Source organism: Phragmites australis, chromosome 13 (genome assembly GCF_958298935.1).
Source record: "Phragmites australis chromosome 13, lpPhrAust1.1, whole genome shotgun sequence".
Taxonomy (NCBI): domain Eukaryota; kingdom Viridiplantae; phylum Streptophyta; class Magnoliopsida; order Poales; family Poaceae; genus Phragmites; species Phragmites australis.
Window position 1 is genome coordinate 312192 of NC_084933.1, and position 71738 is coordinate 383929.

A 71738-nucleotide genomic window follows, 5' to 3' on the forward strand; every position below is an offset into this window, starting at 1 on the left:
GCAGAAAACTGACCTCTTCAACGAGAATGATTCCAGTCTTTTCTGCTTGAGAAGAACACTCTCTCGCAAGATTCCTTAATTTCATATGGTCAAAGTATTCATACATAAGCCACTACAGATTATGGCAACCAAAAAAAAGACATGTAAGAGCTCCAGCTACAAAATAACTATGTCAAAAATAAGCTGCAATTTAGCATCACAAGACTTATCTTTTGAGGGTAATATAGATGTGTCTCTAGTTCCGACCCCATCTCAGAATTGATCCTCTCCAAAGCTACATTTTCATACTGTAAAAACAAAAAAAAAATGGTGCACATGCCATGTCATGCAACGCAAGTAACCAAAATCTGAGAGTAATTATCTATTCCTGCGTCTAAGAGTATTTTGAGAATAAACACAGCACATGATTGATGTAATGGTACTTAGATAAATGGATAACTGAAATGAATGCAGTGTTATCAACGACAATAAAAGTAGAGCAGAAAGATCATTTTTTTAGAACAAAAAGTTAGATGCCCCGTTCACACCCAGGACTACTTCCATTAGAAACTATCCAGTAACCTCCGAAATATGGTTATTCCAGTGAACTCCAAGGAAACACAAACAAAAAAGTTTTCCTTAGTCCCAACTAGGAAACATAAGAGCAATTTTGAATTCGAAACTTTTAGAGGTTAAAACTAAATAAAATTACGCACATATAAAGTCATTTATTAGTCCCAACTGGGAAACATAAGAGCAATTTTGAATTTGAAACTTTTAGAGGCCAGAACTAAATAAAATTACGCACATATAAAGTCATTTAGAGCCTAAATGGATGTTATAGCACTTCAAAACCACACTTGATGTATCAGGCATCAAATACCAATGTTTGTGGAAACCATGGTTGTACAGTATTTGAGAAAGCCACGTTGCATTTGACGTAGCAGTATTTAGTGATGCGGGACTAGTATGCAAGACGAAGCATGATCAAGCTTGTTATTGGGGTGCCTTGGCAGGGAGAGCTGGCAGATGACAAGGGAATAGGAGAGTATATTAGGGGTGCCAGTGAGGAAACAAGGAAAAGCGTAGGCAAGGTGAGATCTATCTAAAAGGAGAGAAGAAAGAAAAGGCAAGTATGTGTTGGGAATAAAGATTGAAGGGAATTCTCCGCAATTTTTCAAAATTAGTAACATAATGGTAAACAAACCTTATTTCCCTCCTTTTCTGATAGCATGCGTGCAATTAATTGAAAATGGCATCTATGCAACTGTTCCAAATATGAACCTTGGGTACGCCATCATCGCCATGCAGAACATAAGAGTACATGTAAGAAAAATAAGAGAACAATCAAAATCCAAAAGCTTTTGGACCAAACGAAAGCCTAACAAGGCAGTATAGTGATCGTAACTCTTAGGTGGCGTTTGGATGGAGTTTAGGAAAGGGAAAAGAAAATAAGATGGGATAAAAATAGCTAGGTATGGGATAGGTACATAGCATCTAAACCTAATCCCTTGTTTGGTATGAGATGGGTTTAGGATAGAAAATTTTAGTTGGTATGACCAAAATACCCCTTGAAGTTAAAGAGGTAGCCAATAAGAAATAGCATAACAAATGACATATTGGTAATTTCAGTACTCTTCATCTCTATCCCAGTCATAACCTACCTTTTGCACTAGATACAAAAAGGTGCAAAAAGAAGCCCCTAATCTCTAACCCAAACCTCTGTTCTTTTCCTAACCCTATATCCAAACAATGAAAAACTCTCATCCTATCTCCTATTTCCCATTCTCACCTCCCATTTCCAAGATTCCAAACACCACATTATGATCCAGCAAAGTTTTTAGCAGCAATTTTATGAGTTAAAACATAACGGATAATACATATATACCTTTCGGTGACGCATTACTACATCTCGCCCCCCCCCCCCCCAAAAAAAGATGCCACTGTGCCACTCGTTGACATCGTTCCTATGGGGGCGGGGGCATAAGGGACTTGAGCACTATGTAGGCTGCGAATACTGTGTTTTTTACCGAACAGAAAAGGAAAAAAAAAGCTAACTACCCATTGAACTTGCATAAGGCCATTCAATTATAGCACAGAATTGTTAAAAAACAAATTTTCTCCCAAATGATTCACGGAGACCCTTTTCCATTGCATGTTAGCCTATCTAGCAACCAAATCCCTTTCACCTTTTACTGTACTAGTACAAATGAGCAGCATTATTTGTTGAAGCAGTAGCTTCAATATGCGGGCTTCAATGTATTCACAATCTTTTGCAATGCAGATTGTTCATGCACCGGAGACTTCATCACATCATCTAATGTTCCTTTAAAAGCGATTATTTTGTTTGTCCTTTGACCAGATTGATTCAGGTCTTTGTGAACCAAATGTCATTAAATACTCCTAGACTCTTGATCTTTTTTTTGGGGGGGGGGGGGGGGGGGAACAAGGCAAGAAACGGCAAGTTTATCTAGGTTAATTTGGAGGCCTGTCTGAACTATATTCACCCTATTATAAAAAAAACTCGACTAACCTATAAGAGATTAGGTGGCATTGCATATAAGAAATAGATATTTAAATTCAAGTTGAAGAGGGCTCAAATCTAGAGGGTGGGAGTGCACACCTACACCTCCCACCAACTGAGCTAGCCTCAGTTTCTTATTCACACCATCATCGCATGTCACTACTACGGAACTGCATATCAGTCCTGGTTGAAAAACGACTCCATTATCGGTTTTTCAACCAACACTCTTTACTTGACACTGATAGTCGGATACTATCAGTGCCGATTGCCCACCGACACTATTACCATTTTCAGAGAATAAAAAAATAGAAAATTGGTGGCAGTGGGATGGGCATCCGAGCCAGCTTGGATGCCGCTCTCGCCGCCACTCCCATCGCTACTGCCGCTGAGCACTACCGGAAACACCTACAAACACGGCGACTCGAAGGCCGCCACCACAACATATGCAAAGAATAATGTGTCGGCTCTGCCACCACTCGGCCGCCACTCGCCCTGGATCCCTCCGCCACCTCCCTGGATTCATCCAACGAGAGAGAGAGAGAGAGGGACTTGGCCAACGGTGGGAGGGAGAGGAGCAAGGCCGGCTACGATGGGGGAGAGCGAGAGAGAGAATGGAGAGAACCGGTGGAGGGTGAGAGAGAGAATGGAGATAGCCGACGGAGAGTGAAGAGATAAGGGAGAGAGCCAGCGGATGCAAAATGAGCCAAAACGGCAGTGTAATGAAAATTCAGGTTCGGAAGAAGTATCAGTGCCGCTTTTTAATACTAACTGGCACTGATACTACTTATCAGTGCCGGTTTTTATCTAAATGGATGGGTGGTTGTCTGGTTTTGCCGGCACTGATATCCTATCAGCGCCAGTTTTAGCCGAACCGATACTGATGAGCCGACACTTATGACTAGTTCTGTAGTAGTATGTTCCTTTCAACTGAATTGTTTTGTTTTCTTTTTAATTTTAGATGATCCAAGTATTCGTGTACCAAATGCTATTTCAGCCACTAACACTCTTTTGATCTCTTCTAGGGAAAGAATCAATTCACGAAACAGCTAGATTATTTAGTGTTAATGGATGAAAGGATAGATTTTATGTAGTACTTATGCTCAAGTGCCTAGAGTCTTCACCCACTTTTTGCTTGGTCACATATAATTATATAAATCGTAAATTGTACAAAAATGAACAGCAATATTTCTAATTTCGAACTACATGAAGATGATACATAAATCTAATATCAGTCAAAGAAAGCCAATTCTCTACCTCAGATATGCTGCTGCTTCCGAAAGTTGAGCCCAATTTACTCTTTAAGTTCCTTCAGAAGGTCCGTATGACTCTGCAAAAAGAAAGGGGCTATATTACATGATGAAATTGGCAATCGCCTTATGAACAAATGGCAACAAGAACCTTTAAACCAAGTTTTAGCTCTCGATCATCCAGCTCAGACCATCTATTTGATGATTTAATCCTTTTCAGAACTTCTTCAGGATCACTGTTCCACTGCAAAATGTTTGAACTGAGTACAGGCAACTTCAATCTAGTGAAGCATAAAAGATACAACTGACAGCCACCTGGATGAAGTCAAGCTTCAAAAGACTTTTTCAGTACGCATAGTATCTTCGAACACCATAAAATCTATCTAGAAGCTCAACTTTGTTCTGGAAAATGAAAATTTAGAAGTGAGTCCAACTATGAGATGAACATTGAACAATGCAGGTTCTTATCTAGCATTACTCTCCACATGCAACAGGTTATAGAAGTGTCCAAAGTTTCCGCAAGAAAATAAAACGCTGAAAGTTTTGATATGATCCACGACTGGAACACAATCTCAAGTTAATTTAAACACACTTGACCTGGTGGAGACCAATGAGGTAATGGTGATATTTTTTTTTTCTCAAATACGCACGAGGAATACATGTGACAAGAGCCAGTGGTTTATAGAGCCATACTAACAACTGGGTTAGTTACAATGGGCATACATGCCTAATACAAAGATATGGATCTCTGACGAAGCTCTCGCCCTAATAAGGAACGCAGACCCTTTGCTCCTGTCGCCACCCAGAGCCTGGCTTCGTCGAAGATGTCCCGTAGAAGCTTCGACACCTGAGGTGAGTCACCATCAAAGACACAATGGTTTTGTTGCTTCCAAATAGGCCATGCCACGAGGATCACCAAAGTGTTGAGACTCTTACACATGTCCTTCGGGGCTCGCCGCTGCACTTTTCGTCACCAAAGCTAAAAGCCATTCTGGACTCCATCCGGCGCAAGCCTTTGCAAACCGACATGTTGAAGAACCATGAGCGGTATAGACTCCTCGTATGATTAGTCGGGTGGTTCAGAGTTGGTTTTGGATTGGTTCTGCTGGATCACAGTGGTTATGCTAGAAAATAGATTGCTTTTGTAACTGTTTTATTACTAAAATAATATTTATGCAAATAAACCTCTAAGTTAAGCCTATCTTGATTTTTAGCCCCCATGTCATATTTTTCCATACTTGTTGAGTATTTCATATTTCATATACTCATGTTTGTTTTCTCTCCCATAATCTTATTGCTGCTCAAAAGGTGAAGACTGTGAGGACCTCCCAGAAAATGGAGTATGACCTTTTCGGTCGATTGCCTAAGGAGTTGAGTATTACGCTGAGTTTCCGTTGCTATATAATCTTCTTTTAGACTTTTGGGTCATTAATATAATAAAGTAACGTTGTAACAATAGATATTGTGTCTTCTACTCACTTATGACATTGCTACGTATATATAACTTGATCCTGGTATACATATAATTTACGTTCGATTTGATCTTATAACCAGGTGTGACAAGATCTAAGCAACCTTGGCATTCTGCCAAGGAATTGATCGCAAGTCCCATAACATTATAGTAATAGTTTTCAGAGCCTTACTCATCAACAAAAGCCATTTAACTGAAATCTCTCTGTATATCTTATCCAGGGCCTGATGGGGCGATCACAAACATCTGCCGAACAACTTGCAGAGCAATCTGATGTGCACATTTTACTAATACACATGCAACCACAAATATCTGCAGAGGAATCCAATCGGCTCAAGACCTTCAAGAAATTCCTCGTCCATATCAATTCAGAAAGTTACAGGAATTGTACTTGTGAAATAGAGTAAGATAATAAAATATCCATGGCATTCATTTATATGCCTCACTTGATAAATCAACATTTAACTGTATTTCCATTGCAGTACACAGGCACTTGAGCAGTTAACATTCTGTGCCTTGGAATCACCCTTGTGAAAATTCCTTCTGCAGTCTGCAGACTTGATTCCAATAGAGTGTGGAATCATATCTTCAGTAATCCCTTGTTTATCTTCTACGAAGAGAGCAGCTTGTATTGCAGAGCCTATAACCACGGCTTCCTCAGGGATCGTTCTTGTGCTTTGGAACTTGCCAAAAACTTCAGAAATAATTCTCTGTATCTTTGGAACTCTTGTCATTCCCCCAGTCAATATAACTTCATTAATATCCTTGACAGACATCTTAGCATCTTTCATAATGTTCTGACACTTAACTTCAATTTGTCCTATCAAGTTATCAACTAACTCTCAAACTTTATGCGAGAAATAGTAATGTTAAGATCAACAGGATCTTCAGTGGATATAGGAAAAGACGGGATTGAAACTGTGAATTCAAACTTGCTTGATAATTCAACTTTAGCTTGCTCGGCTGCTTCTGCAAGGATCATCATAGCATATTTATCTCCACGAATGTCGACTGAATGAAGTTCGATTATCTGATCAACAAAATAGTCCACAAGTATATTGTCAAACTGGTCTCCACCCACATCAGGGTCACCAATTTGAGTAATGATCTGTTCATGCAGAGCAATAGAACGGAACAAGCTTTAGCAAAAGAGATCAAGGCAATTGTTAACTATTGGTAACACAAAAAGAAATAACTGAAAGAAGTACCTCAATGTTTGCATCAGGAGACACGCGAAGGATTTCGACACTATATGATCCAGCACCCATGCCAAAAACCACAACAGTACCATTTTCTATAGTTGTGCTAGAAAGAGCAGCTGCTATTGGTTCATCTATTAATCGCAATATCTTTAAGCCTCTGCACTATATCCTGCTGACATTATGTCCTCCTTTTGTTGTTTATCAAAGATAGAAGGGGCACTTATCACAGCTTGTAACTCGTGATGAAACTGGTACAACAGAACAATATCCTTCAGTTTTGCAAGAACAGCACCGGTGATCTCAACAGGAGAAAATTCTATTCCATGAATTTCCACCCAAGCATCTCCTCTCTGACCTTCAATAATGTTGAAATGGACCCTTCTCCTCATTCGCTCTCGGGATAAGAAGGAAAAATGATGACGGGGGAGAGTTCCAACAATTCACGTCATTGCACGTGCTACATGTGGATTCCCCAATCGTCCGGGTCCTCCTTGATACTAAAATAAAAGAAAAAAGAAAAGTAACGTGGGCCAATGACAGCTCCTCGATCTCACTCACCACATGCACTACAGTAGGTGGAATTCAGATCTGCTGCCCTCTGTCCCAAATGCAATGGCATCATCACCACTGGCTATACCGTGGGACCAGTGAGCCAATAATTCAGATCCGAGCAGTGCCGGAGCTGATTGGGAGCTGCATCCACAAGTGGCCTGGCCTGGCCTGGCTTGCTCTGCTCTCCTCTCCACATGTCACTCAACACCGACAAGGCAAAATGCTGTCGCCGTTGGACTAGTTTCATGAATCACAACTTCTCCTAGCTAGGAGCATTTGATCCATGTGTAGACAATTGTTTTAAAAGAGAAATTTGGTGGTACTATTTTTCGCCCCCCTCCCCTCAAATATTTGTGGATTTATGTATTCGAATGCCTTTTTTATATTTTTCCGCTGTGTTAATTATACTCCTCCTCGTTATTTATACATCAACTATACTTGCTTAATTTGGTGATGATGTCCCTTCTAGTACCAGATGAAAGCAATGCATAGAAACATGGTATTCAAAGGCTGTGCCTTCCCCCCCTCTCTCTCTAAGCAATGCACCAGTTCTAGTTTTGTGGGTTGAATCTCAGCTCATTCCCCCTCCTCCCTCTTTCCGTCTGTGTATATAGAGATAAAGGGGCCGGCCGGGCTCCTCTGAGATCAGGACATCTGATTTTTTCTATCATATCATTTGGTAAAGGGGTAAATTTGTCATTAGACTAAAGCCAACGATTTCCTTTCGAGAACAAAATTCCTGTCGTGAAGGGATTTTTGTTCCCTTCAGCGTTTCAACAGTTTCCTTTTACGGTTTCTGTCACAAAGTGATTTTAAGGTTATTCCCTCTCGGACGAGGTTCTCTCTACTTTCCTTTCGCGATTCCTCTTGAAGGGGAGTTGTTAGAGATGAGAGAAAATAAAAGAAATAAAAATGAGAAAGTGAATCGGGAAGGGAATGAGAATTTGATTTTTTCCATCATAGTGTTCGGTAGAGAGACAAATTTGTCATCAGACCATTATCATGGAACTCATTTATCATCATGAGAAACTATTACTCCGGTGGAGTGATAAAAAATTAAATACTCCCTGACACCGGACCCTCTCCTCGTCTTCATTTCGTCTGCCTCCCTCCATCAACATCTCGTGCTAGCTGCTCATTGACCGCGCGCGTCGCGTCCAGGCCGGCGTGCTCCCACTGCTCGGCCGTGAGGACGGTCGGGGTCGACGACCACGGGAACGCTACGCCTCCTGCCGTCGTCGAGCGGTTCCAGCACAAGATGGCCACCGCAGGTGCGTGCGTGCGTCTGGGTTGCCGCGTGAGATCTGAATGCATGATGCCTCGCTTGCCTTGCGCCTCTCTCTCTCTCTGTCTTCTTGTGTGGGTTTCTTGATGGATTAATACGACGCGAGTAGGATGATTAATTCTGAGTTCAACCGGGAAAACCATCATCCCTCACAAAAAACCATGCACATACTGTATATAGCTTTCTTTAGCTGTTCCTTAATTGGGTTGTCCTTGTCCAGCACCAAGCTCCTCAACAGTACGTGTTCTATGATCTATTCTCTTGAAGCACATAACATAACATTATATTAAATCTCAAGATTTGGGATTAGTTTCGCCTGTTACTTACCATCCTCTCTTGGAGTTGGAGATTATATATATTATTGCACCGTACCTGTCCTGACCTGAGCAGTGTTACGTACGTTCTCTGCCGAGAAGACAACAGCCATCGAACCAGCGAAGAAGCAAAGACCGATCCAAGACGTGTAAACGGCCGGCCGGCGGCAAAACGGCGGGAGTTGAAGCTTGTCTTGCTGGAAACCTGAACTGAAGATGGCCTCCATGGAGCTAGCGCTGGCAGACGCGTGAACTGGAAGAGGGTAGCCGGGCGCGCGCTTGTAGCCCGTCCCTGACCGCATAAGCTAGGATATTGCCGGCGAGCCGTACGTGAGTCCTTGAAAGTGCCGACGAGCTGGAGCTACGTCAACATGCTAATCTTCTGCCTCACTTTCTTTTTTGGATAATATCTTCTTCTTCTACTCAATTGCAAGACCATAGGTGGTAGAACTGGGCCATACATCAACTATACTTCCTTCTTATTTTATTTACTCTTTGTGATCCTAAATATAAGTCCATTACGATTTTGATATGATCTCGAGTATGACACTTGTTTGAGATTTGAGAACGTAGGAGTATAAAAATATATTTTTATAAACAGAAAGAGTTATAAATTGTGATGATAATTTTCATAACAAATCTAGTAACATGAACCTTTTATTGTCAATCTATATAATTTTTGTGTTATTGATAGTCAAAGCTAAATAATTTAACTTAGGATAAACTAAAATTGACTTATATTTGAGATGGAAGGGACAGTTAAGAAGCCCCGGCGGCCCAGAGCGAAGACTTTGCTTTTCTCTTCCACTAGCCAAATTGTCCATCAAAAAAAAAAAGAAAAAAAAGCCAGGTGGAGATAATGGTGGAAAAATATCTCCTTCCCTTGATCGACTTGCTCGTTCCTCCATGGAAAAACACATTCGTGGTTGCCACTGTCCGCCGGCGGGTCCCCGTGCGCCGTGGCCACCACCACGGGTTCCTTTTTCCCCGCGCGGCCGCCTTGGCCTTTCCTGGAGGCACCGCCCACTCCCCCCGGTTCCACAGCTGCGCTACGGCGCCTACCTCACCAGCGCCACCGCCGCCGACCGCAAAGAAGACGGTATGCAGCCGCTCGAAATCCCCTGTTTTAATCTTGAGCCTCTAGATAACTGAGTTGCAAGTTTCAATACTTTGGGTTCAAAGCTGTGTGTTCCCACTGTCCTTATTAGAAGAAAGAATCTGGATCTAGATAATTAGACACTCATATTCGAGGCCTATAGATGGAAAGATAGCATTGTTTTTCAGTTTTCCTCGTAAATTATATGCCACTGGCATACCAGAGCACCTCATGCTCGTAATACTAGCCTTTTGCCATTAGACTGGTCGCACAATAATATGGCCTTTATCGGTTGTGATTTTTATATCCTTGATTTTAAATTTTATCAAGTTTGGTTGATTTTATCATAACGTTGCTTTCATTTGTTCCTCATAAATTATATGTCACTGACATGCCATAGCACCTAACGCTCACACGACTAACCTTATTATGCTACTAAACTGGTCGTGCAGTAACATGGCCTGATCATGCGCGGCCAGCCCTTAAACTTGTGTGAGTGTGTCATCCATGACTCCGAACTCTGGAATTGCAGACCCATACCCCTCATCTTGTTAAGTGTGTTGTCGCAGGTCCAAAACGTTGATGTGGCATACAATCGTGGAAACCAGTCATCTCCTCCTCTTTCACCATTTCCCTTCTCTCCTCTCCTTCTCTCTTTCCTCCCTCCTTCGACGACCAGATCTGGCCTTTGGTGGGGATGGAACCCACCCGAGCCACGCCGAGAGTAACCTCCCTCCGGCGACATCTTCATCGTCCTCTCCTTGTCCCCAACCACATCTGGCGTACTCACCCTCCCTTCCACTCTCCATCTCTCTTCTCCATGACTGGGAGCTCCAAGCCTCCAACCCACATGGTCTCTCTCCCACCTACTACCACACAGAGTCATATCATCTTAGACGGTTTCTGAGCCGTCATAGTAAGAGCGTTATTGATAATGGCTGGTTATCTCATACGGGTAAAATGCCATCTGAGATAAGTTTTATCGGTGCTAAGCTGAAATTGTCAGTGATAAAATTTTATGAACCTGTGATGCTTGGTTTCAGAGCCCCAAAAAAGACGAAGAAAATAGTAAAACTAGAGCAAAAAAAAGAAAAAAATTGGGCGATGGCCAGTCAACCAGGCTTCGCCCTCAATCAACCCCTATTTTTATCACCATTATCTCACTTTTTTGCGCCGATGCTTTCTCGCCATTATCTCACATTTTTCACTAGGGTGTCGTTGGGGAGTCCAACTCGCGACCTCATACCTGTGACCCAAACCTCCTACCAATTGAGCTAGCGTGTGTTTCATGCCAACGATCCACGATATATTTGATATATTCCTTTTAACTTGTAATGATGTATTTAAACGGTGCCAAAATGTAATCAATTAGCAATTTAAACACATGAGTTAATTTAAACATTTAGCAATTGGACTTTGGAAGTAGCAATTTAGGCTAAGAAGTGAACTAATCTTCATTTACACATAAAAGGAAATAAACTGTGTGGCTCCTCGTGGAGTATGAGCTCACATCCAACATCTGATTCGGTGAATCCGCGTGGATGTTCTCTTCATGTGTTTATTCATAAATGTAAATTCATGTGTACAACACCAATGTTCTCTTCATGTGTGCAATTTAAATTCATTAAATTCATGCTTTTATTCATAAATACATATAGAAACGCAAATATATAGATCGAAGAGAATTTAATTAAACACAAGAAAATTTAGGATAAGTTAACTGATCTTTTCATTACTTTACGCAAAAGAAATATTAGTATAAAAGGAGATCCAAATTACACACAAAAATCCCATCTGGATTTCAAAAGGCTGCTAAATATGAATTTCAGCTAATTAATTTGGATTAGGGCCGTCGTGCATGCATACATATGTACGTAGGTACAAGCTAGTTAGCCTACACTACCCTACACTACTGCCTTGCCCACTTTGCCAGTGGCGCACCATCGTCGCTGCCGCCGGCCACCTCATCGTCGCTACCATCGGTGTCACTGATGCCCTTGTCGTTGTTGTCCTTAGCACCATCGCCCACCTTGTCCTTTCTGCCCTCGGTGCTGCCCTAGATGAAATCGCCATCGGCGCCACCATCGCCCTCGGCGTTGTTGCTCTCCGCACTGCCACCTCCCTCCTCCTTGGACTCATCCTCCTCCACCCCCGAGCCCTCCTTGTACGATGCTGGCGGCGGCGAACTGCCCTCCCACCATGCGTAGTCCTCGTTTTTGCCACCCTCTTCCTTCTCGTTGAAGTAGCTTTCGCTCCTCTCCTTGTTAGAGAGAGCTCCACCTCCTCCTACTCGGACATGGGTTGGCTCAACAAAGACCAGTTCACATAGTTCGGCATCGGGGGTGGAAGAGCCGAAGCGGCCATCACTAGGGCGCGTGGTGGAGCTAGAGGGCAGCGGATAAGGAACGGTGGAGAGGTTTGAGGTGGATAAGGAATGGTGGATTGGGTTTTTTTCGGTGAGAGCAATGTGAGAGGACAAAGCCAGTGTGAGGTAGTGGGTGAGAGAATGGCATGGGAGATGATGTGCATTTATTACCGATAGTTGGAAAGTGGAACTGTGTGAGGAAAGGTTGCCCATACGTATCCCTCATGCTCCAGTGTATTTTAGACTCTTCCAATGTGGACCTGTCAAGAAATTTATCTTAGACGGCTCTGTGTAGGATCTATCTGGGATAAACCTTATCTTAGATGGCTCAATATGTATGTCTAATCCAAGATGGCTCTGAATGCAAGCCGTCTGAGATAGCTTATTTGACATGATTCCAAAGAAACAGTTAGAGACAAGATGTCTCGTATGATTTTTCTTGTTGTTGTAGTGACCCTCCTCATCGTGTCGGGCTTAGCGTGTTCCCAAAGTCCCCAATCGTGTTGCCCTTTAGTGCCTTGTTCGCGTACAACTTGCCATAGGAGAATCGGAACCACCCGCAGAGAGAGGCGCGAGGGAGAGTGGCAAGCACACAGGCAGCTGGTTGTTGTGGGTTGATGGCTGCGGACGTGAGGACAACCAAGACCATCGCCATCCTAGGCATGTGCCTCTTCATTGAACTCTTCGTCTCCCATGATGCTAAGGAGAGGCTGGGGGTGGTTGGCCACCACGTCAGCGCCATTCGCAGTGGGGGCCATGCGTGCGCGACATAGAGGGGCAGAGTGGTGACGTCTCTAGCGTATGAGGTCTCGGTGTGGGAATCGGCTAAGCTAGGGTATGCTTTGATATGGAGGCATTCAAGCTCGGCAGGGACAACAAGGAGCACTGCTGCTCATGGAAGGAGGTGGCTGGGGAACCTGTGGCGGTGCATCGAGGGTGAGCAAGCTGGCATGGGGTGGCTGTCGTGGCTTAGGACGCCGACAAACTTTGATCGTTCGCCATTGCTGCAATTCACACAGGAGGTTAGAGATGGGGAGACACGAGAGAGGTGGGTCGCTGAAATGTGAACCCCAAGTGTCAGGTTCTACGGTGGCACACAACCAACGCACCGCATCAGTGTTTAGACATGCGATGACACGCTTAACAAGTTGAGGGTTATGGATATGCAATTTTAGAGTTCAGGGACCTAGATAACACACCCGCACAACTTTAAGGACCGGCTGTGCGCTTTATTCTGATTTTTATATTCTTCATTTTGAGCTTCATCAAGTTTGTTTGAAATTTGTCAAAATAATTGGTTGTTTGAATGAAATGTTAACCGGAATTTCTTCGGTGATTTTGGTCCTTTCACTGGACAACCAATCTTTCGCATACCAAAATAACTTTTCCAGTGACAGCACCTCGCAAAACTTGAGGAAGAGTGCCTCGACGATGTAGGGGTTGGTGGCAGTGCCGAGTTTGGCGACCACCTAATGACACTTGGCAAGGTCGTAGACTTGTAGTGTTGAAAAGCACCTAGCTCACTAAACTTGGCATTGCTGATAAAAACAGTTTTGGTGACCTCGAGATGTCTTTGTTGTTTCTCCGGCGGCTTGTAGAATTTGTATGTGCAATTCTTGACATCTTATGCCATTCATGTACCGACGGACCCCTCAAGCCCGGACAAGATTCTGATCGATACTTGTTTGAGGTCATGTACTTTTGATGGGGGTTCATTCTGGGAGGAACACAGGAAGCTCATGGGGCTCTAGGGGTTTGGATCCTGAGGAACATCCTAGTGGAGGTAGCAAGCTCGGTGAGGAGGATAGGGAAATGGAGAAGCCATTGGGTGTAGGAAACGAGTGCTCCTTTTATGTTCTTTTGCACTTGCACAAATGACTACAGAGGTGACAGTGGGAAGAATGGGAGGAGGCGATGGCAGGGAAGTCCAGCTAAAGGAAGAGCACACCACAGCCTACCACTGGCAGCAGCGACGACAATATAATGGGGATGAAGGGGAGGAGGAGGCAAGGTTCATTTACTCTACGCAAATATATTGCCTTCTTCAGCTTCCGACATTGTGGTTTGCTCACCTAGACTCAACATACATACACGCATAAACAATGGTACAAAGTACTTGGGCTTCGGAGCCCTATTTCCCAATTTATTAGTTGGTTGGGAGTAACTTGAGCTGTGGACGATTCTTCTATTAAATTTATCCGACAAGTATGCACCTCTGTTGCATGACTTGGTGCCGAAACCAAGCATGGAACCAGCGAAAGGAAAATTTCTTGCCCCCCTCCCCCCTCCATGGTGTAATTCTGGTACCATGTTTCTCTGTCACTTGGTCAAGCCTAAATGCACACAATGGTCATGTATCTGGTTATCCCTATTCTTCTCGGCATATGTGAGTCTCCAAAATATGACGACTAATCTTCAACAACCCATTAAATTGATGCACATGTATACCCAGTTAACTTTGAAGACTTCTCTCCTTAACTTTTAAGCGGCGTGGAAATTAAAGAAAAAAACAGCTTTAGTGATTCATGGCACGAGCCAAGTTTTTATGAATGAACATATATTAACAATGGTTTACTTATGCATTAAGAATCTTGTTGCTTGTCTTTGCCTCAGCTACCAAGCATGCCTTCAAGAATATTTTGGCCAGCCTCCCTAAGCCTGGTGGTGGTGAATATGGAAAGTTCTACAGCCTTCCTGCACTAAATGATCCAAGGATCGGTAACTTCTATGCTTTGTTTCTGGAATATTTTGAGTTTCTCCTCCCTTTACATTAAAATTTACTTTCCAAATTTTAGATTGTGCTTATGCCTGTTGAGTCTGACTTCTTGCATATTGCGCACATGCAAATTCTTTCATATATAGCCATTAATTGTCATTTTCAACTCTGCTGTGTTTCCTCGCTTCCTTTCAATAAGATCTTTGATTAGCCAGCTCTTTATATTACTTAGTTATCCAGTTCTTGAAAATGAACTGTTTCATTTTCTCTTCTTGAGAAAACTCAATATTTCACACTACATTTTGACTTATGATTATATTTTGCATCAGAACATGCCATGGCTATGCGTAGCGTGTGACCTCTTAGACCTTTATCTTGTGTACTTGTAGAAATTGCAATGCTATACTTCATAACATTATGCTTGCACATTAAACTTATTATTGCTTTTTAACTAAAATAATCTTTTTCTGCTCAATCAGATAAGCTTCCCTACTCCATCCGCATTCTTCTGGAGTCAGCTATCCGCAATTGTGATAACTTGCAAGTTACGAAGAATGACGTCGAGAAAATCATCGATTGGGAGAACACATCTCCAAAGCTGGCTGAGATACCTTTCAAGCCAGCGAGATGCATTCTTATGGTTTTGATCTGATACCTGACACAAAATCTTATGGTTTATAAATGCCTTTTTCTTATGATTGGATTTACTATCTAGGACAACACTGGAGTCCCAGCGGTTGTAGACCTTGCAGCTATGCGCGATATGATGGCAAAGTTGGGCTGTGATCCCTACAAGATCAATCCATTGGTACATCTTTTCTCATTGTGATCTCAAAAGTTCTACTCCCTCCGTTTCACAATACATATTTTCATTTGGAGTACATACAGATTCCAGTGGATGCTGTTATTGACCATGCGGTGCGAGTGGATGTAGCAAGGTCGCATGATGCATTGGATAAAAACATGGAGCTGGAGTTTGACCGCAACAAAGAAAGGTTTGGTTTCCTTAAATGGGCGTCCACTGCTTTCCACAATATGCAGGTTTTCCCCCCTGGTTCTGGTACTGTACACCAGGTAAATGCTCTGGATCCAAGAAAATTTTATGTATTCTATCGAAACAACTCTTTATTTTCATTTTTGATTTGTATATAAATTTCAGGTCAATCTTGAGTATCTTGCCCGAGTTGTCTTCAACAAAGATGGCATTATGTACTTTGACAGCGTGGTTGGCACTGACTCACACACCACTATGATTAATGGTCTCGGTGTTGCTGGTTGGGGAGTTGGTGGTATTGAAGCAGTTGTTGCAATGCTTGGGCAGGTAAACCTTAAGTGGAGACCCACATGCACCAAGGACATCTTTGTTGAAGTATAAGTAAATTGCCCGTCTTTTCCTATCAGCTTAAGCTTTTGATGAGGTCAACTGGCTGGTGCATAATAGCTTAATAATCTCCGGTGTTTATTTCTAAAGGCAAACATCACTTGTTTAGTATGAGGAATAGGACGTGATGATCCACCACCACATTCCTCGTAAGGATAAGATTAGCAGAAAATGATATATTGAGCCATCCAAAAAAAATCATGGGTTGATCCCATGAAAGGCCAACCTATTGCTGAGTTTTGCCAAAGAATCATCAATATACACACCCAAACAATCAGAGGTCGTACATGATAGCCACCAAGGCAAACCTAATCAGACTCTACAAGCAAAGCTAGCCCTCCCATGTCTTTCTGCTCCATAAGTTCAGCAACATATATCTATAGCTTGGTAAATGCTGACTATTGTTTTAGCACCTTTTGATGTCCTTCCAGTTGACCCATATATATGTACGTTATTATCTTGTACAGCCAATGGGCATGGTTTTACCTGGTGTGGTTGGGTTCAAGTTGACTGGAAAGTTACGGGATGGTGTCACTGCTACTGACCTTGTTCTTACTATGACCCAAATGCTAAGGAAGCATGGTGCTGTTGGCAAATTTGTCGAATTTTATGGTAAGTATAATAGAGGAACGTGCTATATATCTTTGATATAATTTAGTCATATCTAGCTCAGTTGTTTTCTCTTTTCTTTGTTTTATTCAGGTGTGGGTGTTGGTGAGCTGTCTTTGCCTGCCAGGGCCACAATCGCCAACATGTCTCCAGAATATGGGGCTACCATGGGCTTCTTCCCTGTAGATCATGTGACATTGGATTATCTAAAATTAACAGGACGAAGCGATGAAACTGTACGTTTCACTATTCACAGACCTTTTTACCCATTCCATCACTTTGATGTTTTAATAAATAAAATAAGCATGAATTAGCTTGGTGGTCAAATTGAAAGAATGAGTAATTCATATTTCATAATAGTTTTGCATCACATTTCAATTCTGTTGGTTAGATGTGGGGGAAAAATCACCATGACCCTTTATTTTTTTCCAACCCCCATGGGGATGTGGATACATGCTACCGTGGTAGGTTTTACAGGGATGGAGCTATATCCCCATACTCGTCACCCCTAGGCACCTGCTAAACTTAAAAGAATGGAAAGTTGTGTATAAGGACTGAACTATAGCGCACCCCAGTGGCCAAGCCAGCCCGTTTTTGGAGCATGGGTAAGGTCTATTTGCAGCGACGTTGGTGAGATCTTGCCCAAAGAAACACCATCTTTAACCTTGACAGCAGCACTATTCCTCAGTCTCCGAAACCCTCTGCTCCCAATTGCCATCCCGTTTGTCTTCCATTGTTATATAGACTATGCTATTATGCTGCCAGGTGCGTGTTAAGCTGTTTATTATATAGGCCTAGCTATCACACGACCAGGTGCAGTCGTTTTCCTTTGTTAGATGGACTTTGCTATCATGTGATCAGGTGCACGCGCACCAAACATATATATTCAAGCTCTGCAGCCAGCGCCTCCCGGCATCTTAACCCCGACCTCCTCCCCTCTGACTGGATCACCTCGGCCTGTCTCCCTTGTGATCTCTGGTGTTGGACTCGGATCCTGCGAGAGGTGGGTTGATAGAACACACACTGGATACATGAATTTTTCTCGCTGTCAGCAACTTCTGACGGATTACATCGGATAAAGCACATTCGGTGCTTTTCTTGCTGCCAGTAGCTTATGATGTTTATTCCAACATCCAAAAGTCTATAGCTGCTGACAGCCTCTAACGGGTGAAGCTCATTCAGAGCTTCCACCCCAGAGCTCACTGCTGAGCACACACACTAAGCCAGGGGTGCTGCCAATATATAGGCAAAACAACCGGCAACTGCCGCTACAGTACGGTGGTTGCTAAGTAACCGACGTAACAGTAACTGACATACTGTTGCAAGCAGTACCGACGTACTATTTGCACAAGGGTTATTCTAACACCTGGCGCCGCCATAGTTCAACCAAACAAAACCCATAGTATATCTGAGGGGTTCTACCTAAATCATTCTGCAAATGATATCTTGCATCTGATTTGATTTAGGTGTCAATGATTGAAGCATATCTGCGAGCTAACAAGATGTTCGTGGAGCGCCATGAGGTATGCCCTTTTCTTTTGGCGTTACAGCGCTTGAATTTCATTTATTTGTTGATTAGAAAATAGACATATCTGCATTCATGATGGCAGCCTCATACAGAACGAGTTTACTCTTCATATCTTGAGCTGGACCTTAATGAGGTGGAGCCTTGCGTTTCAGGCCCGAAGAGGTATGGTCTTATTACGTTCTTCTCATTGGACAAATACTTCTTCTAATGGCCAGAGGTGCATTATGCTGTACTGTTTGATTTATCAATCATCCTGTAGGCCTCATGACCGTGTTCCTTTGAAAGAAATGAAATCAGATTGGCATGCTTGCCTGGACAACGACGTTGGTTTCAAGGTAATTAAGCTCTTGGTTCTGTAGCATATTATCTTTGCATTACAAAATTCAAAAAATGTTGTATCTGACATTGCTCACCAAATGCACGCAAAAAAAAAAAAAAAACTACAGGGTTTTGCAGTGCCAAAGGAACTCCAGGATAAAGTTGTGAAATTTGACTTTCATGGACAACCTGCTGAAATCAAGCATGGCAGTGTTGTTCTTGCAGCAATATGTAGTTCCACAAACACATCAAATCCTAGCGTTATGGTTGGTGCTGGCCTTGTGGCAAAGAAAGCCTCCGAATTGGGCCTTGAGGTTTGTTTGTTCTTGCATAATGTGTTTAGATATTGTTGTATTGATTATTCTTCTGCGCACCTGGAAGCTAGTTCCTCGAGCGAGCTACCACCCTCCACATAGAGCCACACTTCTCCCCTGCTCTCTTCTCTAGCTATTTTCTCCTTCACTCTCCGCGTCTTCGCTTGCAACGGTGGCGACTAGTTTGGGTTGGGGTTAGGGGAAGGGGAAAAGTTCACTGGTGCATGCCGATTGTACAGGGAGGGAGAGGGTGGTGATGGTGGCGACAGTGGAGCCACAGGCTGCTGGTTTGCCAGATGGCTGTGGCTGGCGGCGGTGCGCAAAGAAACGGCAATGGTGGAGTTAGGCTAAAGGGGACTTTGGCGGCGGCATGTAGGGAATGGAGGCAATTGTCGTATAAATACATTGTGTAACTTTATAGATACACTTGTGTAACTTCCAAAAGGATCAGGACAGTAGCCCGGGGGTTGGAGGCGGTAGCAGGGTTCCTGCGGCGGCAGTGAAGGCGTCAAGGGATGTGGCAAAAGCCAGAGGGAGTTGGGCTGTGGAGCAGGGGCGGTGGTGGAAGGGGAAGTCGGGGAGGAAGGTGGGAAGGTCGTGTAGCACAGTGCTCTTAACACGCGGTCGATAGCGTCCTGTTGTACTTCACTGCTTTTCTATGCTTCCTTTGCTCTCTTTTGACCGTGGAACAATATTTATCTTCAGGTGAAGCCATGGGTAAAGACAAGCCTTACCCCTGGGTCTGTGGTTGCACGTGAATACTTGAAACATAGGTATCTTGTTTCCGTCCTGTAGTTTCCGTGAAACATGGAACCGCAATGTGTCACGATCCGATGGCATGTTTGAATCAAAACTTGTGATTTCTTCATGCAGTCACCTTCAAGATTATTTGAACCAGCAGGGGTTCCATCTTGCTGCATTTGGCTGTGCCACTTGCGTCGGCAACTCTGGCAACCTTGATGAATCTGTATCAGCTGCCATCACAGAAAATGGTATATATATATCTGTATTTTTCTATGCACACTGAATATTACATTTTGGCTGCAACAAGTTTGTATTGCTAGCTTGCGGTTTACTCTTGCATATATAGATATTGTTGCTGCTGCTGTGCTGTCAGCCAACCGTAACTTTGAGGGTCGCGTGCACCCTCTGACTAGGGCTAACTACCTCGCCTCCCCGCCTCTAGTTGTTGCCTATGCTCTTGCTGGCACTGTAAGTACTAGATCCATGGCATTCTTACATCCACTTTGATGTGCACATAACTTATTTTCATAGGAAGAGCGTGGTGGTGGTTAACATTACAACTTGTGCCTTCTTAGGTTGACATCGATTTTGAGAAAGAACCCATTGGAGTCGGAAAGGGTGGCAAAGAAGTTTACTTCAGGGATATATGGCCCACAACCGAAGAAATCGAACAGGTAACATAACTTCTACACCTTTGATCTGAAATATACTTCAGGGATATATCATTTTTTACCTATCGTTTTGGATACGCCAGTCTTAACGTACATATTTGACCATTAGTTTTTGTAGCTATTTTCTAATAAAAGTTCCTGGAAATTATATGAGATGAATTACCATTAATGACAAATCTAATGATACCAGTTGCACAAGACATATTGATCCAAATTCTAAATTGTTGGCTGCACGCATTCTAAACAACATCTGAAAAAGAACAGAGTATTTTATTTATGTAGTTCTGACTTGTCTCTACCATATCTACATTAGAGATGTAATTCTGTCTCCACTAAAATTCTTTTTTGCAACCGATAATGATCAACAGGTTGTCAAATCCAGCGTGCAGCCTTACATGTTCACGCAAACATACGAGTCCATCATGAAATGTAACCAGAGGTGGAATGAGCTCACGGTTCCCGAGGCGGCACTCTTCCCATGGGACCCAAGCTCCACATACATTCGCAATCCCCCCTACTTTGAGGGCATGGCCATGTCCCCACCCGGCCCCCCAACGGTGAAGGATGCCTACTGCCTGCTCAACTTAGGGGACAGCATCACGACGGACCATATCTCGTACTCAGGGAGCATCCCTGAGGACAGCCCTGCTGCCAAGTATCTATGCGCGTGTGGCGTGGATCGGAAGAACTTCAGCTCCTATGGTGGCCGGCGTGGCAACAACGAGGTGGTGATGAGGGGAGCATTTGCAAACATGAGGATTATAAACAAGCTTATGGATGGCAAGGCTGGACCCTGGACAGTTCATGTTCCTACCGGGGAGAAGCTTTATGCCTTCGATGCGGCCATGGTATGTTGCCGCTAGTATATCAGCATTTGCTGTGGTTTTGCTCAATGTCATTTTTTATTGAAAACTAGGTTGTATGTACAAATTAAGAGATTTTTATATGTTGCCTTAATGCAGAAATACAAGTCCGAGGGTGATGATACGATCATTATTGCTGGTGCTGAGTATGGGAGTGGCAGCTCTCGTGACTCCGCTGCCAAGGGACCAATGCTCCTGGTAAGTTCGTCGCTGCAGATTTAATAATGCCTTACTCCAGTGATCCCATATCCTCTTGTTTGGCAATCCCTTCGTTCTTAAATGTTTGTCATTTTATCTATGGATATAAGAATTAAAGAGTTGCCTAAAATGACCACCATACCTTTCTCTTACTCCTTGGTGGTCTAATAATTTACTTAACATTGTTGTGTTCTTTCCCAAAAGATATGCATCTGAATGTGCCTAGAATTGCAAAGCAACATATATTGTGAACAAAATTTAAAAGCTAAAATGGAAAATATTTAAGAACGGGAGAGTACGTAGCATGAAGCTGTGGTGTTTATAGGGTGTCAAGGCAGTGATTGCCAAGAGCTTCGAGCGTATCCACCGAAGCAACTTGGTGGGGATGGGAATCATTCCTCTCTGCTTCAAAGCTGGCGAGGATGCAGATTCACTCGGCCTTAATGGACACGAGCGCTACACCATCCATCTCCCTACCAGCATCAACGAGATACATCCCGGCCAGGATGTGACCGTAACAACCGACAATGGGAAATCCTTCACTTGCACTCTTCGCTTGGACACAGAGGTACGTACATTCCAAAAACTAGTAGAGTTTGAAGCAAAAACTAGTAGCTTTTGCTATTTCTATCTAGACAATCTTTAGAAGCTTCTGATCAGTCAGTTCACGTGTAAACCACACAATATTCTGTTCTTGGTTGTCATGCAGCTGGAGCTGGCATACTTCAACCATGGAGGCATCCTCCCGTACATCATCCGCAACCTAGCAGGACCGCGGATATAAGTTAAAATTTATTGGTGAAATAAAAGGTTGGTGTCTTCCAGATATAGTTTTTTTAGCAATATGACAAGTGGAATATATAGTTTGCTGACCTGAAAATCAAGATGAATTGGTTATCGATCTTGAAAAAAAGATGAATTTGTTTTCCACAATTTTGATATGAAAAATAAATGTTCAAACAGTAAGTGGCTACTCAAGCTTTCAAATGAGTATGGGGTTTGGCAAAATCTTTTGAGGAGAAAGTATTTAGCAATAAGACTTTCTTGATCAGTTAATAAGCCAGGCGATTCTCATTTCTAGACTTGCTTAATGAAAGTCAAAGAACTTTTCCTTCCATTTGGTACCTTTAGGTTTGAAAATGGATTCAATTCAAAATTTGTGAAAAATACTTGGCTAGATGGCAAGGCTCATCTATACGACACTTATTTTTTGATGGTCACTTTGCTAAGTTTATTTGGTGTTCTATTCATATAGCTTTTTATTTTCAACCTCCTAATAGCAAATCCAACACGTTTGGAGATTGTATAAAAGGAATAGGATCAAAGCTAAAAGGTTAAGTATGCATGGTTGGGGCTGCTGCTCTTTGCTAGGCTTTGTGGCTAAGCCGAAATAACATTGTCTTTGACAAAGCATCTATTAAATCTTATATGCATGTTATTTATAGGGGAACATACTGGCTCCGATTCTGGATCTTGCTATAGTGAGGGGAGGAGGACAAAGACACGGTAATACAATTGGTGTGTTGTACTTTTGAGACTATGGTTATGGAGTTGTTCGCCATGTATCGGTAGAGATTTAGTAATAGGCTATGTGATTGATTGTACTATCCAAACTTTATTAGCAAACTATTCTTTTGATTTCATTTGCTTGGTTATATCAGCCTAGTGTTGCAACAATGTAATAAGTAACAGCTGCATGCATCTCTGAATGCAAGGTCGGGATATTATTTTATTCCATTATCTAAAAAGGAGGCAAGTCTCCTGAGTCCTGACGAACAATATCCCCTTGTTTATAATATTGTTCGAAAGAGGCGTGCAACTGTAGCAGAAGTTCTTAGCACATCGCCTCTAAATCTGTCCTTTTGAAGGGCTATTATTGTACCTAAGTTGTAATGCTTGAATGACCTCATTTTAAGAATTTCCAATAAGCAACTTTCGCCTAAACATGATACATTCCAGTATAGGAATCGAGTGTTTACGGTACTTTTTATGGGTACAGCTTTGGGAATTGTAATGTTCAATTTAAAGATAAAACCTGTGGAAATTTAAGGTTATAATCTCCTGTTGTATTTGTGTAGCGGCGCTGTTTTAACATCTGTGCAAAAGAAATTGGAGAGAATGTAAAAGGTGTTGTTTTGTAAACAATGTCGAAGCTATTCAGCACCTCTGTTTTGAGTGTCATTTTGCTTGCTTTGTTTGGAGTACAATTCAAATTACTTTTAATTTGTTTCCACATGTTTCGATTCGCAATTGGTTTGTGAATTGGTTAATAGGTACTGGAGTGGACTTGCGAGCCCTTCTTTTTTATTGGGGTGGCAACACTTCTTCTGTCTAAATGAAATATCATCATATTTGTGTGTTTCTAATGCACATGTATTGAATATTTGCTTTCTACCTAATGCCATCATATTTCGTGCGTGTATGTAAATGGACATGCCGGAATCCTTCACTAGCACTCTTCGCTATCACACAGACAATGTACAACGTCTACAATGATGTCCACAGATGATGTCCATAGCATTAAAGAACAATAGACAAGGCAATTTTTGCTAAATTCACGGCTTTTGCTGCAGGACACGAAATTATTTGATGTTTGAAGGAAGTCCCTCCCGAAAAGTGGTTATTTATCAGGAGACGCTAGATAATGTACAAATGAAAATATAAAATATTTTGCCAATTAAGGGAGAAATAATTTTGTCAGGAAATAGGAATTTTCGGCATACCGTGTGTTGGGATCGAAGTCCCAGACAAGGCGGACCTTCGGGAGCGGAGATATCGAAGGTCCCTTAGAGTGACACGTGCTGGAAGCGGAACAGTTTTGATTACCCCTTACGGTTATACTGTGGCTCTATTTATAGCCCGTATCCGGTGACCACGGGTTCCGTTTACATATCTTACCCTCTAACCTGCTACATTTCCGGAATATCCGAAAGCATTATGGTACAAATGAGCATGATCCCATAATTACAACAGTACCCAGGACGACCGTAGTCGAGTCCACTGTCGAGCTGGCCATCCCTTCGAAGGGTGTCCAAGCCTCCTTCGTCTGGTCGCATGCCAGGCAGCCTTCGCCTCCCGACGAAGGTCAGCTGACGCCTTCGCTTGCTCAAAAAGATGCGGGATGCGAACCGGGGCTTCGCTCACCAGTCGAAGGTAGTGAACCTTCGCCTTCGCCGGTTCGGGAGCCTGAAGATGCGGGGGCGCCCGCACCCTTCGACCAACTTCGCTCCCTGATCTCCGCGGCTGGCGAACGAACTTCCTGCAACAGCACGAAAGCTATCATGTAGCATCTCCAATAGACCTCGCGGTTCCCTTCGAGTTAGGGGGTGGCGAGAGATGATCCCCAACACCGTGTGCCGAATACATGTAATTTTCAGCACATGGTGTGTCAAATACGAGCAATAGTACTGTATTCGGCACACGGTGTGCCGAAAATATTTTTTTTTGATACACTGTGTACCACCGTGTACCGAATACGAATGCTAAATTCATAAATACGACTATATGTTATCTATTTCGGTAAATACGCTCATATATGTTGTCTAATTTTGGATTTTCACCTAAATTTCATCTGAGGTGAACTGTATTTAATGCCTAAAACATAAGATAAGGTAGAGCATTGAGAGTGGCATTATAGTTTTATTTTGTTTTAGATTTAGACCGAGCTCGTTCTTTGTATAGACATCAGCTCCTTCTCTGTCATCTTTAAATTTATTGACACATCATATTTTAGCTTAGGTAGACACCTAATTGCCAACCAGATGCTAAGAAAGGACAAAGAATGAGATTGTGGAGTCCTTCTTGCCTTGGAAGACGAGGATGGGGAAGGGGTGGAACAGAAGCAGTTAATGTGTAGGCCGCGGATGGTGCCTGCAAAGGAGGCCTGCGGCTGCACCATGCCTGCAGCTCCACAATGACCCCATCCTCCCTGCCCACCTCGAGACGCCCGGACAACGGCCTGAGCTCGAGCACGACGATGCCGGCGTCCATCACGCCGCAACACGAACCATGCGCCGTCTCAGACCGCCACACTCTCCACCTCGCCTATGACGACCTCAGCAGCGGACACGGTGTTTGGGGTGCCGAGCTCCCACGGTGCGACCGCCAAGGGGTCGCCCGGATCTGAAGGCCCTGCATCCGATTTGTTGCACCGGGGACGGCCACGTCACTCCAGGATGCCATCAAACTCAGTGGTTTCCATTCCTGTCATTGGCCGGACCAGATAGGAAGAAAGGAGGGACAGAGGAAGAAGAAGAAGAGTATAATGGGCATTTTCAAAGAAAATTAACGGGAGAAGTTAATGGCGATGGCGAAAAAGTTAAGTTTACAGCATGGATGGCATATTTCAGGTTAGGACTTTTACGATGGCGTTCCCGGATTAGACATTTGTAATGGAAAAAAAAAAATTATTTCATTTTATTAACAGATGTATGGCCATGTTTGTTGATTTTTTTTAATAATTTTATTTTATTGAAAAATTACAAAAAAATAACTAAATTCACATAATTGTAAAAATAGGTACCTTTCAGCACGCGAAGTGACAACTAAGAACTTATCGGCACTCCACGTGCCAACATCTCACGTGATAGTGAGCCTGGGGCGGAGTGCCAACTTCTTTTCCTCATTTACTTCTCCTTGCTACACCTACAAAGCCAAAAAAAATGACAACTATAAGTTATTATTCACAAGTCACATTCTAGAATGCAAGATATATAAAATATAGTGTTGTTCCAAACTCACATTCATTATTTGTCCTGATCATAAAACAAACCATTTGAGTTGTCGATGTTTCTCAAAATGAAGTAACAAATGTCTTCGTGGATTATGTTGAGCTGAAAACTATGAAGCACGCTTTAAGACATGAGCCGGCGCTACGGAAATGACAAAAAATTTCTACATTAAGTAAACACATAGGAAGTTGAAACTAGTTTAAGTATTGGTGCAATGACAAACCTCCTTAAAATCATGAAAGCTCTTCACTTTACTCATAAAATGGCACATACAATACCCATAGTGCACAACCTGGCGGTTGCTTATTGCACTACACATAGTGTGAAGTCTTTGTCATTACAAATTATAAGTAAAATGCATAAGTGTTAGTAATTACCGGGAAATCAACATGAATGGTCATTTTTGTCTTGCTCGGGTTGTGCTTCCCACCTCTAGCAATGTAATTCTCGAAGGCATGGGATATAAATAAGGTCAAATCGTTATCACCAACCATAATAGAACATTTTGTACAAGATTTATTTTACCATTAAAAAAGATCTATTAATTATTGGTATGAGGACTTTGGATAGTTTGCGGAGTCAAAGAATGCCATCAAACTCTAACGCGGCTTCAGCATAATCATAATCTAGTGGTCACTACACATGTATCGTAGCCAACAAGAGTTTGGTTAGGTTCTCAACCAAATGCCAAATCAAAAGTATTTTCATTGAAACACTTGCTTAAACCCGTAAGTGCTAGCAATGTACTCCTTATCTTGCAATTGGATCATAATACTTGTCACGTATTCCACAACTTCAACAAGCCCTTCTTGGACTTGTGTCTGGCATATTGATTGAGGGTCAAGCAATCCATCTGACTCCTTCACAGCTTTATATTGTACCCACATGTGTCTATAATCAAGAAAGTAGATAGACATGCCATTTTTAGAGTTGCATGAACGATGAGGATTTAGACACTTACAATGTCCAAACTCTCATAAGATGAGAGTTACATGGAGCTTGCTCGATATCGTCCGCACTTGATTTCTTGGCTTCCTCCGATAGCTTTTGTTGCACAAAAGCATCCCACACCAGTAGCTTGCCATACACATTGAAGGGCTCCAAGTTTTTCTTCATGTAGTAATAGTTCAACCCGTATTTCCAGTTCCTCCATGACTAGCTCATTGTCATCAAAGCGTGTCAACGGACCGCGCCAAGTGATTCTCTAGGGAACTCAAAATATTCTTGAAGCTGAGTCCACAACCTTTCCTTCATATTGGACTCCACCCTCCACCGACCTCCAATCAACTATTGTGATGGGGATTATCCCTTACAATTGTCCCACACATCGTCCGATATTTTGCCACATCCGTGAAAGGTTGAATAAGGATCCCTTTAGCATTGACCTCTGTTATGGTATATCGGCCTTGAGGTTTCTTATTCCTACCCCGATGCCCCCACTTTCATTTCTCAAACATTGGTTGAGGTTCATCTTTTGATGCCTGAGGCGAGGAGAACTGATTGTCACAAAGAAAGTGAAATTATGAATTTCAAATAAATATCTATACCCTTCAAACTAACTAAAACCATCTAAATTTGGAACCTTGTTGTCGGAGGATGGCTTCGGGCTTCTCCTTGCTAGGCTAAAGATGCTTCCAAGGCTACAATTCTTTGCCGGGCTCTCCCTCGAGCTCCTTGTCCTCGCCTGGCTCAACCTTGGGCTCCTGCTCCTTGCTGGGCTCGTGCTCGGGCTAAGGACGGAGACTAAAAATTAGCGGTCAAAGTTATAATAGGGAAGTCAAAAGTGACAAGTATTTTGAAATGGATGTAGTAGCATGTACCACGTTGACAAACGAAAAACATATATAAAACGAGCTTCAGTGAAACGTGTTAGAGTTTATGTGTTGCACGTGTAAACATTAAAGGAGAGTTTATACATTAGAAGGATTTGACTTTAGATAGAAATAGAGTCTGTATTTAAGTCAAGGCCGAATCCATCTATATTTGTACTCTCCTAAACTTGTAAAACTCTTGGCAATTGGCCCTATATAAACATGTATCCGTGGTGAGCCTAGATTGGCAATCACGTTTCTACAATTTCACATGGTAATCAGAGCATCCTCTTCCACATCCACAAACAACTCGCCTAGATCTGTTCATGGCGTCATCTTCTTCTTTGCCGCACGGGCAACTCGGTGCTGTCTCAGAAAAGCTGACCCGTGACAATTATTTGCTATGGAAGGCTCAGTTTCTTCCTGCTGTGCGTGGTGCTAAGCTCATGAGGATCCTTGATGGATCTGAACCAGAACCGCCTGTGACCTTGGAGGTGGTCAAGGCCGACGGCAAGACGGAGGTCGTCGAGAACCCAACACATGATGCATGAGTCGCCAAGGATCAACAGGTGCTGAGTTATCTGCTGAATTCTCTCACCAAGGACACTCTTGCTCCGGTTGCCACGGTAACCAAGTCTGCACAAGCATGGGAGGCGCTTGAATCTATGTTCTCAGCGCACTCCAGAGCTCGGATCACGAACCTGCGAATGCAACTAGCCACGCTCAAGAAGGGTGGCATGTCTTCTTCAACATACTTCACCAAGATGTGTGCCATTAAAGATGAACTTGCTGCTGTTGGCAAGGTCATAAATGATGATGAGATGGTGCACTTTATCCTTACTGGTCTTGATTATGATTATAATCCATTTGTTTCTTCGATTATTGGCCAAGTTGGATCTATTTCCTTGAGTGATTTGTATGCACAGCTGCTGTCTTATGATCAGCGCATGGAGATGTACAGCAATGAAGGAAGCCACTTCCAGTCATCGGCTAATGCAGCTGGACGTGGTAGGAATAATAACAACAGAGGTCACGGCAACTTCAACAAAGGGCATGGTGGCCGTGGACTACAAAGTCGTGGCAATGGGAACAGATCCAACACACCTAAGCCTAAGTCATCCAGCGGTGTTCAATCCAATGGCAAGCCACAATGCCAAATTTGCAAGAAGGAGGGACATGAAGCACCAAGATGCTGGTATAGATATGACAAAGACGATGACCAGAACAATTACAGCAAATCTGCAGGGGCTGCAACTACTGCGTATGGCTATGATACAAACTGGTATGCTGATAGCGGCGCTACAGATCATGTCACAAGTGAGCTTGAGAAGCTAACCGTCCGTGACAAGTATACAGGACGAGATCAAGTCCATACGGCAAATGGTTCAGGTATGAAAATTAGTAATATTGGTCATACAATTTTACATACCCCTGGTAAAAATCTGCATCTAAAGAATATTCTTCATGTCCCTAGTGCTAGTAAAAACCTCATTTCTGTTCATAAACTAGCTCTGGATAATGATGCCTTTCTAGAGTTTCACCCCAACTTCTTTCTTGTCAAGGATCAGGAAACGAAGAAAATCCTTCATCGAGGTAGATGTCAAGGTGGTCTTTATCCCCTAGTGTCACCACGCATAAGAGGAACCTTTGGTAGACAAGCTTATGGAGTCAATAAACCATCTACTACAAGATGGCACAGTAGGCTAGGGCACCTGGCCTTCCCTATTGTGGAACGTGTGCTTAGTTCAAATAAACTTCCTTGTAATAATGATAGAATTCTTGATTCAGTTTGTGATGCTTGTCAGTTGGCCAAAAGTCATCAACTTCCTTATACACAGTCAAATAAAGTGTCAAGTGCTGCTCTTGAATTAATTTTTTCAGATGTGTGGGGACCTGCTCCTATCTCCTCTAGTCACCACATATACTATGTCAGTTTCATAGATGACTTTAGTAAATATACTTGGATCTATCTCCTTAAGCATAAGTCTGATGTCTATCAAGTTTTCCAAAACTTTCAAAACCTTGTGGAAAGAAAGTTCAATAAAAAGATCCTTGCTATGTAGTCGGATTGGGGAGGAGAATATGAAAAATTAAACTCCTTCTTTACCAAGATAGGAATCACACATCGTGTATCCTGTCCTCATGCACATCAACAGAATGGTGCTGCAGAACGAAAACATAGGCACATTGTTGAAGTTGGTCTTGCTCTTTTAGCTCATGCGTCTATGCCATTAAAATATTGGGATCAAGCTTTTCTTGCTGCCACCCACCTCATAAATCTCTTACCAAGTAAGGTGATCAACTTTGATACTCCTGTTGAGCGCCTTCTCAAGGAAAAACCTGATTATAACTCTCTTCGGGTCTTTGGTTGTGCTTGTTGGCCAAATCTTAGACCATACAATTCTCGAAAATTGTCCTTCCGCTCTACTCGATGTGTTTTCCTTGGCTATAGCTCCATGCACAAAGGGTTCAAGTGCCTTGACATCAATACCGGTAGAATCTATATATCTAGGGATGTTACTTTTGATGAAAATATTTTTCCCTTTGCCAATCTTCATCCCAACGCATGACCATTGTTGAGAAAATAACTTGCTTTTCGTCCTAGTCATCTTTCTAACCCAGGGCGTGTATTATTTGTTGACCCAAATATTACTAATGGTATCTCTGGAGTTGATGCTAGCCTGCAGGATGTTTCAGCGGAGCAAACAGAAGTGCAAACCGAGTCACATGCCACAGCTGATCCGAACACCGGATCCCAAATTGATCTGGCGTCACTTGCAGGAGAATCAGGCGCTGGATCCTAGTTTGCTTCGGCAACAGCACCGATTTCTTCTCCCGTGCCCGCGGCAACGTCTCCCGGTTCGACACTTGGGGGGACAGGAGTTGTGTCTCCCGCTTGCGCAGGCGCAGCCCATGCACCACGTACAGCGTCTCCTGCGCCCATCTCTAACTCAGCTGCAGGTGGATCCTCTATGGCTAACTCAGGATCAAGTGTGTCACCAGCTCCCATTAGTCTTCCTCCACGGCGTCATACAAGATCACAAAGTGGGATTGTTAAGCCTAGGATTTTCACTGATGGTACAATACGTTCGTGTAATTTCCGTGAAACAGGTGAACCAGAAAATCTACAAGAAGCTCTTAATGATTCTAAGTGGAGACAGGCTATGCAAGATGAGATTAATGCACTTCTTCGGAATCAGACCTGGCGTCTTGTTAAAGAGAAGAAAGGTACAAATTTGATTGACTGTAAATGGGTGTATAAAATTAAGAAGAAAGCTGATGGCACAATAGACAGATATAAAGCTCGTTTGGTAGCAAAGGGGTTTCGTCAAAGATATGGTATTGATTATGAGGACACTTTCAGTCCTGTTGTTAAGATAGCTACAATCAGACTAGTACTTTCAGTGGCAGTATCCAAAAGATGGTGCTTGAGACAGCTGGATGTTCAGAACACGTTCTTGCATGGTGTTCTGGAAGAGGAGGTTTATATGAGACAACCACCAGGTTTTGAGAGTACGGATGCTCCTCATCTTGTGTGCAAGCTTGACAAAGCTATCTATGGATTAAAGCAAGCTCCGAGGGCCTGGTATGCTAAACTAAGTTCTAAGCTCATTGATCTTGGGTTTGTAGCCTCTAAATCAGATACTTCTTTATTTATTTATCAAAAGTTGGACCTTACTATTTATATGCTCATATATGTTGATGATATTATTGTGACAAGCTCTTCAAGTGAGGCAGTTTCAGCTTTGCTCTCTGATCTTCGCAAAGATTTTGCACTAAAAGACTTAGGTGATTTACATTATTTTTTGGGAATAGAAGTACAGCGCAACAGCAAAGGGTTGTTATTGTCTCAAGAAAAATATGCTCGGGAAATTCTTACTCGAGTTGGTATGTTGAATTGCAAGCTGTCCCCTACGCCTCTCTCTACTTCGGAAAAACTTTCTTGTAATGATGGAGTACAGTTAAGTTTAGATGATGGTACTCAATATAGAAGTGTGGTAGGAGCTCTTCAGTACCTTACGCTTACTAGACCAGATTTGGCTTTTTTAGTTAATAAGGTATGTCAATTTTTACATGCTCCTACTATTGTTCATTGGACTGCTGTGAAAAGAATTCTGCGATATGTGAAAAATACTTTGAGTCTTGGCCTAGAGATTGTGAGGTCCAGCTCCGTATTATTAAGTGTTTTCTCTGATGCGGATTGGGCTAGCAGTATTGATGATAGAAGATCAACTGGTGGATTTGCAGTTTTCTTTGGTCCGAATCTTGTTTCTTGGAGTTCCGGAAAACAAGCTACAGTATCACGTTCTAGCACTGAGGCAGAATATAAATCTATGGCCAATGCTACTGCGGAGGTAGTTTGGATGGAATCTTTGCTAGTAGAACTTGGTGTTCAGTTAAAAGAATCACCAGTTTTTGTGGTGTGATAATTTGGGAGCTACTTATTTGGTAGCAAATCCTGTGTTTCATGCTCGAGCTAAGCATATTGAAATAGATTTTCACTTTGTCAGAGAGAGAGTTGTTAATAAACAGCTGCAGGTTCGGCTTGTGTCCACAAAAGAGCAAATAGCTGATGGTTTCACCAAGGCTCTTCCTGTTACGAAGCTAAATGACTTTAGAGGCAATCTAAATCTCAAGAATAAGAGAGATTTAGATTGAGGGTGGCTGTTAGAGTTTATGTGTTGTACGTGTAAACATTAAAGGAGAGTTTATACATTAGAAGGATTTGGCTATAGATAGAAATAGATTTTGTATTTAAGTCAAGGCCGAATCCATCTATATTTGTACTCTCCTAAACTTGTAAAACTCTTGGCAATTGGCCCTATATAAACATGTATCCGTGGTGAGCCTAGATTGGCAATCACGTTTCTACAATTTCACAAAACGACTGTTAGATGGAATGGAACTGATGAGTCTTTGTGGGCCTGCGATGCATCAAACTGGCGGCCGAGGTGTCCATTTTGTAGCACTTTCGTAGGGCTTTTCTTGGTGTGTGTATAGCAAGGTTCATTTTGTACATGCGAGCGTCTCGCTCGCTGTGTTGGTCCCTGCACCTCTTTGCAAACAGAGTGCTACTTATACATGCATGGTTGGCACATGCGTTCTGAGCTTTAGGCACACACGGTTCCACAAATGTATGCTGCAGTGGTTGACGGTATATAAGTCACTTCTATGCAGTAGCAACCACCTATCTGTTACACATGTGAAATCAATAATAGTATGATAGATGTCAAAAAAATCACAAGAAAAATTAATATTATGCCAAATTGATACGGCTTTCCAAATTAGTGTGTACATTGTTTGAGGTTTTCAAATTAGTTACTAATTAATTTGACAGGCAGAGAAGGAAAGAAGCGGGAAAAGAAGGAAAGAAGGTGGCGGATCAATTTTGATTATGGATCTTTTGATTATGTAAGATGTATAGTATAGAAGTATAGATATAGATGCAGAAAAAGCGGTGTACGGGTGTCTTGTCACTTTTCATAATTTTTGAAGAAAAAGACCGATCTAGACAGGGAAATGGCTCTTTCTTCTTTATTTTTTTTTTACCATAACTATTCTTGGTTCAATCAGTTTAACCTTCTCCTACCTCTCTTAGGAGTAATTAGTTTTGCAGATATGAAATGAGGGATCACTGATTAGTTACAACAGTTGAGTAACCATGCATTTTGCCCCGATTAAAATTTCATGGAATTCGGAACTTTTTAAAAACCTTTTATGAATTTTTGGAAAACCTTAAGATCACTTATGCTGGGTGAGGATTAAATCCTCCAAGTCAAATATAGATATTTCACTGACCTAGCAGAAGAGCCCGGCAAGGAGAAGAAAGGGCTGTCCTGTGTGGCCATGGCACAGAGGCACCGTCGTCATCCCTCATCCCAGCGACCCCACACGGAGGTTGGAGGAAGAGGCAGATTACATGAAACACTAAGGGGCTGCTGTTTGGTTGCTTCCCTCACCCATATGCCTTAGCATTTTTGGTGCCTCGGGGTAGCTTGAATCTGCTTGACAAATTGTCTAACTAGACACCTCTCAAATTCAAGGCAGTGTTTGGTTGATGCCCTGAAATGATGCTTGAGTAGAGAAGGCAGCCAGACAATGTTTGGCTCGTCATTGGCCTGATGTTGCACTCACCATTTGTTAGAAATGTGGTGAGGTTACTCCTTTTGCATTTGTTCATTTTTATGGTATAATTGTGAAGTATTTAAGTATGAGAAATATGAAGAAATTGACATTTAGTTATAACTGTAGCAAATGAGTTCTAATATCGTGGACTCAATTTTCATCGTATAATATATTATAGCTCAAGTTTGTGCTTATACTATAGAACATCAATAACACAAATAGGGAACCAACAAATAGGTAAGTATCATGATTAACTGAAGCATAAGTCTTACATGTCATACAAGACAAGAGAATGGTGCTACACTTGCTGAATTAATTTTACAAATTAGAACAAGGAGAATATTAGCGTTCCCTGGTCAGCTAGATGATCCTGTTTTGCCACCCGTTGCCTATTCTCCTCTCCTTGATCTAAAGCTAATCTAGATGACCTAAGCAATGAACTATATCAACGAGCTTCATCATATATGATGTTGTCAGGACCATTATCAAGGATCCAATTGTGTAGCACACAACATGCTATCACAATCTTGACTTGGACTTTATACAGGAAGAACGGGTTGCCCGCAAGAATTTTGAAACGATTCTTTAAGGTTCCAAATGCTCGCTCAACAGTTGTGCGAAGTGAGGAATGCCGGTGATTGAACAACTCTTGTGGTGTTCGTGGTTCTCTCCCTCCTTCATACTCCTTCGAGTGGTACCGAACACCTCTATATGGTGGTAGTATACCAGGTCTTGCTACATAACCGGCATCAGCTAAGTAGTATTTGCTTGCACATGAGATGAATATGTGTATTGCTCTATCAAAAAAATTTGAACACCTTAAGGTATTGGAATTCCATTTTATCTTTTTGAGGGCAGCCTTGAGCACTACCAAGTCATGCGCCGAACCCTCACGTCCAGCAAGCACATAGGTAAACCTCAAATCAAAGTCTACGACAGTGAGCACATTTTGAGTTGCATAGGACTTACGGCCTCTAAACTTATTAACTATGTTATCAGGGACAAATGCAGGGATGTGGGTGTCGTCAAGTGCCCCAATGCAATCCTATGGAAAACGTTTTTATTACTCAAATGACTCAAGGATGGGAATTAGAATATCAAACAAATGTAACAAGAGATAGTTTAGAATAGGGATAGAACCGCCCGGGGCTACTGGTTATCTTTGCATGTGTCTCTACAGACCTAAGCTTTATCATATCCTTGGCGAGATAACATGAAGCTTTCAAGACCTCGTTGAAGTATCGACGAGCTATTTCACTAGATTTCTTGACAAACAATTCAATCCACGATTTCTCAAATTGCGGCTAAAGGTGATATGCCCTAGAGGCAATCATAAAGATGATTGTATCACACTTCCATGTTAATGTACTTCTAAATAATGTGTTTCAAAGAATGACTATCGTTTACTTTGATTGGCAAGTATGTGATTTATTCATTAAACTCTTTGTTTATACCACAATGTTATTCTTAGTCGATCCTTGATCGCGTATCATTGTGATGATACATAAGACCAGCGCATGAATTGACTGATGATCACGTTTCATGTATCATAGGTATAGAGATACCAAGTCAATAATGTGAATATTTATGTTAAAGAATATGATGTTGGATAGACCCATCTTGAGATACTATTGGGATTATTATTTATGATATACCATCAGTTGTTATCTCAAATGGTGTACTTGCAGGATCCTTAGACCTGAGATCGTCATTGGTTCCCAGAATATGTAGTGGTATACTTTGAGGGTGCCAAACGCTATTCCGTAATTGGGTGGTTATAAATGTAGTTTTCGGGTTTGTCATGAAACATGTCGTGGGGTGTGAGCGATCAAGATGGAATTTGCCCGTTCTTGATAACAGGAGAGATATCTCTAGGCCCCTCGAGGTAGGTCGATCGAGAAAGTGCATGGCCATGCCATTATGATTAAAGAGTTAGTCATGATGAATCCACTACTTTATCGAGTAAATAGTCGAGCTATCACAAGAGTGGCATGTATCTCACCTTGAGCTTGACTGGTATCGTGAGGTAAAGGGATCAGTGCATGTGTATATCAAGGTTCAACTGATATGATCTTTTGTGTATACTCAGGAGTCAACATGTCCTGCTAGGGACCGCTATTGATTTCGATTTGGAAAGGGTTTCCGAGTCGTAGTCGTTTGTACATGAACCTAACGGGTCACACACTTAATGGGTTGGAACAAAACATGCAAATTAGATTCGTATATGGGTTTTAATTGGATTGTGATCCATGAGAAGTTAGAGTCCTAAAGGGCTTCCAACGTGGGAGCCCATTGACGAGCTCTATATAAGGAGAGGAGTGGGTAGGACGTGCTGAGGTTGAACCACTCCGAAACCCTAGCCGCAGCCTTCCACACGATCTCCCAAAACCCTAGCCGTGCATAAGATGCTAGCACATCGGTCCTCGGTGTTTCTGCGGAGTACTTGTGGATACCGTAGAGGCGCTGGTGCTATTGCAGCACTGATCTTCTTGGCGAGTTGAACGTGACATGTTCGGGACTGGTCGCCAACCGTGACGAACTGGTCGAGGAGCATGACCACCTGCTTGGTGCTAGTCGAGGAACTGATCGAGAAGCTGCTCGAGGAGTTTGACACGCACGACGTTAGATCAGTCTTCTCCAACTCTTCTCCCGCTGCACTACGTGTCGAGTGATAAAGATCTATGATCTCCTACTAGCATGATTTCCTGGATGAATGTGGTAGAAAATTTTTGTTTTAGGCTAGCGTAGACTGCCCGTTCCCCAACAGTGGTATCAGAGATATCTTGCGTAGTTTTTTATCTGGATCGGTCACATATATGTGATATGTGGTAGTAATAGATTGGATCTATTATTTTAGTGATCGGTTCATGTGATGGATCGGTCGCTGCATGTTTTGGTGTAATTGGGATTAGATGAGGTGCGAATCGATGGAACCATACGACCAAAAGGATTAGCTTGATCTCCCACCTGGCCGCGTGTGCGACTTGCCCCTACCTGCTAGAATCATCATAAGGGCTGACAGTGCGCGCCGCTTAGTGGTCGGAAGAACAGCAGATCGAGGTTGTATGTGTTGTTGTCGTTTCCAGAAAACCTCACGCGACGATCAATATGATTGATCCAATGAAAATTGAGGCATTGTGAATGACTCGAAATCAGCTTGATATGATCAATCCGATGAGATTTCATAGCGATTTCATAGATACGATCTATGAATTTTTGAGAGGTTTTCATAGCGATTTCATAGATATGATCTATGACTCGAAATCGGCTTGATATGATCAATCCGCCGTGCTGTTCGAGCCTAGAGCTTGTAAAGATAATATGTTGATGTTGCGACATTAGAACTCGATTCCACGCTTAACTCGTTTTTGCAAAGAATGTTGTGACTAGTATGGCCTTATTATATATGTGATGTATGTTTGTAATTTTCATGACTTGCGTGTCATGGTTAATTGCAGCCCAAGGCTGTCATGTTATTATATCATGCGTGCCGACATGTGATGCTTCATATTCTCATGTAATTTGTCTAGTGCTATTAGGTGTAATAGACTAATACATAACCATGGAGACTCGAAGCATGATGAATCGGAGGACAGGAACCATGACGATAGAGATCACTATGTGAAGGGGCTATACTATATCACAATTAATATGATTGCCTATGATGCTTATTTATGTTTCTGTCATGTTGTTTTATTCATGTTTTCTATTAGATGGATATGTTTACATGATAGAATAGCTTCTCTCAGAAAAATTAAGAATAATTGATATCCTTCCAATAGCTGCACCTACTTAGGTTTTGATCATTGTTTGTTAGGTATACCAAAGCAGGGTGCCATCTTTTATCTTAACCAGTTAGGATGGATATAAGACATCCACACGCATAGTGTTGGTTTACTTAACAAAGTTATCAAAACGGTTTTGCGCTTTGGGGCATAGTGTTGGGGCCGGGGCATTCGATGCCATCCAACAAATAAGAGTCACATAGGGATGTGATTAGCAAGATGTTGCTTACCTATATCACCTAAGTTTCTAGCAGTGATGCCAAAGCTCATTAGAACCTAGTTGAATATGGATCTTGTTCCACTATATGTCGTTAGAGGGAAACGGTTTCAAAACATATAGTGGGAGTATCTTTTGTTAAATTGTTTAATGAAATGTTTAAATAAATATAGTACTAAACTTTTCATATTTATTTCTATTGTAGATCATGGTACCTACTGTTAATGTCAATTCCAGTTTTAATTTGTGTTCGATTATTGAAAAAGAAAAGCTATCTAGAAAAAACTTTATTGATTGGTATAGAAATTTGAGAGTTGTTCTCAAACAAGAGAAAAAGGAGTATATTCTAGAGGTTCCACATCCTGATGAACCAGCTAATAATGCATCTGCTGCTAATCGGAGGACTTACGAGAAGCATACCAACGATTTACTCGATGTTAGCTGTCTCATGCTTACCACTATGTCCTCTGAGCTTCAGAAGCAATATGAGAACGCAGATACTCACGATATGATTGTGGGACTCCGAAGCATGTTTGAGAACCAAGCTAGGGCCGAGAGGTTCAACACCTTCAAGTCCTTGTTTGCGTGCAGGTTGACAGAAGGCAGTCCAATTAGTCCTCATGTGATCAAGATGATTGGTTACCTTGAGAGCCTGGAAAAACTTGGTTTTCCCCTTAGTCCTGAGTTAGGTACAGATGTAATTCTCAAGTCACTCCCTACGAGCTTCGAGCCGTTCATTTTGAATTTTCATATGAATAGCATGGAGAAGAGCATGACTGAATTGCATGGAATGCTTAAAACTGCTGAGGAAAGCATTAAGAAAAGCTCTAGTCATGTGATGATGGTTCAGAAAGATAGCAAGAAGAGAAAGCGTAAGGCCAAGGATAAAACGTCAGATGAGATCTCAAGCTCAAAGCCTAAACCTGTTAAAAAGTCCAAGGCTAGACCTGTTGCTTCTGATGCTTGCCACCACTGCCATAAGCTTGGCTATTAGTGGAGGAACTGCAAGATATACTTGGAAGAACTCAAGAAAAAGAAGGGAAGTAAGACTTCCACTTTAGGTATAAATGTTATTGAAATTAATCTTGCTACTCGTCCTAATGATTCATGGGTATTTGATACTGGATCGATGATTCGTACTTGCTAATCGTTGCAGGGACTGAAAAGGACTAGAAAGTGTGCAAGAGGCTAGATGTATGCTTGTGTCGGCAATGGTGCAAAAGTTGTTGTGTTGACTGTCGGTGTTTATTCCTTATTGCTACCCTCATGATTAGTTTTGAAATTAAATAATTATTATTACATTCCTGCCTTGGGCAAAAACATTATCTCTTCTTCATGTTTGTAAGAAGATGGATATGATTTCATAATAAAGAACAAGTGTTGTTTGATTTTTTTTAATGGTATGCTCTATGGTAAATGTCCATTGGTGAATGGATTATATATTCTAGATCCTGAGCAAGTCTCTATCTATAACATTAATATGAAGAAGCCTCGGCTTAATGATTTGAATCCCACTTTTATTTAGCATTATCGCTTAGGTCATATAAATAAGAAACGCATGCAGAGGCTCTATAAAGATGGTTTTCTTAATTCATTTGATTTTGAATCATTTGATACATGCGAATTTTGTTTACTTGGCAAGATGACTAATACGCCTTTCACCCGTCAAGGAGAGAGGTCGAGTGAGTTGTTGGTCCTTATACATACTGATGTATGTGGACCAATGAGCTCTATCGCTAGAGGTGGTTTTCAGTACTTCATTATTTTTACCGATGACTTTAGTAGATATGGTTACATCTACCTAATGAGGCACAAGTCTGAGTCCTTTGAAAAGTTCAAGGAGTTTCAAAATGAAGTACAAAATCACAACTTGGTAAGACAATTAAATTTCTGCGATCTGATCATGGAGGTGAATATTTGAGTCATGAGTTTGATGATCATCTAAAGCAATGTGGAATTGTTCCACAGTTGACTCTATCGGGGACACCTCAATGGAATGGAGTGTCCGAATGGAGGAACCAGACTTCGTTGGACATAGTCCGATCCATAATGACCCAATCTGATATTCTATTATCTTTCTGGGGATACGCTCTAGAAACTGTTGCGTTCACTTTAAATAGGGTTCCATCTAAATCTGTAAAGACATCATATGAGATATGGGGTTGTGAGGCCTATGTGAAGTGTTTGATGTCAGATAAGCTCACTCCCAAATCAGATAAATGCTTCTTTGTGGGGTATCATAGGGAAACCAAAGGATATTACTTTTATAACCGGGAAGAAGGCAAAGTGTTTGCCGCTCGAAACAGTGTTTTTTTAGAGAAAGAGTTTCTCTCAAGGAATATCAGTGGGAGCATGGTGCAACTCGAAGAGATTCGAGAACCATCAGAAAGTTTTTCAGCTCCTACTGAACCACAATTGGATGTTACAGAACATGTTGTGAAGACACTATCCCCACAATGATCAGAAAGGATCAGCCGCGCACCTGAGAGGTTTATGTTTCCAACCATGGAGCGGCGCGATATATTATTGTTGGACAATGATGTACCTAAGACCTACTCTAAAGCGGTGGTGGGACCGGACTATGAGAGATGGCTTGGAGCTATGAGATCCGAGATAGAATCCATGCACGATAATCAAATTTAGAACTTGGTTGATCCACCTGATGGTGTCAAACCAGTTGAATGCAAATGGATTTTTAAGAAAAAGATAGACGCTGATGAAAATGTTCACATCTATAAGGCACGATTGGTGGCAAAAGATTTCAGGCAGATTCAAGGTGTTGATTATGATGAAACATTTTCGCCCGTCGCAATGCTAAAGTTTATCCGGATCATACTAGCAATTGCCGCATATTATGACTATGAGATATGGCAGATGGATGTCGAAACAGCTTTCCTTAATGGAAACCTAAGTGAGGATGTGTACATGACACAGCCTGAAGGTTTTGTCGATCCAAAAATGCTAGGAAGATATGTAAACTACAAAAGTCCATCTATGGGCTGAAGCAAGCTTCTCAAAGTTGAAATCTTCGTTTTGATGAAATGGTCAAAGGGTTTGGTTTCATTAAGAATGAAGAAGAGCTTTGTGTTTACAAAAAGGCTAGTGTGAGCGCACTGTGTTTTTGGTCTTATATGTAGATGACATATTATTGATCGGGAATGATATTTTGATGCTTGATGCTATCAAATCTTCGTTGTAAAAGAGTTTTTCAATGAAAGATCTTGGAGAGGCAGCATACATATTAGGCATAAAGATCTATAGAGATAGGTCGAGAAGGCTGATCGGATTAAGCCAGAGTACATACATCGATAAGGTATTGAAAATGTTCAATATGCAGGATTCCAAGAAAGGTTTCTTGCCAATGTCACATTGCATTACTCTCAGCAAGAGTCAATGTCCTTCGACCACTGATGAGCTATGGGTATTAGATACTTACATGATTGACTCTAGTGCAAGTGGGAGATTGAAGGTGATATACTCTAGAGGCAATTATAAAGATGATTATATCACACGATATGTTAATGCACTTCTGAATAATGTGTTATTCGAAGAATGACCATCGTTTACTTTGATTGGCAAGTATGTGACTTGTTCATGAAACTCTTTGTTTATATCATAATGTTATTCTTAGTCGGTCCCTGGTTGCGTATATTGTGATGATACACAAGACCAACACATGTATTGACTGATAATCACGTTTCATGGATCATAGGTATAGAGATACTAAGTCAATAATGTGGACATTTATGTTAGAGAATATGATGTTGGATAGACCCACCTTGAGATACTACTGGGATTGTTATTTATGACGTGTCATCAGTTGTTATCTCAAATGGTGTACGTGCAGGATCCATAGACCTGAGATCGTCATTGGTTCCCAGAATGTGTAGTGGCATACTTTGAGACTGCTAAAACGCTATTCCATAACGAGGTAGTCATAAAGGTAGTTTTTGGATTTATCATGAAACATGTTGTGGGGTGTGAGCGATCAAGATGGAATTTGCCTCTCCTTGATAACGGGAGAGATATCTCTGGGCCCCTTGAGGTAGTTGGATCGAGAAAGTGGATGGCCATACCAATATGATTAAAGAGTTAGTCATAATGAATCCACTACTTGATCGAGTGAATGGTCGAGCTATCACAAGGGTGGCATGTAACTCGCCTTGAGCTTGACTAGTATCGTGAGGCAAAGGGACCAGTGTATGTGTACATCAAGGTTCAGCCGATATGATCTTTTGTGTGTACTCGGGAGTCAACATGTCCTGCTAGGGACTGTTATTGATTTTGGTTTGAAAAAGGTTTCCGAGTTGTAGCCGTTTGCACATGAACCTAACGGGTCACACACTTAATGGGTTGGAACTAAACATGTGAATTGGATTCGTATATGGGTTTTGATTGGATTGTGATCCATGAGAAGTTAGAGTCCTAAAGGGCTTCCAACATGTGAGTTTATTGACGAGCTCTATATAAGGAGAGGCATGGGTAGGGCGTGCTGAGGTTGAGCCACTATGAAACCCTAGCCGCAGCCTTCCACACGATCTCCCAAAACCCTAGCCACGCGTGCAGTGCTAGCACATCGGCGCTCGGCTTTTCTGCCTAGTACGTGTGGATACCGTAGAAGCGTTGCTTCTATTGTGGCACTGATCTTCTCGACGAGTTGAACGTGATGTGTTCGGGATTGGTCGCCAACCGTGACGAACTGGTCGAGGAGCACGACCACCTGCCTCGGAGTTGGTCGAGGAGCACGACCACCTGCTCGGAGTTGGTCGAGGAGCACGACCACTTACTCAGAGCTGGTCGAGGAACTGATCGAGAAGCTGCTCGAGAAGTTTGACGCGCACGACGTTGGATCGGTCTACACCAACTCTTCTTCCGCTGCATTGCGTATCGAGCGGTAACGATCTATGATCTCCTACTAACATGATTTTCTAGGTGAATGCGGTATAAATTTTTTGTTTTAAGCTAGTATAGCATCCTGTTCCCCAACAGCGGCCAACTGTGTGCAAGAACATAGCTAATTGTTCTTCAACCGAGACATGCATTGTGTCACGTAGTAGACTAGCATCACGTAATTGCGAGGAAAGCTTCCAAAACACATCTTTTCTCATCCTGAGCTGATTGATACAATTTGTATCGATACTTTTGTACAGCTCATCTAACCTCGTTCAGATCCCTATCCACCAACGGAGCATATTTCCTTGGAGACAATCTACTACGATTAGGCCTACGTCGTCGTCATCGGATAATAGTCAATACAACAGCTAGAACACAGCATGTTCTACATCCATATGAGAATTAGATGATAGAAATAAATAAGAAACTCATTTTAGAAAGGATAACATAGAGCCTCATCACATTTTAAACTATTGAGACATTAGTATTTTCTATTAACTTATCTGAAATCAAAACTACGACAAAAATTATGAAAATGTGACCAAGTTGCAGACTCAAAAACCATAGTTCTACAATGCTAGATCAAAATGTTTTATTAGTACTAAACACCTGCATGCATACTCTGCTCTAATACTAAGCCACCTGCGCATGCATAGTCTATACAGATCTTGATTTGTAAGGAACTAAAGCAAGGGGAAACAAGAATACAAAAGGGGGATCTTGTTCTCACCTAGTTGCACCAGATTGTTGCAAACAAAGCTTTGGTGAAGTCCCATTTGCTGAATGAGGCAGGATCTGGTAAGAGGAAAAGGATGAGGGGAACACCACTGGATTTCAGCGATGAAAGAAGCGGCTAACCTCCATATCTACATGCCAGAGTGAAATCTCATCTGCAGCTACCCCCATGGACCGGATTTGTGGGATTTTTCTCCTCTCATGAGAACCCTATGCAACAAGCATGGGCTCAGGCCAGGCAACTTGATTGAAGGTGGCAACTAAACAGACCCTAAAGAGACCCATGTCGATGGCGCCTCACCATGAGAGGCGAGACAGAAAGAAGCACGCCAACAGTGCAAGTAATTGGATCTAATCCACCCGTCCAAACAAGATCAGATCTCCAGCTATATATCTTCTGTTAGCCTTACATTGTGTACTATTTATTTTTCAATTTAGATATTTTTATAATGTTACATTGTGCTAATTTGCTCCTCCTCTGAACGTACGCACAGACCCAGCCCGTTCCATGGATTGCATCAACATGGGTGGGCGGGTTATCCTTTAAAGTTTCACATGTATCTGAATGAGAAAAGTTCACAAATGTTCTGCATAAACAGCAACTTGCAATGAATAGTGATGCTCTCTACAATATACTAACACAGAGTGGTCTTTAATATGAAATTACCACATGATAACAATAATCAAAATAAAACATGAGAACGTATTGTCCTATGCAATGGAATATCTAAATGACATACATATATTGCCTCCTTTAACCAAGCACCGTGTGATAGCTTCCTGTCAGTTGATTCGGAACATGTAGCTTCCTTAATCATGTCGATCATATCATTCCAGAACCTTGCAGTGCAGGCGTCAACCTTAATGAAAGAATCTTCTGACCTTTTTGCATCAAAAGAGGAAGACAAAGAGAATCAGCAATTTCCACAGGGGAGAGAGTGTAAGGGAGAGAGCGACAAAAATGCAGTCGCGCAATATTTAGCTCTAGTCTATGTTGGGCATTTAGTAATGACTAGGACTTGATAGTTCATTAATATAAAAAAACAAATAGAACACACAGAATAAAAGGCGTGCATGTTTTGTTACCTGCTCCAGAGTTAAGAACATTATCACATTCCATGACCCAATTCGACAAAAGTTTGCAATGAACCCCTTGTAAAAAGCAAGGAGTCCCTGCAGAAAAGAACCATCAGTTATGAATATGGTGAGTTGGTGATAATTTGCTGCAAAACATCTATGATACAACATATTCTAAATTAGCAGATAGAAGAAACCACTCCACAAGGAAAGGCATCTGCGTCATCCAAAACCAGATCAAGGAGGAAAAGAGATATGGTTAATATAAAGATTCTGCAGCAAAATTTGCCTTAATATAAAGATTCTGGCATATTGAGGCATGTCCTTTTACACTGATGTGGTAAGTTCTTCAGTAATTTTGCAAGTTAGATAATGTTTAGTTGGTTGAATGAAGTTGAATGGGATGGAATCGTCCTGGATGGGATGAGACTGGACGGGATGGTCCTGAATGAGATGGTACAAATAGGTTGTTTGGTCAGATGTATGGGATGATACAGGAATATGTTTGGTTGGTTGTATGGAATAGAACGACTTGGTACAAGATTCTGTTTAGTTGGTTAAATGGGTTGATTCTGGATGGACTATATAGGATGATAAAAATATATATAAATGAATTATTACAAAGAAACTCAATTTTTCACCATATAACCTAAGGTCATAAATAATTTTAAAAATTAGTTCATCACATAAAAAAATATTAGTAAATTTTCTCATATTTCTGGGAATTTATTTGAGACCATAACAATTGTTAGAAGTTATAATAGTAGTCTTTTTTGAGAATTTTAGTTACAATTCTATATAGTTTTTTTGTGTGAATCCAAGTAAAATGGATTGCATATGGATTATGGAACACGTACAAAAAGTTCTATGATTTTTTGAGCAACAAAAGACCACCGTTTTGATTTTTGGAGCATCAGACAAACACTAAAAAAACGAGAACTGTTCACACGGACGACTCCAGGACGGACTAAGTGTGGTTCGGCCGATTTGAGGGTACCGGCTGATACATCTAAGGAGAATATATTTGGAATCTGAATGAGATCCCGTCCTGGACCATAGCCGATTCAGGCATCCAAACACATGTACGAGGCCTTGTCCTGGACCGTCCCGTCCAGGTTGGGCCTAGCACAGGCAACCAAACACAGCCTTAATCCGTGTATCTCAAGTTGTCCCAGAAAATCAGCAAACCAAATAACAAGATAATCCAGGTATGCAACCGATGGGAACATTTGCCATTATCTGAATACATGCATTGAGAAGACCAAACAGACATAAAACAGGGAAGATAAGTGACAGCATAAAACAGGGAAGATAAGTGACAGCATAAATCAGGGAAATATGTGCCAGTATAAATCAGGTAAGACAAGTGACTGTTGTTGATGGAGAACATACAGACAAGAGGTGCACACATGCACAGATGAATAAGAGCACGCATTTGTCATGGAAGTGCTTTATCTAACTGATTATTTTCCTTTTTGGATGATAATGACCCATGTTCTTTAATTCAAAATTAACATTTTTGTAAGTGGCAATATTTGGAACCCTGATCCATCTCAAGCTGTTTTGCCATGCCATGCTACCAAAATCCGTAAGGGATTTAACGAATGTGGGCCAACTGAAACTGTAATGTATTGTATGTTTTTCCTTTGTGTGTGTGTGGGGGGGGGGGGGGGTTGAAGAATGAACACCAACCTATGAAATTTTCTCCCAGGTTAATCAGGAGGTTTTGTCAGCAAAAAAAAAAACAAATTTTACCTCCTAAATAATACATAGTCCACGAAAACCAAGGAAAAACTTACAATCAGAATAACTACAGAAAAGCTATCCACCAACTCAACCTCCATCTTACTGAGTGAAAAAATAAATACCAGAAAGCTAGACTTACATTTCAACAGATTCTCTAAAAAAACTTTTGTGAAATTTGCGATTATGACCACTGCCCTTGCTAAAACTTTACAGAATTCACATGTCCCGAAGACCATGGTCCATCCCATAATGTAGCTGGATTAAATAGATGGCTCCCAGTCTAACACCTAGTCAGTTTCCCTTACTAAATTTTCTAGTGGATCCAACAAGAAATTGTGGAGGAGTGCAGCTTGAGACACCTTCATGTGGGGCCTGCAATACCGCCGAAGAGCTAGGGCGCCGGCAGCATAAAAGGAAGGTTTCAGGTTAAGGGAGCTTTTAGTAAGAGATAGAAGTCGTTTAGGCAAGATATAGAGTTATTTAAAGAAGGTAATTAGTCTTTTAGGAAAGGATTAGGAGTTGGTTTGGATTGCGGCATGGACTCTCCATGCCGAGTTTGTATGCCCTATTTATACCGGGCACAATTTGGAGTTAAGCAAGCAGAAATTACCCAATGTCCTCCTCTGTCAATCTTCTCCTACCCTAGTCTATTCGGCACCCTCCCCCCTTGCACCACAGCTATCTTCGTCACGGCTCCCAGCAGAGGCCTTAGGCCTAAGCCTCCCGTCTTCCACGACTACGCGCTGCGATCGGGAACGGGTTGTGACAGCCACATAGAAATGGGAACTCAAAATTTGCAGTGTTTCTACCCTTGGATGAATTTCACGCAATCTTTACAAATTTAATTTGCTTTCTGCCATTTTAGTTGCCAATGATGAATCAAAATATAACATTGCAAGTTGCAAGGGCACTAATGATGTTCGCCCTTCGGGATTTCTCAACAAACCTTTCAAGATACTGCCAAAAAAATATGCTCCTTCATCTACCTCGATTATTAATTCTCACCCTCCATCCCTCAGAGTCATGCCCCCCAAATAGCAGTCACCTCATCACTTCACGTGCATGTTAAATCCTAATGGATTTGCTTTCAGACTTTGAAAGATTTGTTGGAATATGTGTCGAATATGTGTACATGGTAGGTTACAGATAGACTTGAGTTGTAATTGGGTGGGACTAGGATTAGAGTTGTAGTCGAACTCCTAATTCTGGGCCTTTAAATAGAAGACACCACCGTTGTAACCATGGCAAGACTAAAACAGTTGGGGAGGAGCGCCCGTAGTCTGCCCCGAGGATGTAGGCAACTTGGCTGAACCTCGTTAAAAAACATCGTGTTTTGTGTGTTGATCTTGTGCTTGGCTTGATGATCCTGATGATGCTTCCGCTAAAATCCTAACAAGTGGTACCAGAGCCATGAAGAATGATCAAGGGAAGGCGCGAGGATATGTTCCACACCGCTCAAGGCTTGCACGGGTCCGGGGAAGGACGGCGCAAGGTGGAGCATGGCGACGATCGACGACTCGATCGGTGGATTCGGACACTTCGAGCGTGGCGGCTTGAACCGTCCGATGGGCTGCATCAATGGGGATCCGTCCAGACGTGGAGATCGGGTTGATAGCGGCTGGGGGCTGCTGTTCGATAGGGGTCGGTCAGACATGACGGCTAGTTTCGACAGTGCGGCTAGAAGTCGTTGCGACAAGGCAGCGGCTTCGACTCACGGTCTGATTGACAGGCGGTCAATCCAGATCGGAGCGGCTGTTGTTTGCTCAAGGTGGAGCGGCGACAGCGGTGGCGAAAGCCATGGTGGACTTCGGAAGTTGTCAAGGCGTTCGGGAATTGCGAAGGGGGCGTGGCCGAGTGGACGCTTCCTTGTGGCCAAAACACATGCGTGGAGCAGTTGGTGGGGTCGGGATTTGCATGCAGCGATCTCATGCATTGGTGAATAAAAAAAAGAAAGAAAGATGCATGCAGTCGTATGCATCGACATGCATAGGACTACTTGGATTAATCAAGTATGTGTGTTGCATGGCCATTGACGTGATTATGGAATAAAAATGCAGCTGCATGTTTGCGGATTGGACTCGGCTGGAGCACGGCTTGGTCGGCGGAATCAGACGGCGACTCGACGTGTTGGCTCGGGAGACGTACAAGTGTGACCATAGGTGCATGTGGCGGAATAAAAAACAAAAAAGGAAGCTGTTTTGGTTGTTTGTTCGAGCACCATTGTCGAATAAAGAAAAAGGAAGTTGCTTTGGTTGTTTGGGCAGCAGACTTTGCCAAATAAAAAAGGTTGTTTTTTTTGTTTGTTCGGTCATGCATGCACAAGGTGACGGGAGAGTCACCCAGTGCTGCTGGCGTGCGGGCGCAGGACGTGGAGAGCAGTCGGCGCTGGGCAGGAGGCGCTCGGCGCTGGCTTGGTGCGGTGGGCCCAAGCGCGTTCGTACGAGAAGAAGGCGCGTAGGAGTTTCGGTCAGCTGGAGAATCGTGCACAGGTCGGAGTTGTCATCCGGTTGACGTATATGGTTTGGAGTCCATGAGTGCTGGTCAGAAATCGTGTCGGAGACGTTGTCTTGGATAGGTCGATGGCCGGGCAATAAAAGGAACCCAGGGGATATGTTGTGCCGTGCAGCAACAGAAGCGCAGAACGCAGAGGCAACCGAGGTTTGGAGTTCACAGATCGCGGGATTTGCAATCAGGCTGTTCGTGAACCGTTGCTTGTGGCGGTTGACGGTGAACAGCGGGCGGCGATCGAGCGGGTCGACTTCGTCGTGTGCAAGCGACGTGGTTGTCGACGGGGCTTGAGAGCGGCAGATCGTGCACGGGCGGTGTACGAGGCGGGCGTACGCGCGGTTCGGCATGTGCGTGGCGGTGCGTCCACGCGGGGCGCAGGTACGAGCGTGCGGAGGCGCGTTCAGCACACGTGAGGTACACGTGAGCGGGATTCGGCGGTCTGCGGCAACAAATAGATGGCGTCGATGGCGTCCAAATTCGAGGTGATGAGATTTGACGGGACTGGCAACTTCGAGCTTTGGCAGACAAGAGTCAAGGACTTGCTGGCGCAGCAAGGGATCCTGAAGGCTCTTAGCGACAAGAAGCCAGTCACGGTAGATGATGACAAGTGGGAAGAGATGCAAGCACAAGTGGCAGCGACAATAAGGTTGTGTCTCTCCGATCAGATCATGTACCATGTCATGGATGAAACATCACCTAAGAAGATTTGGGATAAATTAGATGATCAATTCATGTCCAAGACATTGACTCGGAAGCTGTATCTGAAGCAAAAATTGTATGGGCTGAAGATGCAGGAGGGGTCAGATCTTGCTGAGCACGTAAACATCTTTAATCAAGTTGTCGCTGATCTTATGAAGGTGGAGGTGACAATTGATGATGAAGATAAGACGATTATTCTTCTGTGTTCCTTGCCAAGGTCTTATGAGCACTTGGTCACAACATTGACGTATGGTAAAGAGGCAGTCAAAGTGGATGATATTCTTGCGGCGTTGTTTGCTCATGAACAAAGGAGGAAGAACAATGCTGGTGAGAGTTCATCTGGAGAAGCTTTTTTCATCAAAGGTGATCGAGGCAGGGAGACTAACAAGAAAAAGAAGAAGAAGGGGCCACAATGCTATAAATGCAAGGATTGGGGACATGTAAGGAAAGATTGTCCAGAACTGAAGAAGGGCATGGCAAATATTGTGGTTTCCAAGAAAGATGACTCAGATAGCGATGGTGATCTTCTTGTGTTATCAAGTGAAAAGTCTTGTGGTGAAGCGTGGCTGTTAGATTCGGCGAGTTCATATCATGCAACATCAAACAAGGAGTGGTTCTCTTCATACTCTGAAGGTGATTTTGGTCTTGCTCGCTTGTGAGATGACACGGGTTACCGTGTTATGGGAGTCGGCAATATCAAACTGAAGATGTATGATGGACAATAAGTGCTACTTGAGGGTGTGCGGCATGTGCCAGGACTTAGGAAGAATCTAATATCGCTTGGATTTTTGCATGGAGAAGGTTGGCTATATCAGGCGATGTCAGATAAGAAGATCTTGAATGTGATGCAGGATGGCAAGACTGTGATGATAGGTGAGAAGATGGAAGGTCATCAATACAAATTGAAAGGTGAAATCATGAAGGTGGGAGCTGCAAATTTTGCGGAATACGTTCCTAGTGGCGAGGCATCCTCGTCGGACTGTTCAGGATGAGCAGCAGAGATAGACGGCTCAAGTCTAGGTACACAGAGGTTCACACATGGCAGACTCAAGTTAGCGTGCATATTCGTCAAGGTGGAGTTTGTTAGAATATGTGTCGAATATGTGTACATGGTAGGTTACAGATAGACTTGAGTTGTAATTAGGTGGGACTAGGATTAGAGTTGTAGTCGAACTCCTAATTCTGGGCCTTTAAATAGAAGGCACCACCGTTGTAACCATGGCAAGACTGAAACAGTTGGGGAGGAGCACCCGTAGTCATGCCCCGAGGATGTAGGCAACTTGGCTGAACCTCGTTAAAAAACATCGTGTCTTGTGTGTTGATCTTGTGCTTGGCTTGATGATCCTGATGATGCTTCCGCTAAAATCCTAACAAGATTCGTGTAAATAAATGGCAATATTCCTTGATTGGACTATGATCCATCCGAATCCAGATTTTCTGGACATTGCAATCCCAGGCTTCAACCATAAAGACACAGCAATGTTCTTTACAAAAACTTCAAAGACTGAAATCTAAAACTTAAAATGTAAACATTGCAGCATAAAAATGAGTGGCTTATATTTCATACTCCTTTCTGCAAATTTCAAGATCTAAAAATTTAAAGATTGAAATTTCAATAAAGATTTTAAAAGTAAAATTAACAATTACAGCTAAGGATTCTGCATAAAAATATTTAACATGCAAAGCATGAGTGCTTTATGAACTGAAAATGGCAAACTTGTCCAATTAAGAGATACATAACACATCCTTACTTTTGTATCCCCGCAAAGGCATTTTTATGATCAATCACAATGTTTTTAGTCGCATGAGGCTGAGATAACTTTACGTGTCAAATCTCAAACATCCAAGCTCTGTTTGGCATTGCGGTAGCTTTCTAAAAGCACTTCTATTTTTCTACATTTCAATTGGTAAGAGCAAACTTTACTAGGACTGGTAAATATTCCCATAAAGAACGATAGTCTGCACAACATCAAAACAAATGCAAACTAGCCCACAATTTTGTAGTGGCATGTAACTGAGCACTCAATAGAATTAAAGGTCCAAGCTCTGTATTGCAGTATGAAAGTGGCAGTCAATTCTGTAGTGGCGTGCAATTGATTCCTCAATTAAATTAATGGTGAAAGCTTTACATTGGAGTATGGAAGAAGTTTAAAGCAACAGGTGTTCAGGGTAGATGGATATTGACATATTGGATGTATACACATATGAGCTTGCCAATGAAGGCCCCAAGGGAAATGATTTATGCTAAGAGATTTGTGGCACAATAGACAGAAGAAATTAAGAAACATCAGGGAAAGGATTCCATACATCATTCTGCAATGTCTTGGCGAAACAATCAAGAGTACTTCTGTACGTTGAATCACCCATCATTCTTGATTTCACCTAAATAGAAGTTGCGATAGTTAAATTGGTGAAAAACAAGGCATACATCGAAGTAGGGGTTACAGTGAGATAAAAACATATTGCAACTGGGAACCCAGCATTTGCAGAGCATACCACATCTACCGGCGAGCCAATGCAAACAGCAAAAAAACCAGCACCAAGTCCAGCTAAAAGATGGGTGAAAACGTTATCAGTAAACCCAGGAAGTTTTAGAAACATCTGCATGAACAGAACAAAGGAGTGAACAATGATAATTAAAGACCATGACCACCACAAGACAAATGAGAGTCAACAGGTACCTGTTTGAATTGGTCGTAGCTGGCCAACTCGGCAGCATTAATTATGGCATTGCGTGCGATATTTGGACCAAGGCCAGTCCACAAAGCTCTAATACCTTCCTGTAAGTATGAGGAGTTTAAGGGCCATGGGCAAAAGGACTAATCATCTAAAGTTACTGCCCACGATTGCCATGAATTGTAGAATTAACCTGTCTGATTATGGTGGCATATGCATTAAGGGCTCCAGAATAGTTCCTCTTGACAGCGTTAACCTTTCCATCAGTTTGCAATCTAACTTTGACAAGATCAGTTGGATTGGCCACAACAATCGCTATGACACCTGAGAAGAGACAAAATAATTCATTTAGGGATATATGGTTCTCCATACCGAGCCTGACCCTTCAAGTGAGCCGACCTGGTTTTTAGCTATGATGTTAAAAGGAAAAAACACTTGTGTACATGATAAACCTGACATGAACCAAGAGAGGCAGCCATGCTTCGGATATCCAATAAAGTAAACAAGAGGATTGGTTTAAATGAGGGGTCAAATAATAGATGTTATGGTTCACATGATTTATGCTGCATTCAAATAGTAGCAAGATGTCGTGACATGGTAAATTACCGAGCACGTTCTTTGCAGCAAATAAGGGATAAGGTGGCCATGTTGCATTCTGAAAGAAGTGCATTTGTTCGAAGTTGAAGTGGAGGGAGGAGGATGTACCAACCAGTGGTAAGAGCAGCAAGAATCTTGTTTAGTAAACTGGCATCACCCACAACAGTACCCCCGACAAAGAAAGCTTTCACCTGCAAGGAAAGAGAGGGGAGATTTGCTTTGTTGTTGTGAGGAAGTCACTTTGAATTGAAGGAGGAGGGGGAGAAAAGGAAATGAATAATGTGATATAGACGGAAGGGGGAGGAGTACTGACAGGCTCATACAAGCCGATGCGGAGGCCGCCATAGAGGAACTGGCGGTGAAGGCCAGGGATGATGCCCTTCCAGAGCGTGGCAACCCCTTCCTCCCTGGCGATGATCATGATTGTGGCCAGCGTTCCTCCACCAGCGGCCCATCCTACCCCTGTGGCTGCAGCTGCTGCTGGTGTCTTCTTTTGCAGCTGAAGCCGCACTTTGGCTGTGTCCAAAGGAATGGTGCACACCTGATTATATCATTGGTAAATCAAGTCCAAATCCAAATCATATCGTCATATCTTATGGATCCATCCTGAACAGATGCATAGAAAGGATCCATTTTGGCTGGAAGTAAGGATCCTCTCCTCTCCTAGTTACTAATTCTTGGCGCAAGAAAGAAAGAAACGATTAATGGTATATCTATGTTGATCCAGTAGTCCCAAACTCAATCTATGTTGATCCAGTAGTCCCAAACTCGCCATATAAAGTACGCCTCTTGAAATCCAAACAAATTCCTGTGCTGTAGCAGCCTGCAGGGATATCTCCCTCCCTCTTTGGTCGGTCCTTCCACTCAAAGCTGAGCTGAGCTGAGCTACTACACTAGTCACTAGTGCTGTAGGGAGGGAGCCGTCCCAATTTGACGGGTGTGATGTGATGCGCGAGGGAGGCTAGAAAAGAATGCGGGCGGCGGTACCTCAGCGAAGCAGGCGGCGAAGGCGCTGCTGAAGAAGACGGCGGTGAAGGAGGAGGAGGCCGTCGACATCCCCCTCACGCCGGCGGCCGCTGCTGGTGGTGGTTTGGTCGCGGACGAGAAGAATCCAATCGGCAATCTTTGGCCAGACTCCGATCTGATGGACCGCGTGGACGCGTGGCATACGTACGCACGTGTATCAGCACCCCTCACGCGCCTCTGCTCTGCCCTGCAAGGGTAAACAGCAGGGGAAGTTTGTTCCTATACATGTAGTTCTTGAATTCACCGTGCACAAAGATTTCAAATCAACAACGTTCATCTTTTTTGGCTGACCGAGAGCTTCAGATTAAACAAATGGTCTTCATCAAACTACTGACCAATTGCATTGCACCAAATATGAATCAATTACATCAAATCTCAAATAATTAATCAATGAATCAATTGACAACTGAACTACTGATTTTTGAAATATTGCACAAAGAGAGTAGGCATGGTATTGGTCATGGGTTATGAGCCTTCTGCAGTGCAGATTCCCCACCCTTCGCGTGCGAGGCGATGGTTGAATCTCCTTGCTCACTGTTGGAGCCGGTCCCAGATGTTGTGGCCGACATTGGCGCTATTGGTATAGCCTCCTCCACGGTTGTCCCCTCAACAGGGTGTTCCTCGCTATGCTTCAACCCTCCCTTCTATGCTCCCACATACCAAGCAAGTTAGAAGAGGTGTGCATCGCCACATTAGTCATTAGCCGATGGGCAACTGGTGCACGAAACTCTAGCTAAAGGCCTAAAGAAGGGAACTAGCGGTGTCGGTGTATTGAGTAAAGGGGTACCCTGGCAAACAAGTTTTGTGAGGGATATAATGGCTAAAGGCGTATATTTTCTAAAACTGGTCGGTCACGCGACCAGGGTATGGTTCTCATGACCAGTACGAGGCCATGACTAGTCTCCTTGCATCTTCACATAAACCCGCGACCGACCTCACTGGTTGCAGGGACAGATCTAACACAACCTGTCTAATCGTATTTATTGACATCCACTTAAGTGTTTTTCTTCCCCAAGCGCAAACTCTAGTGGGCGAAGTCATGGACGGCGCAGAGGGGCCTTGTCCCATCTCGTAGCATTAAATGCTATGGCGTGGGACTTTTGCAGGTCGACGCGACACCGCACGACGGATGAGATGTTGTCAGCAGGCCGATCAAGTAAGTGGTCGGGGACGGTCATCTGTAATGATGGCTTGGGTTAGATATTAGGATGAGCAGCGTCTTCTGTTTGGATCTACACGTAAGTTCTCTTCCTACCTACTATATAAAGGGATGAGGATCCCGTTTGTAAAAGAAGATCAAGTCTGGCAGCCAGCTAGAACTACTTCTGTAACCAATTAAGATCCTCCATAACACAACCCACAGGACGTAGGGTTATTATCCTCCGGAGGTCTGAACCTATATAACTCCCTGTGTCCCTGAGTCCATTGTACGCGCACACATCAATTCTAGAAATGTCGTTCACACACCTATTATCTAGCATACCTCGAAATCACTATCAGGGACTAACCCTCGACATTTGGGGCGTCAGGTAGGGGCGCATTTTCGTCATTTCATCAAGTTTGAAAAGCTTGATCAGGTTACCCATGGTTGGATCTACGGTAACCGTTGAGTCATGTTCCGAGGACCTAGGCCACTGTGAGGTGTTCGTCATGAGGTATCACCCAGATGAAACTGGTGTGCTCTAGGCATGGGACACCGAGATGGAGTCTAGGAGCTCTGACACCCAACATGAGGTCTGCATGGCGGACCATGTAGCAGGGGGTGTTGGAGGCCCTCACATCCCAAGCGTTGGTAATGAACCCCTAGCTATACACCTAGAGGGAAACCAGTTCAGCGCCAAACAGGAAGATGCTTTGAGATAGCCCCCGCATCCCCAGCACCATCCCTAGGAGCCCCTGCATAGGAAGCAGTCTACGATGACATCATCACCTAGGCCATCGCACCACCAAAGAGTTGGGGGCTTCCGCCCTCACCACTTATCACCGCTTTGCGCCCAGCATCTCGACTATAAGACCATGACGCTGGCGCAGAACCTACAGATCCTACGAGTGCTCCTTAGCCACCCACAAATACTTATACTGGAGGGCTCTCTTGTGGCACCGTAGCTGTGTGATTTCGTCCTCCTGGCTGAGACCGCCGATGCCAAACCACATCAACATGCACCGCGACCATCGCAAAGGCCAATGAGGGTCACAGTTGCCAAGGGTCAGGGCAGAGCCTACGATGGAATAAGTCTCATGCTCCCTCAACCACAGGGGGTACTCGTGGACCACCGTCACATCGGGACAGCCAACCTTCCAACCTGCATGACTCTCTGCGCCAACGTGACCTCCGTGGTGTCATCCAGAGCCATGTGATCACTAAAGAGTAGGAGGACCGGGCTAGGTGGGAGCAGGAAGGGGGCAAGCAGACCTACCATATGCCTTCCCCTTGCAGGGAGGCATCGGACAGCTCCACCCTGTCGCTAGGACACCAAGATCGCCGTCTCTCCCCCTGGGCTCATGCCGTAGCCCAACAACGAGTGGCTCCCCGTTATAGGATAGGGTGCAACGCCCTATCTGCTCGGTTAAGGGAGGTGCACTGGCGGAACAAGTTCTGGCCTGTCCTAGCCGAGAAGTATGACGGCTCGACTAACCCGAAGGAGTTCCTACAAATCTACACCACCATAGTGCAGGCTGTGAGAGGCTATGGGAAGGTCATGACCAAGTAATTCCCTACCGTCTTAACCGGTTCCGCCTAGTTCTGGCTAATGAACCTCCCCCATGGGTTGGTTCACTCCTATGAGGACTTGTGCGATCAATTTGTCGTCAACTTCCAGGGGACCTATGCCCGACCAAGGGTCAAGGACGACCTATATCAGGTCTGGCAGCGACAAGGAGAGTCACTACGAGACTTCAAACGACGTTTCACTGAACGTAGAAACACCATTCCAAGAATCACAGGAAACTTTGTGATCATAGCATTCAAGCAGGGGGTCAAAGACCAGAAAATGGTCAAGAAATTGACCACCTGGGTAATCCAAAGCACAACCAAGCTCTTCGAGCTCGTGGACAAGTGCGCGTAGGCCGTCGAGACTCGAGAGTGGCAGATCGACACCAGGACGTGACCTACTTCCAACCAGCCCACCTCTTCCAAAGGGGTCGGCCAGAAGGACAAGAAGAGCAAGCGCGAGGTCGGACCTCCCGAGGTCTTGGCGGTCGAGAAAACCAACCTAACACACCGAAGCTTCGAAAAGAAAGATGGGAAAAAGGGTCAGGGTACTGCCTGATCCACCGTACAGACGCCCACAGCCTGAGTGAGTGAAATGTCATTCGAGGCATCATCGACCAAGAGCTCGGGGAGCGCAAGCACAAGCACGGTAAGGATGATGAGGACAGGGTCGCCCCCGACCAGTCGGCATTGGGATACCAGTAGGCCGATCACATGGTCCACCACATCTTTGGAGGCACTGCGACATATTCCTCTAATAAGGAATACAAGTTGGTGGTCCGGGAGGTGTGGGCGACCGTATCGGACCCAAGCCCGTGCCTGAAGTGGTCAGAGGTCCCACTCACTTTGAACTCGATCGACCACCCCGAGTGCATCAGACGCCCTAGTCGCTACCCCATCGTGGTCGAACCCATGGTGCAGAACATCTGGCTAGGCTGAGTACTCATCGACAGGGTGATCTCGATCAACCTCCTCTTCGCCGACGCACTAGACACCCTACAGATTCCGAGAAGCTCATTGAGGACATCTCCACACTTCTTCGGGATCACCCCGGGCTCCTCAACTAAGCCTCTAGGGCAAATCGAGCTACCTGTTACCTCCGGCTCACTGGACAACTTCAGAACCGAAAGGGTCCTGTTCGATGTGGCCGACTTCGGGACCGCGTATACTGCGATCCTTAGATGATCAGCGATGGCCCAATTCTTAGCCATTGCCCACTACGCATACCAAGCGATCAAAATCCGTAGGCCAACAGGGGCTATCGCCATTTTTGGGAACGCCAAAACGGTCCTACACTGCGATAAGAGGAGCCTCAACATGGTTGAGCTTTCTCCCGGATCGCAACCCGTGACCGCTGAACCCAGCGGGCTACTGGTAAAGGTCCATATCATCGCCAGCCCAGATGATCGGCTCAAGGTAGTGAGTGTGGACAACACCGACCCGACCAAGTCGGTCTAGATAAGGGTAGCACTTGACCCCAAATAGGGACTCACACTCATCACCTTCCTCCGGGCGAACGCGAACGTCTTTTCATGGAGTCCGTCTGATATGTCCGGAGTCCCCAGGGATTTGATCGAGCACAAGTTATCTGTGTGACCAGACACGTGACCAATAAAGCAAAAAGCGCGTCGATTCGCAGCTGACCAGAAGGAAGCGCTTCGTCAGGAGATCAACAAGCTCCTGGAAGCAGGCTTCATCAGGGAGGTATAGTACCTAGAATGGTTGGCTAATCCAGTCATGGTCCGAAAGCACAATAGAAAGTAGAGAATGTGCGTCAACTTCATCGACCTTAACAAGGCATGCCCAAAGGATATTTTCCTTCTTCCCTGAATCAACCAACTAGTTGACTCAATGGCTGGCAGCGATCTGTTATGTTTCTTAGATGCTCAATCAGGGTACCATTAGATTAGTATGTTTAGGGAAAATGAGGAAAAGACGGTTTTTGTTACACCCTTTGGGGTCCTTTGCTATGTAAAAATGCCTTTTGGCTTAAAAAGCGCTGGTGCCACTTACCAACACTGTATTAAACTCATTCTCCAACCACAGTTCGGAAGAAACGTCAAGGCATACGTGGACGATGTGGTCATCAAAAGCAGGACCAAGACAAACTTGGTCACAGACCTTCAAGAAACGTTCGATAATCTCTGGAAGTACCGCATGAAGCTGAACCCAGAGAAGTGTACGCTAGGGGTTCTGTTTGAAAGTGCATCTAGCCCCTATGTGTAGTTTTGGTAATTGATGACAATGCCTATAGACTAACAATGGTGTTAAGTGTGTTAGTAAGTTGTTCCATAGGTGATGCATGAAGGAGACATGCATCAAGGTGAATGAGCTCTAAGTGATGCTCATATGCATCAATGATAAAGTATGGATTCATTGAAAAATGCCATGAGATCAAAAGAATTGCATCAAAGTCATTTGGATCTTTGTGATGCTCATAAAAAGAAAGAAAAGCTAATAGAAGAATGGCAATAAGCGTGAATACTAAATTACTTGTGGAGATCAAGTAATCAAAGGTATGCCATTATCAATAGAGTTTTATAGACTAACCCGTGTGCTATATGTTTGATAGTGAATTAGGGTTAGGATCCATAAGAAGGCATAAGTTGAATTCAAATCTTATATACCAAAAGTGAAGAACAAGATTGGACTCCATATATGATAAAATGAATTCCTTGAAGATGTCAGATACAAATAGTTTTCTATGGCAAGACGGTGAAGGGTAAGCAAGACTTGGCTGCGATGGACCATCCGGTGGTGAAGGGCAAGCAAATGGTTTGGCGCCGAACGACCAAGGCCATGGTGAAGAGCGAGTGGAGAATTTGCACCAATGGACCGTGTGAGGCCATGGGAAGCTATGAGTGATTCACATCAATCATATGAAGATTCAAGAAGAGATGGAGTGAAGATTATATGAAAGTTGGCAATCCTCTAGGTTTGAATCAAAGAAGCGGTATTTGAAGGTATTCAAAGGCTCAAATTGGTTCAAATGTGTTTTATCTTTGAAATTGAGTATAGGTATGCCACACTATTAAGAGATATGCAACGTGGAACTAATTATCGTGTCTCAGTGCTCAAGAGGTCTCAACAAACCCAAGTGAGAATTCGTTTGAGAAGCCCAGTGTGAAAATATGGAAGTGTCTGAATTGGGTTTTGGAGTGTTCCTAGTTTTATAATATGAGTTTTAGGTCATGAATTCAATTGGGATATGTATCCATTTGAATAAGCTTTCTATAGAGTCCAAAATCGTCGAATTCGGACTTCGGGATCAAAAGTTATCGCGTTTTTCAGTTGGTCAGTTGTGCTGAAACTGGAGCTCCAGAAGTTCCGCATTTTTTTGCGGAAGTTCCGCACTTTTGCAGATAGTCCGCACATTTCTGCGGAAGATCCACATTTTTGCAGAAGGTCCGTATTTTCCAGGTCTAATGGCTAGTTTTTTTTACCCTTGGCTAGTTAAAGTCCGGAAGTTCCGCATTTTTGCAGAGTATCCGCACTTTTACAAGTGTAACGGTTAGTTTTTGGAGTTTGGGTATTTATACCCCTCTCACCCCCTCTTTTGGGAGCTGCTGGTGCTCCCCACGAAATATACAAAGCCAAAGCCAAATAGAGAGCTCTTCCCACTCCATTTTCTGTGAGATTTGAAAAGAAAAGTGAATTGGGTTGAATGATTGGAAGATTGAGAGCAAGTGAGCATAAATCCCATCTTGAGCACTCAAGTTCATCGGTAAGAAGTTCATAAAGCATTTATTACTCTTGGAGGTGAAGCCTCCTAAATGGCTAGGTGTTGCCCGGCGAGCTCCGTGCTTGTAGTGAGCCGCGGGAAAGTTTGTGAAGGTCGATCTCGCCTCCGCAAGGGAAGAGATCAAGCTAGTGGATCGAAGAAAGCGGTTGAACGAGACCCGGATCGTTGGAGCTTCCTTAACGGAGACGTAGGATTCACGGTGGTGAATCTGAACTTCGAAAAACAAATATTTGTGTCTCCACTTCGGTTTGTTTACATTTGAGTTCTCGCTCAATATTTGTGCATATTGCTCAATCTACTTTGTTGTGAGCTTTGAGCTGCAGGTACTTGGTGAAACAGGTTGGAATATGTGAAGACCTGTCCGAACAGTATTCGAATTAATCATCAGGAGGATCATTATTCATAATCCAACCTCGACGATTAACTCGAATACCATTCCGGTAGTCCCGGCACATGTTTTGTGCCCAAGGATCGGAACACATGCCTCCAACATAGTACATCACAACATAGCTTAATAAAGAGTAATTAATAAACATTTATATTACAAATATTAAGCCTGCAACTGATTCTAACAATTTATAACAAAAGCGAGCTAGGAGGAGACAAAAACCCCTCAACTCCTAACTACCCAAAGATCTACGCAGCGAAAGAAAACTATACAACAAAAGGATATGGAGCCACATGCCCTTAGGTTCCATACCAAAACATTGAGTTCGGAGTAGAGTGTGCTACTCCTGCCTGCCACCCTGATCGGCAGGCATAAAGTAGCCGAACACCACCTCTTCCTCGCCAACCTGCCAACCTGCATCAACTTAAACGCAGCACCCTGAGTACGAAGGTACTCGCAAGTCTTACACAATATAAAGCACATATACATAGCTCGACTCCAAGGATCATGCATTAGCTAGTAGCAAGGATTAAACATGGTTAAGTGAATTAAAGCGATAAGCAACCTAGACATATGTGTGTGCAACTAACTTGACCAACATATATGACACTACCCTGCATCACCAACTGAATATAAGTAATTGTAATCAACATGTGTATCAAAAGTATAACAAGTACCAACTCTGACCGGACCCACATAACCACAATGTCCATACGACCACCACAAATCCACAATGAACCTCTACGACCGATACGGATGAAACAATAGCATGCTCATGACTGAGAGCGCGGCAGTTCAAACTGTTTATACACCCTGCAGGGGATACTCCTAGACCCACATGACACGAGGACCATACGGCTTGTGCCACCCGCTAAAGTGCACACAAGGGGGTACCCGTGACAACCTTTCCCAACCAGCCCCAACCATGTGGGGGCATGCATCGCTCGCCGCGGTGATATTAGAACTACTCTCGGAGCAAACTAGTACCGCTTACAAGCCCGCCCGCTCACACCGTCGATGTTCACGCTCACAAAGCCACAGCTGCGAAGGTATTCGGCTCGTCTTACCATTAGATCGGCATGTGGTGAGTAAGGTAAGTGCTAAAGCCAACAGTACTGATGGACGGCCTTAAACGATGCAAGCGGTCTATGGTGCTCGGGTTTCCTCTCCCGACCTGCTCCCTGAACTTTCCACCGAGGCAGACGACACCCCTAACACTGCCCACATCTCGTCTCATACTCATCACTCACCAACCACCTCACCAACAGCCTGTATTTGTAATCAATAGTAATCCCTATACTCGGGAACAATAGAAAACACCGTCGTTCGACTTCTACCGAAAGACCTAAGCATTGCTAAGCATGTATATCGTACTCGTACCTAGACATAACACCATCTCTAGGCTACAAGAAAATTACTTGAATAATTGACCAAGATATAAAGATGCAATCGGCATAGGTTCTACCCAAGGGTACCCGACACATGCATACATACATAAGCATATTCATCAATTGAGGCTTCCAAATTTGACATGGGTGAAATATTTTAGTTGATTGCCTTGATGCACTGGTTCACAAAGGTGCGGCACCTCGGGATCGACCTCAGTCTCCGGGATCGATGGATCGGTGTGTTCTAAGAAACATAACGTGTGCAATGATAAGCATAAATGAAATGCAACAATCTAAACCATAAGGTGTAAATGATGAAATGCCATGAAAATATTCTTTAAAATGTATAAAAACATTTTTACTAGCTAGAACAAGTCATAAGAAGACTAGAAAAAATAGTTTCATCCATTTTGGACTTGTAAAGAATTAATGGTGAATTAATGAAGCTTAAGCTTAATTAATTAGCCTCAAAAATTTAATTCGATATTTAATGGCTGGGGATATTTTTAATAGGTAGAATAGTTTATTATGAAACCAATAAAATTATTTTCATGATTTTTGGAGTTTGTATGAATTAATTATGAATTTTACAAATTATCAGCAGATGCTGATGAACAGTGCACCCGGACACTCCGGGGTACCGGAGACTCCGGGAGAATCTCCGGCAGCACTCTCTCGGTTATTTTGGGCTGGGGCTCACCCGGAGACTCCAGGGAAGGCCGGATACTCCGGGGAAGCTCCAGAACTAGACTGTTTTGAGGGGAAAATTACCCGGAACGAATTGTGATCTTCTCCAAACCAAAAGGGGACATGTTTGAGCTAGTTCAAGGGTTCTAGAACTCATTTAACAACCTAGAAACTCCATTCCTAACTCAAATTCATCAAATTCCTCAAATTAGGTCTAAAACATCAAAAAATGTCCAAACTTCACCATCTAGCTCCAAATTCGGATTTCGACCAACCAAATGTGTATCCAAGCCATAGGAAGCCTAGAGGACTTACCTAAGGTGCTGTGCCGAGGTTGGGGACCATCGGGAGAAGGAGGAAACGGTGGGAAATTGAAGAACTCCGGCGTTCTTCACTTTTCAACCCTAACACCAAAAGACATCCAAATCGGCTCAAATCCTTCGGGGATGAGCAAACAAATTGGAGGAATGGAATGCTTGTGAGCTTGTGATCGCAATGGTACCACATGCATACCTTGATTCGGCTCCTTGAGCACAGATTTGAGGGAGAAAGGAGAGAGGGAGTGAGAGGGAGAGTGAGCTCTTGCTCCCTTGCTTTGGCTGGTTGGGAGAGGAGAGAGGCACGTGAGTGGGAGTGAGGGAGCAGGTGGGGCTGCTGCCCAAGTGGAGGGAGAAATGATGGGGCCGGGTGGGTCCCACATGTTAGAGAGAAAGAGGTCTATTTTAACTGCGAATTTAATTCTTTTCTCTCCCGAATTTCTTTCTCTTATCCAATTGATTTCAAACAAAGTGCTCTAGTATGCCAAAATAATTTACCTCAAAAATAATTATGACGCTAATGATGCATGATTAAACTTAATCACGCGATTATAGAATTTGGGACGTGACAAACCTCCCCTCCCCCCCCCCCTTAAAAGGAATCTCGCCCCGACATTCGGTACAAGCCGGGGAAGAGCACGATGAGTCTAGGAACCAAGCTGTGAGAGATAGAATCCAATGAACATTTCCATTTAACAAGGCGATGAGCACATACATGCAAAATGTTCCAACTATGCAAAATTTACAATGACTTTTCCAAGCCTGCAAAGAGCTCAGGATACTCGGAGCGGATCTTATCCTCACGCTCCCAAGTTGCCTCGTCTTCCGAGTGGTTGCTCTATTGGACTTTGATGAATTTGATGGAACTTTGCCGTGTCTGGCGTTCGGCTTCATCCAAGATACGGAGTAGCCGCTCACAATATGTCAAGTCCAGTTGCAACTCTTGGGGTGCAACATCGACAACTTCCGTTGGGACTCGGAGATATTTCTTCAATTGTGACACATGGAACACATTGTGTATGGCGGAGAGAGACGGAGGTAAGTCCAGTTGATATGCTACCTCTCCACGTCGAGCAACAATCTGGAATGGTCCCACGTATCGAGGCGCTAACTTGCCTCAGACTTGGAATCGACGAACACCCTTGAGAGGCAACACCTTGAGGTATACATGGTCTCCGACTTCAAATGCGAGCTCTCGACGGTGGCGATCCGCATAGCTCTTCTGCCGTGAGTGTGCTGTGAGAAGGCTCTTGCGGATATTCAGGACATGATCTTCCGCCTCCTTGACTAGATCTGGACCCAGAAAAACCCGTTCGCCGGATTTGGACCGATTCAACGGCGTTCGGCATCTCCGGCCATAAAGGGCCTCAAACGGTGTCATCTCAATACTAGCTTGAAAGCTGTTATTGTAGGAGAATTCCGCGAATGGCGGGCATATGTCCCACTTCTTCCCATAAGTGAGCACACAAGCTCGAAGCATGTCCTCCAGAATTTGATTAACTCGCTCTGTTTGACCATCCATCTGAGGGTGATATGCCGTGCTATGAAAGAGCTCGGTCTCCATGGCCTCTTGGAAGCTCCTCCAGAAATGAGATGTGAACTGGGTGCCTCGATCATAAACAATCTTCTTCGGAACCCCATGGAGACACACAATCCTTGCAAGATACAATTTTGGCGTAGTCCTTAGCACCGTATCGAGTCTTTACTAGAAGGAAATGTACTGACTTGGTAAGTCGGTCGACAATGACCCAGATAGAGTCATAACCTTGAGAGGTCTTTGGCAAACCAGTAATGAAGTCCATTCCAACCTCCTCCCACTTCCAGGAGGGAATAGGCAAAGGCTGGAGTGTACCAGCTGGCTTGAGATGCTTGGCCTTCACCCTACGGCAGACATCACACTCAGCTACATATCGAGCAATCTCTCGCTTCATGCGATTCCACCAAAATCTCGGCTTGAGGTCTTGATACATTTTTGTGCTTCCCGGATGAATAGAGAGCAATGAATCATGAGCCTCATCGAGAATCTTTTTCCTCAAAGCCTCAACCTTCGGAACCACGAGACGGTTCCCAAACCACATAACGCCCTGGTCATCTTCAGAAAAGCATACGGCCTTGCCGATCTTCATCTTCTCTTGGATTCGGGCCATGCCCTTATCATCCCTTTGAGCTGCCTTGATATCGTCCAGGAGAGTGGATTTGATCTCCAAATTGGCAAGAAAGCCATCCGGAACCATTTCAAGTCCAAGCCACAGGAAATCATCAGAAAGTCTAGAGTCCATAGGCGAGACTTTCAGACAATGGCAGTGAGCTTTCCGACTCAAGGCATCGGCGACCACATTCGCTTTACCCGGATGATAATGAACCTCCAACTCATAGTTCTGGACAAATCTGCAGAAGGTCCGCACTTTTCTAATCCGCTGCATTTAGTTTGTAAAATTTCAGGATTCACCTAGTCACCCCCCTCTATGCGACATCATTGTCCTTTCTTCGTTAGGGAAGTTGCTCGGATTCGTCGTCTCTCATCAAGGGATAGAGGTGAATCCTGACAAGATTAGGGCCATTGACCAGATGAGATCCCCGACCAGGTTAAAGGAGGTTCAGAAACTTACAGGATGCATTTCTGCTCTGAGCAGGTTCATCTCAAGGCTTGGCGAGAAGGGACTGTCTCTCTTCAAACTTCTGCAGAAAAAACGACCACTTCCAGTGGACTCCGGAGGCAGAGGCGGCATTCCAAGAGCTCAAAAGGTACCTCTCCTCCCCTCCCGTACTAACCGCGCCTCGACTTGATGAGGAGCTTTCGCTCTATGTTGCCTCAACACCACAGGTCGCGAGCACGGTCCTGATCGTCAAGCGAGAAGGTCTCCAGCGACCAGTGTATTACGTTGGTGAGGTACTGCACGATGCAAATGCTCGGTACCCACAGGCTTAGAAACTTCTATATACCATCCTAATAGCCTCTCACAAGCTCAGACACTACTTTTAAGCTCACAAAATCAAGGTGATTTTCTCATTCCCAATTAGGAAAATTCTCTATAATAGAGATGCGATAGGAAGAACAACAAAGTGGGCAGTAGAACTCGAAGGATTCGATTTCCAGTTCATCCCCCGAACATCTATCAAATCCTAGGCGCTGGCTAATTTTGTAGCCAAGTGGTCGTCCTTCAAGCCTGAGCAGGTACAACGACCAGAGGCAAACGAATACTGGACCATGTACTTTGATGGATCGTTCACACTAAAGGGAGTTAGGGCTGGAGTGTTTCTAACCTCATCTACTAGTGACATTCTCAGGTACATAGTTCAATTATATATTTTCCAGCCACTAACTCGGGTCTTCGACACGGCTCAGCAAGTCCAGCGAATGGGAGTTCATCCACCCAGCATCTCGAATAGTTTTTAAGCCGGTCGAAGACCCGAGTTTTGATCCCTTGCAGTATCATCCCATTCTTTGGACTTGCTGAGCCGTGTCTTGTTCCCTGCACCAAGAACTTGACTAGCATGCGGATAGAACAAGAATAGATATTCAACCCCCATATTTTTTCATTCATGGAAAGGTTAGGTTACAGATCGACTAGTTGCATCTGATCGGACTAACTATCCTATTACATACCTGCCATATCCTCTATGGCTCAAGTAGCTAGCGCAAAGTTGACAAAAAAAGTTTGCCAAACTCTCACCTCTGTTTGCCCTTGAATGAGTCAAGAAACCTCTTGTACTCCTCCTTGGAGCGGCAGCTCACCACTTCGAGGATCGAACGATGATCGACATAAGGTCCAGGGAAGGTGGCCGACGCAAAGACCCTACTGGGGTTGTTGACCGGCACCGGTGCACCCTACAGACCTCCCTTTCCGCTTCACCTCTGACTCTTCCTCTTCATCGATCTCCTTCTCCAGAAGGTCCCAATCGACCCCCTCTTCATCATCGGAGATATCGATGACCTCGGCCAAGGGATCCGCCCGGGCGGGAGATCGAGACGGACCGGAGGGGGTGGCCTTCTTTGGAAGGGCGTGAGCTCGATGGTCGCCGGCTTCAACTTTGTAAGTGTACCCGCGACAACTGCCATCTCCGGAAGCACCACGGCGAGCGGATCTAGAGTCAGAGCTGACTCTACCCCCGCCGAGCCGTCCAAGGTCATCAACCACTTCGGCGATGAGGAAGGGGAATATGCCATGGCCTCTGGGCTTGCAGATAGTACGGGGCAGAATGCAGGACGGGATAGAGGCGAATAGATTCTAAGCAATAAAAGCTTGAGGGTGACAGGGAAGGCGAGGGGGTGGCTCGAAAGGCCATCAAGCACTCCTCCTTTTTAAACCATAGCGACACCCCAACCAGCGCGACCTTCAAAACCGCTCAAAACTTGAGGGGGTGCATAGAAGGAACCAGGAGTCCTTCAGGTCTAGCTGCAATCAATGTATCTCTCTCTCTCGTACCCTCTTTTTTCCCTCTCGGGACATTTAAACCTCCCCACGTGAGCTTAGAGTTTCACTCTGAGGACTGACGGCGTCAATGACCACTCTCTAGGCAGACTATGTTTGCCCAGGGCCCAAGTGGTGTGAATAGGCCAGGCCACGATCAAGAGAAAGCTCGGGGGCTACTGTCGGTGTATTGAGTAAAGGGGTACCCTAGCAAACGGGTCTCGCGAGGGATATAACGACCATAGGCGTATATTTCCTAAAACTGGCTGGTCGTGCGACCAGGGTATGGTTCCCACAATCAGTACGAGGCATACGCGACCAGTCTCCCTGCACCATCACATAAACCAGTGACTGGCCTCACTTGTCGCAAGGTCGAATCTGACACAATCTATCCAATCGCATTTATTAACATCCACTCAAGTGTTTTCCTTCCCCATAAGCAAACTCTAGTGGGCAAAGTCATGGACGACGCAGAAGGGACTTGTCCCGTCTCGTAGCATTAAATGCTACGGAGTGGGACTTTTGCAGGTCGACGCAGCATCGCACAACGGACGGGATGTTGTCAGCAGGTCGATCAAGTAAGTGGTCGGGGACGATCCTCCGTAATGATGGCTTGGGTTAGATACTAGGATGAGCAGAGTCTTCTATTTGACCCACACGTAAGTTCTCCTCCTCCCTACTATATAAAGGGATGAGGACCTTATTTGTAAAAGAAGGAAGATCAAGTCTGGCAGCTAGCTAGAATTACCTCTGTAACCAATTGAGATCATCCATAACATAATGTTGGAACGGAATTGGGCAACACCTCGCCAACACGGGTCCGTCAAGGATACTTGTCGCTTTTCGCAGCGACACGCGACTTGTTTACAAGAAAACAGGCAAAGGTTTCGACCGGCAACCTTGGGGATTGCCGCCCTAACGATTTACAAGAAAATCGACAAAGAATTGCCACCTGAACTACAAGGATTCGAAGTAGCAGCGAAGAACTAACTCTAAATTGCAAGAAAGTAAAGGCAAAACCAAAAGTAGATGCAATAGATGCGATTGACTGATGGATATGAAATCGGCCTCCACCCCTTGACTATTTATAAGAGGGGTATGGTTTTGACCCTAGGGAATTAAAGTAGGACTCCATTCCAACCCTATACACGCCATCCACATCACCCTGTTTGGCCAAAATCACGAAAGAGATCCGAACAAATCCACGAATCCACTTCGATTCGGTTTCAGACTGAACAAGATGGTTCGGTGAGAACAAACTCCAGAACACCAGACCATCCGGCGAGTTCACTCGACCGAAACTCTAAGACTCGGTCTTACACACACCGGATATTTCGACGTCACATTTATACTCACCGGAGTATGTCACCGGACCAATATTTGTAGAGAGCAACTTTTGACAAGAGAGCACACCTGCCTTCACCGGATGCTCCGGTGTACACCAGACACCCTCACAACACTAATATTTGCATAGAACAATTTTTTTGCAAAGTTTTCCTTTTGAACGCACTGGATAATCCGGCGATCATCAAAGACCTCACCAGATAAATTTCACCAGAGAACATTTTTTTTCGGCTAAAAACCTTCTTCTCGTCGGATAGTCCGGTGATACCCTGGAATCTCCACCAGACCATTTCTTCCAGAGAGCAAGTTTTTGGCGCAAATTGACCTTCTACACATGGATAGTCCGACGTTTTCACTGGATCATTCGTTGGACTATTTTATATAGAGAGCATGATTTGCTGCACCAAATTCTCATCCCACTCTTCGGATAGTCCGGCATTCAATGAGCCCCTCACTGGACTATTTTTTCCAGAAAGTATGTCTTCTGGCCGAAATCGAACTATAAGCACCGGATAGTCCGGCGATGACACGACATTGATCACCAAACCAGCCACCATGAGGTATTCATCATGAGGTGCTACCCGAATGAACTCGGTGTGCTCCAGACATGAGACACCGAGACGAAGTACAGGAGCTCCGAGACCCAACACGAGGTCTGCATAGCAAACCATGCAGCAAGGGGGCGTTGGAGGCCCTCACGTCCCAAGCCGTTGAACTCATTTGCTGTTCTTCTCGCTTGTCTTCTCTTCTATAGGTTGTGCTTGTTGAACCGTGTAATCCCCTTTGTTGTTTTCATACGCACCAATTCGACTTGGTGCGGTGGACAGGTCGCTTGTATTTCTTTTTTCCTCTTAATGAAACAACGTGCTCAGACGCGTTCTGGAAAAAAAAAACAAGAGAGGAGGAGGCAATGGAAAAAAAGTTCAACACTCGTTATTATACTGATTTATTAATCAATGCATGTTACGCTTTCATCCCGATATTTGCTCTACCACATCTGATTTAAACCGACGGAAAAGTTGTGGGGAACTTTTTCTCTCTTTCGCCCTTTGGATCACTTCGATGTGGTAGAGCAAATCTCAGGAGGAGAGCGTACCTAGCATCCAAAGCCAAGCAAAAGAAATTGTAACACATAGGGGCCATATATTTGACAGTCCTTGGGCTCAAAAGCCACAGGAGAGAGTTGAATTTATTTTTATTCTGACATGGATCCCACTCCACGACAGGTGAAAGCTTTCATTTGTCACACAAGACAAATGAAAGCTTCACCAGTTAAGCAAGGAATCTTAGGGCAATTGAGTCATTATTATTACATACTACCAGTATAATAACCGAGCATTACTTTCCTAAATTCTACGCAAATGCACATAGTGACGCAAGCATCAGTAACCACTGCACTGCACTGCACTGATTGCACTAAAATATACAAGAAGAGATCGATGCCATCTTTTCTATCTGTAATAATAACATTGACGCATACAATGTGCGGATGGTATGGAGATATAGCTCTGCTCTTGCTCCTGCTCCTGCTCCTGCTCCTATGGTCAGCGTGGATTGATGCTGGGCACAACGCCACTGAGCAGGTTGCTACCGGAGACCTCCATCGACGAAATGTAGTGATCACCAGAAGAAAGCATCCGCGACCCCGACGACGTTGTGGGTGCACCGGTGGCGTTGCTGCTGCTGCTAGAGCCCATCGCCACGCCGGATTCTGACGATGCTATGTTTTCAGCCCCCGGTGTCATCTGCCGTATCACCTCCAGCTCCCTAACCACCTCCACCATGGACGGCCTAGCATCCGTCTCATCCTGGCAACACCGCAGCGCCAACGCAGCAAACCTCTCCACGCACTCCGTGGGGTATGAGCCCATCCGGTTATCGACCACCGAGAATATCATACCGGACTGCTTGGCCGCCAAAACCTAAGTATCAGCAGCATAAAAGTGGCATTATCACTGATTCTACTGCTGATAAGAGGGCATAGGAGCAGGATTGCATGAACTCTCGCTAGCTGCAGTTTGAGGCAACAAAGTGATTCTATACGAAAAAGAACCTATGCTCAACATACCTCTCTAACTATATTTCTTCCATGAGAAATAGGCTGCATCCCCGTCAGTAGTTCCAAAAACACAACACCGAGGCTGTACACGTCACTTTTGTCTGTGAGCTTATGAGTGAGGAAATACTCCGGGTCAAGATAACCCTGCAAAAGTGAAGAAAGGGAAATGGTGACTAACCATTAATGTGCGGTGCATTTCACTAATTCTTAAGAAGCACTTCAGTATTACTCCCTCCAGTCCATCAGGATATTGTCTTAGTGATGGTTTTATTTTGCATACGGTACCAGGGCAACATTTTCCTTGTTCTACTGGTGGGAGCTGCTGCAACTTATATCAGAGCAAAATGGAAGTTTATGCAAGTCCTTTACCAGTTTCGAATAGATGCATTTAAGCTTGCTCTCTAGAAAGCAAATTCCATTCGGTAAATCAAAGTTTGGTGCCGCATGCAACTAAAAATTTGTTAATATATCAATTAAAAATTAATTAATCTGGCTATTGTAACCCACACACTAGCTAGATTCCAAAAAGTCATGGATGAATTGACCACACACATCATGGAATACTCACAACACCAGCTTTAGAGTATGAACAGAATTCAGTATAGCAGCTTGCAATTGCAACTCATGAGGTAAAGTAATGTATGGTATAGCCTACTTACCGGGGTACCCTTCACGACAGTGGAGACAT

At 43.6% G+C, this 71738-nt stretch overlaps 3 protein-coding genes and 1 non-coding gene across 10 annotated transcripts in view; 2 read left to right on the forward strand and 2 right to left on the reverse strand.

Moving 5' to 3' along the window:
• Nucleotides 1–8046: 8046 nt before the first annotated feature.
• LOC133888031 (putative aconitate hydratase, cytoplasmic) lies at nt 8047–23109 on the forward strand. Of its 3 annotated transcripts, none has more exons than XM_062328119.1 (21): nt 8047–8246; nt 14649–14753; nt 15231–15391; nt 15467–15559; nt 15640–15825; nt 15911–16072; nt 16600–16744; nt 16835–16977; nt 18208–18264; nt 18352–18431; nt 18529–18604; nt 18716–18901; nt 19607–19674; nt 19775–19893; nt 19992–20113; nt 20221–20319; nt 20685–21164; nt 21279–21377; nt 21703–21945; nt 22087–22187; nt 22823–23109. In XM_062328119.1, exons 1-20 carry the CDS (start codon nt 8234–8236, stop codon nt 22159–22161), a joined length of 2712 nt encoding a protein of 903 aa, XP_062184103.1. In that variant the 5' UTR covers nt 8047–8233; the 3' UTR covers nt 22162–22187; nt 22823–23109. The 3 variants fall into 3 exon arrangements, with proteins under 3 accessions (XP_062184103.1, XP_062184101.1, XP_062184102.1); XM_062328117.1 differs by lacking the exon at nt 8047–8246 and adding an exon at nt 9412–9673; XM_062328118.1 differs by lacking the exon at nt 8047–8246 and adding an exon at nt 13691–14046.
• A 5612-nt stretch (nt 23110–28721) lies between these two features.
• LOC133889868 (small nucleolar RNA Z247) lies at nt 28722–28860 on the forward strand. Its single transcript, XR_009903950.1, has one exon. It is a non-coding gene; the product is annotated as a small nucleolar RNA Z247 (small nucleolar RNA).
• A 15299-nt stretch (nt 28861–44159) lies between these two features.
• Nucleotides 44160–54186, reverse strand: LOC133888686 (mitochondrial uncoupling protein 1-like). Of its 2 annotated transcripts, none has more exons than XM_062329017.1 (9): nt 53965–54186; nt 53291–53518; nt 53090–53168; nt 52574–52704; nt 52386–52484; nt 52201–52305; nt 52012–52086; nt 44761–44847; nt 44160–44556 (listed from the first exon to the last, which is right to left on the reverse strand). In XM_062329017.1, the coding sequence occupies exons 1-9, from the start codon at nt 54031–54033 to the stop codon at nt 44536–44538; spliced, it is 894 nt and encodes a 297-aa protein (XP_062185001.1). In that variant the 5' UTR covers nt 54034–54186; the 3' UTR covers nt 44160–44535. The 2 variants fall into 2 exon arrangements, with proteins under 2 accessions (XP_062185001.1, XP_062185002.1); XM_062329018.1 differs by having other exon boundaries at nt 53291–53493; nt 53965–54185.
• A 15918-nt stretch (nt 54187–70104) lies between these two features.
• Nucleotides 70105–71738, reverse strand: part of LOC133888580 (probable LRR receptor-like serine/threonine-protein kinase At1g06840) — a 17044-nt gene continuing 15410 nt past the window's right edge. For all 4 annotated transcript variants that reach the window (XM_062328880.1, XM_062328879.1, XM_062328877.1 and 1 more), the window contains 3 exons: nt 71710–71738; nt 71060–71194; nt 70105–70913 (listed from right to left, as the gene is read on the reverse strand). The exon at nt 71710–71738 is cut by the window's right edge and continues 222 nt beyond it. In XM_062328880.1, coding sequence (XP_062184864.1) covers nt 70536–70913; nt 71060–71194; nt 71710–71738 — 542 coding nt within the window. In that variant the 3' untranslated portion in view covers nt 70105–70535. The remainder of the gene's footprint in view (nt 70914–71059; nt 71195–71709) is intronic.

Excerpts from the sequence above, each read along its gene's own strand:
- LOC133888031 (XM_062328117.1), top strand. The coding sequence starts at position 9,481 with ATGGAAAAACACATTCGTGGTTGCCACTGTCCGCCGGCGGGTCCCCGT. Across the intron at positions 15,560-15,639 it reads CCTACAAGATCAATCCATTG|ATTCCAGTGGATGCTGTTAT; the intron begins GTACATCTTTTC and ends GAGTACATACAG. Across the intron at positions 18,902-19,606 it reads CCTCCGAATTGGGCCTTGAG|GTGAAGCCATGGGTAAAGAC; the intron begins GTTTGTTTGTTC and ends ATTTATCTTCAG.
- LOC133888686 (XM_062329017.1), bottom strand. The coding sequence starts at position 54,033 with ATGTCGACGGCCTCCTCCTCCTTCACCGCCGTCTTCTTCAGCAGCGCC. Across the intron at positions 53,169-53,290 it reads GCATCGGCTTGTATGAGCCT|GTGAAAGCTTTCTTTGTCGG; the intron begins GTCAGTACTCCT and ends CTTTCCTTGCAG. Across the intron at positions 44,848-52,011 it reads CCAAGACATTGCAGAATGAT|GGACTCCTTGCTTTTTACAA; the intron begins GTATGGAATCCT and ends TCTTTTCTGCAG.